Source organism: Rutidosis leptorrhynchoides, chromosome 11, assembly GCF_046630445.1.
Source record: "Rutidosis leptorrhynchoides isolate AG116_Rl617_1_P2 chromosome 11, CSIRO_AGI_Rlap_v1, whole genome shotgun sequence".
Taxonomy (NCBI): Eukaryota; Viridiplantae; Streptophyta; class Magnoliopsida; order Asterales; family Asteraceae; genus Rutidosis; species Rutidosis leptorrhynchoides.
In genome coordinates this window covers 220,497,306-220,569,394 of record NC_092343.1, presented here as the reverse complement: position 1 = coordinate 220,569,394, position 72,089 = coordinate 220,497,306, and positions in this window count along the sequence as shown.

Here is a 72,089-nt window from a genome sequence, read left to right as displayed (position 1 = left end):
TAAGAAAATTTAAACATGTAAATTGTTATCCCTAATAATATTATTATATATTGTTATTAAGAATCATTATTATAATTACATATTATTATTATTATTATTATTATTATTATTATTATTATTATTATTATTATTATTATTATTATTATTATAAAAATAATACAATTTATTAATATTATCATTATCATAACTATTAGTATAATTACTCTAAATATTATTAATATTATGATAATTATTATTAACATGTATTATTATGTTATTATTATTTATAATACTTCTGTATTATTATAATTAATTATTAATAGAATTATTATTATTAATATCAAAATTTTTATATAAGAAAAATCAATGAAAAAAAATCTAAATTAGTTTCATGTAACTATCATGCTATAGTTAAATTGATCCTCTGTTTATACACTCGTACAAATCAGGAATCAATCACAGAGTGAATCCAAAATTCTATTAGCCTTCATAATCAATCTGTACGTGTTTATTTATTTATTTTTATCTCCTGTCCATTTCTTGTCTACAATCTGTTAGATGTCAAGCTCAATCACTACACAACAATTTTAATGAATTATAAGTATTACAAATCATTTAGTTACCTAGACAAACTCAATTTTCATTGCAATTCTTGAATTAATCAGAAAAATCAAATAAAACACAGTTTGTTTCCCCTGTACGCATAACATTTTCGCATTAACTCAATCTCGAATCGTTTTTCAAAATCTAATATTGCAGAAGTGTTAGGAATCCTCTAGTGAATGTATCTGAAAAGTTTAATCCATCAATTTCTAATATTGAGTAAGAATTTTGAGGTCAAACTTATTTTAGTAAAAAGTTAACAATCGTTCTTCAAGCAAATTCGAAATTTCTGTTGGGTTTTAAGTACAATTGATGGATTAGGAAGTTTATAGTAAGTATTTAACAAGTACTTCATGTTTAAACAAATGTCCAAAATGTTTTAGAAATTGAAATCATATTTTTTTTTAACAAGGCAGCGACAGCAGCAGGAGCTGTCTAATCTATTTATTTATTTATTTTTCGTTTTCGTTTTCATTAATTCCCAACAATTAACTTAATCGATTCTATATCACACCCACATCAGTTCTAAAACTCATTTTTATGTTCTTTTGACTACTCCTGGTCGATGTGAAGTTTGGAAGAAGAAGGAGGAAAAGAAAGCAGAGGAGTTACGGTTTATAAAATTTTCAGTTTAGAATCATATCAGAAAAACTGAAATGGATGGAGGGTTATGAGTGTTTGCGTTATTCGTGAGGTCGCGGGTTCGAGTCTCGTATGGGGCAACTCTTTTTAGAAACCATTCTTAAAGGTAGATTTCAATTTAAAAAAAAAAATTATTAATATTATTATAATTATGATTGTTATTGTTATTATTACGATTGTTATTATTAATGTTACAATTATTATTATTATTATCATAGTTATAAATATTTAATATTAGTATAATAATTCTTAGTAATGTGATTAATAAGATTATTATCATTATTATTAGCGTTATCATTTGGTACTAGAATTATTATTTAAAAACTATTAGTATTATTACTAACATTTTCATTATTAGTATTTTTATTATAATTATGATTATGATTAAAAGTATTATTATTATTATATATTCATCATTATTGTTAGGACTATTATTGTTATCTATGTCAAAATCAATAAAAGTTTTTTTTATTAAAATTTTAGAATTATTAGTATTATTAATATAAGAATTACTATTATCACTATGATTAAGATTAAAATATTTATTATGAGAATAATCAAAATTATTTTTCATTGCTATTAATACTTGTATCATTTTATAATTATTAGTATTATTATTATCACTAACATATATATTATTATCAGTATTATCATTATTATTATTAATATTACAAGTATAATTAATCGACTTATCAGTTAAACATTAATATTAGTAATACTGTATGGTTACAGAAATATCTATTAAAACTATTAAAAATTACCATTATTATTAAAAGTATTATTTTTACTAAAACTATCATTATTATCGTTATCAGAATTATCTATATCATTATTATTAAGATAATTATGATTATGAAAATAAAAGTATTAAGGACATTATTAAGTTATAAGCATAAAAATAAAGATTATATATAAAAATATATATTTATTACACATAACTTAACTATATTAATATATCTATATATAAAATGAAAATATATATAATAAAACTTACTAATCTATTATATAAATGAATTACATCACTAATAATAATATATTTATTCGATCACAATTATGTGTATTAATATATAAACAAATGATATAGGTTCGTGAATCCAAGGCCAACCCTGCAATTGTTCAATGCCGTCATATGTATTTTTACTACAAAATACAGTATTGTGAGTTTCATTTGCCTTTGTACCCTTTATATTTTTGGGCTGAGAATACATGCACAATTTTTATAAATATTTTACGAAATAGACACAAGTAATCTAAACTACATTATATGGTTGAATGATCGAAGCCGAATATGCCCCTTTTTGCTTGGTAGCTAAGAATTAGGGAGCATCACTAATTTTGAGAATTAGTGCACGCCTAATTAACGCGAATCCTAAAGATAGATCTATTGGGCCTAACGAACCCTATCCAAAGTACCGGATGCTTTAGTACTTCGATGTTGTTTTTATCATGTCTGAAGGATTTCCCGGAATGATAGGGGATATTCTTATATGCATCTTGTTAATGTCGGTTACCAGGTGTTCACCATATGAATGATTTTTGTCTCTATGCATGGGACGTATATTTATGAGAACTGGAAATGAAATTCTTGTGCTCTATTAAAATGATGGAAATGATTATTTATGTTAAACTAATGAACTCACCAACCTTTTGGTTGACACTTTAAAGCATGTTTATTCTCAGGTATGAAAGAAATCTTCCGCTGTGCATTTGCTCATTTTAGAGACATTTCTTGGAATCATTCATGACACATTTCAAAAGATGTTGCATTCGAGTCGTCGAGTTCACCAAGGTTATTATAAAGTCATTTATAGTTTAGATATATTATAAAATGGTATGCATGCCGTCAACTTTCAATGTATTAAAAGTTTGTCTTTTTAAAAACGAATGCAATGTTTGTAAAATGTATCATATAGAGGTCAAGTACCTCGCAATGAAATCAACTATTATGAATCGTTTATAATCGATATGGACTTTGTCCAGATGGATTAGGATGGGTCCTTTCAGTTGGTATCAGAGCGGTGGTCTTAGCGAACCAGGTCTTGCATTAGTGTGTCTAACTGATAGTTGTTTAGATGCATTAGTGGGTCTGGATTTCGACCGTGTCTGCATGTCAAAAGTTTTGCTTATCATTTCGTGTCGAAAATCATCTACTTATCATCCTTAGGAAATTACCTGCTTATCCTTATTAGTCTAGACACGTCTTTCTACATTAGTTGCATGAGTAGTGTATGGACAAAATTCATATCTTAGCATATCTGCTAAATCATATCTTATCGTATCTGTTACTTTAAACTTTGCCTGATATCTTCCATAAATTTCTCCGTAATTTAAGGGAACCTGGTACTATATATATATATATATATATATATATATATATATATATATATATATATATATATATTATATATATATATATATATATATATATATATATATATATATATATATATATATATATATATATATATATATATCTATGCATATTATGCATTGAGAATACCATCCAACTATCAATTGCTGTCACTAAACTCTTCATACCAAAAGTCTTTTCTGAGATCGCATAAGATGGACTCTACGAACCGACCAAGTTCATCTGACTCCGAAGACAGCGTGACAGGAGCACACCAACCAATCAACTACCGTGATTACTGGAGAAAATGGGGGTGGGTTCGTGACATACTCACCCTATGGAGAAGGGAAGAAGGTACTCCATATCATGAACCGAATCTACCACCTAACCTTGGAGTACTTGACCCGCTCACCTACGAACCCGTTCGCAACACCGTTTATACCATTTTTGCAAGAATTTTTCGTCTCGAGGCTACCATTAACGGAAATAGATTAGATATCCGATCTCTACCTCACACTGATAACTAACCAGGGTTAGTAGAAGAAGTTAGAGAACTCCGATCTCGAGTATTAACTTTAGAGAGCACGGTACATAATTTGCAAGCACCGACAGTATCACCAACACCAGTAACGTCACCAGCCTCAGCACTAACGACACCAGTACCACCAACAACAGCACCAGTATCATCAACAATCCATGCCTCAACATCTCATTCTCTACCTCAAGCATAATCATCGTTCTACATGATGTTCTACATCATTTATCCCCATTCGACATGGTGATTAAGTAATCTCTAAAGTTTTGGGAGATTATTCATTCTAGTTCTAATGGTAAATCAAATGAGATTAATAACTCATTAAATTCATGATTACATCTGAAGAAAATATATATGTAAGTATATTTTCATAAAGATTGTAATTAAAAATTCTTTTGTACAAACTGTTAATGGTGAAAATATTTTAACGGGTAGGTAATACCCGAGGAATATTCAGATTTCACATTAATAAGTTACACTGTACATTCTTCGAAGCTGATTCAACAGTCGTTTACTATCCTACTTACATCCACCGATATACAAATCCGTTCACCACAGAATAACCATTTTCATCCAATTTCATATTTGGATTTTGATTTATCAGAATCCAACAAGTGGCATAATGAAGAAAACATTTGACAAAATAAAATTCGTTAGAAAAAAACGAATTAACTATGAGAAATTTTGTTAAGAATCCACGCTAACTGTTCCTAGCTAACTGATTACATTTTATTTATCGCAGTTTATTTATCGCAATTTTATTTATCGTCATTTAATTTCTGTTATTTACTTTACGCATTTTAATTATCGTCATTTAATTTCTGTATTTATTTTACGCACTTTAAATATCAAGACACGTATACAAGGTTTTGACATATCATATCGACGCATATATATATATATATATATATATATATATATATATATATATATATATATATATATATATATATATATATATATATATATATATATATATATATATATATTATTTAGAATAACCATAGACACTCTATATGCAGTAATGATCGAGTTCTCTATACAGGGTTGAGGTTGATTCTACAATAATATATATACTTTGAGTTGTGATCGAGTCTGAGACATGTACACGGGTCATGATACGTATTAATTAATTCGAATATTATATATTAAACTATATATGAATTATTGGACTGTCAACTGTGGACTAATAACATTGAACAATTAAAATGAATTAAATTATTGATTATAATATATGAAACTAAACAATTCTTCAAGTTTGCCACTTGATTTCATCTTAAACACCATTTGTATCTTGACAATTCCAATCTGCGTTCAAACCTTTTATGATTCTTGAAAAACACCTCAAATGAAGATGAACCAACCGCACTTCATCTACAGAAAGAAAGATTTATGCATATAGTTATGCACTTGAAGACTCTCGGAACCTGAGTAAACGTTTAACATGTATCTGTGCTAATTCCTTTAGTATTATTATTACCCAAAATAACTTGGTAATTCCTTTCAAAGTAGCAAATTTTGTCACATCTCCAGCAAGTCAACTTCGACTTTTCGTTCGAAACAACCTTATTATCACCTTGATTTATATGTATGTTCTTTTATTGTTACCGGGGAACCTTCTATATTCCACCATATTACCAGCAGACGTACCAGCAATCTCGTTGCTTCTTGGCTTAAATCTCTCTGATAAATCATTATATTTATTCATTGAAACCCTATCATATACTCATCCGCATCTTGTAACGAGAACTGCCATACCAATTACCGGGAATCATAATCAGTACTTTGAAAACTCAAGGCATATCTACATCAACAATTATATGTATAACATTTATCTCTTAGAATTACGATCTTTCATTCTGAAATTCTAAAAAGCACTCAGTCTACAAATCAATACTCTAAATGTTGAAAAAGCTGAATGAAGTAGCAGAAACCGTAGACAACCGTAAATGACCTTAATCATCGGAAGTTTGGTGATAAAGAATAGTATGTTGAAAAAGCTAAGAAAAGTTGGAACTGGAAAACGGATTGAGCTAACCATGAAGGAAACCAAGGACAAATACAAGGACCAAACCCTATATTCAAAGAATCCAGGTAATTCTGGATCCGATGAAATCTTTAGAGAATATCTTGCTCCGAAGTCATGTTAAAAATCTTGCGGAAAATCTTTCTTCATCAACCATCGAACTTAGAAATTCCAAAAATATCATCATAAATATCTTCCATATTTCTGAAGATATTTTCATAAATATTCTCGTCCGAAATTATTTATCTCTTCGTGCTATCTATATTACATCATAAAGGAAACTACTTTAATTTATAAATTTCTTTAAAATTCGAGTTTAAAATATGAATGTTATTGAAGTAATGTTGGGAAATGATGCATGAGTTAGTATAATATAATTGCACTTGATCAACGTGATTATATTACAGTAAGTCATGCTGAGTTTCAAATGGGACATGATGATTCACAGATCATAACGTCATCATGTGCCATGTTACATGACTCTTTCATTCTGCTTAACTTCTGAATATATCAAGAAAGTATATTCTTGATAGTTCTATTCTCAATGATTCTAATAATTTGACAAATTAATTCGTACGATTTCGTTCTTTCTTGGTAAGAACATTAAGTTCATTCGAAACTCCGTACTTACGAATTCTGGACCATTGTTCGCTTTACTAGAGGTCGAGAGGATAATAAAAAGGCAAAGAGATCCAAAAGATAAGAGAAAATATAAAGCCCAATAACAACACGGAGGTTACAAACCATGGATATTAATACGAATAGGAATATAAAGACACGGTATAATTAAGAATAGTATCACCCCAAGGTAATAGTAGAAGTAAACAGATTCTTCTGATCGAAGATTGAAAAGAAGGATGACAGAAATGATAATTAGAAACATATCAAGGATTAGAACTGGACTAAGCATTTTCACAATCTTTTGGATGTATGAACTAAGAAAGAGAGTATAGGAATGGTGAGAATAATGGAACGGAAGAGCTTAATTTATAATGGAAATATCAGACAGAGTAATCAAGGCAGATCACCGTATTTAATTATAGAGATCTTAATTTCCTTACTCGCCAAAGAATCAAATCTTTTAGATTTCGAAGATTTTCTTTAAATCCCTTGAATTCCGGAATTCAACCCCGACTCTGTCAAAAGTTAAGATGAATCTTTACTTTCCTATTTCACTCTTTGGTGATAGCTTCATTCGTACTTTTCGAATAATTGAATTATTTTTATCCATATTACTCAATGATGATAAAACTCAAGTTATCAACTCATATTCGTCATGAAAATATTTTTATTGTTAGCCATGACCACCTCATTCAAATTTCGGGACGAAATTTCTTTAACAGGTAGGTACTGTGACAACTCGAAAATTTTCGACCAAATTTAAACTTAATCTTTATATGTTTTTGACACGATAAGCAAAGTCCGTAATATTGAATTTCAAAATTCTTGGAATTGTTTACATGGAGTCAGTGACCTTTGACCAATCCCGACGATTCACGAACAACTATGTATAAATAAATATGTAAATACATATCTAGATATAAATATAAATATAAGTGTATATATAAAATTTTGAACTAATAAAAGTACACTTAATCAATAAAAAAATTTAAATAAATAATTATAATTAAAAACCGTAGAACAATAAATAGAACAAATAAGTTACTATATATATATATATATATCTATATTAAAAAGAACATATGTAATATTAATATATATTAAATTTAATTATAAGACTTAAATATAGTGTTATATCAATGTTATTAGTATCACTCTCATTTATATTATTAATAGTAATATTATAATATTACTAATTGTATTATTAATATTATTATAGTATATATTATATTGATAAAAAAATTTAAACATGTAAATTGTTACCCCTAATAATATTATTATGTATTGTTATTAAGAATCATTATTATAATTACATATTATTATTATTATTATTATTATTATTATTATTATTATTATTATTATTATTATTATTATTATTATTATTATTATTATTATTATAAAAATAATACAATTTATTAATATTATCATTATCATAACTATTAGTATAATTACTCTAAATATTATTAATATTATGATAATTATTATTAACAAGTATTATTATGTTATTATTATTTATAATACTTCTGTATTATTATAACTAATTATTAATAGAATTATTATTATTAATATTAAAATTTTTATATAAGAAAAATCAATGAAAAAGAATCTAAATTAGTTTCATTTAACTATCATGCTATAGTTAAATTGATCCTCTATCTATACACTCGTACAAATCAGGAATCAATCACAGAGTGAATCCAAAATTCTATTAGCCTTCATAATCAATCTGTATGTTATTATTTATTTATTTTTATCTCCTGTCCATTTCTTGTCTACAATCTGTTAGATGTCAAGCTCAATCACTACACAACAATTTTAATGAATTATAAGTATTACAAATCGTTTAGTTATCTAGACAAACCCAATTTTCACTGCAATTCTTGAATTAATCAGAAGAATCAAATAAAACACAGTTTGTTTCCCCTGTACGCATAACATTTTCGCATTAACTCAATCTCGAATCGTTTTTCAAAATCTAATATTGCAGAAGTGTTAGGAATCCTCTAGTGAATGTATCTTAAAAGTTTAATCCATCAATTTCTAATATTGAGTAAGAATTTTGAGGTCAAACTTATTTTAGTAAAAAGTCAACAATCGTTCTTCAAGCAAATTCGAAATTTCTGTTGGGTTTTAAGTACAATTGATAGATTAGGAAGTTTATAGTAAGTATTTAACAAGTATTTCATGTTTAAACAAATGTCCAAAATGTAACGACCCTGGTTTTTCCAACGTTATTTATTAATAATTATTATTATTAATACGCTTGATTAAACGAATGTATGTTATTACATTTACATGTTGCTTTAATTGCCCGTACTTGAACTTTAAATGCCCGAAACGTCTTTGTGACACCCGGAACTTGCACGAATAATATTTTAAGATATTATTTACATTCATGATTAATTTTATTAATCATTTTAATTAACTAAGGTGATTAGTTAAGTACTTGGGCTTTAATTGGATTTAATTGTTAAACTACTTGCACTTGGGCTTTATTAGTATAATGGACTTTTGACTTGGGCTTCTAAGCCCACCCTACTTATATTATGGATTAATTAGCCCACTCTTGCTACTTGTAAGTATTAGTTTGGAGGTTAACTAGTTAGTTTGTTCAATTGGAATATAGTTGGCTCATTATCCCCATGAACACCACCCTTTTACCCAACTTTTGTAAGCTTTTCCACCAAGTAACCATCAAACAACTCTCTACTCCCCTTGGGAGCTGCTGGCCGTGGGCTAGGAGTACACAAAAGAGATTCAAATCTTTTTTTTTACTCACTTGTTCACTTGCAATCTTCATTTCAAACACACACACTTGAAAACCTCTCAACTTTCCTCTCTTTTTCTCCAATACTTGTAAGCTACTAGGAACTTTTCTTCTTCTTCTTTTGGTTACTAAAACCGTGGCCTTTTACCCCTTAAACATCATCATCAATTGTTGTTTGTTTACTTGTTCTTACTTAATGTTTGAATACATGTAGTTACTAGTTATATGTTACTTACTTTCTAACTTTCAAGAACAAACTTACTAGTTTGATTTCTTCATCTTTATCTTGTTATAACAAGAACATTCAAGAACATAATCTATCTAGTTATGTTCTACATATTTTGTTTCAAAATATTAAAGTTCATAGTTGTATAAACTCTTTACTTGTAGTTCTTGAAGTAACTTTGAAGTTACTTCACTTAAAGATCAACTTGGGTTGAATCTTTAAAAGTAAGAGCAACTATGAATCATCTTCTTGTTTAGTTAGCTTTCTACTTTATTTATTTCAAAGATTATGAGTTCTTGTTGTTAAAATCATACTTGCAAGTCATGGAAGTAAACTTAAGGTTTACTTTACTTAAAGATCAACTTTGGTTGAATCTTTAAAGTATGAGCAACACTTGAACTAGCTACTTGTTTAATTAACTTGTTTCTTTACTTTATGCATTTAAATTACTTGTTTGTTGGTTTGTTGGTCAAGAACTACAAGTTGGCCTTGATCTCATACTCTTGAACTCAGAGGCGAAGCCAGGATTCGAGAATAAGGGAGGCGACCGCTATTTATTAGATTTCAATTATAAAAAATTCATACGCACATCGTAACAGTTTGTTATTACTAAATAATGAAAAAGAAATTATTATAAATAATATTAATTACGAGTTATAGTAATACTTCATAAATTAGTTTTTCCAAAGCTAATCTTCAAGAAAATAGATTAATTCATGTGACTTCGGTATCATTGAATAACCTATCTATCAGTAATATTTCATTAAAACTATTGCAAACATTGTTATTTTTGGACCCATGTTTAACCTAAGATCATTAAAACACGTAGTAAACAATTATGTAACTTAACAAAAATTAATGATTAATGACTAAGATATAAATAATAAATCATTAAATCAACACAATATAGTAATATTAACAGTAATAACCCTATATATTGATAGGTAAAATAATATTCATAAACAAAATATATATTGTCTGTATGAGCTCGATCTATATGAAAGATATAAATTAGTGAAAATATCATATATAAAAAATAATAAATATATAATGAAATTTTTGAAAAAAAGAATGAACTTACGCACAAGTAATTACGAAGTAATAATTGTCCCGCACCTAATTTTATATGGCTTTGGGTTATTTTTTTTAGTATAAATTTGAGGTATGAACCTTTTTTATTATTGGGCCACAGAATGTAATAAACGAAAAAAATGTAAATGGACTACAAACTTTAAAAGGACGAATCACATTAAAAGGGGCTGACAAATAATAAGGCAAAGTTGGATAATACAAATTCATTGTTTGTGGCTCAATTGGGGTAGGCATGGCATCCACAAGCCCCTCTATTGCCTCCGCCCCTGCTTGAACTTAAAAGTTAACTTATAAGTTTCAAGAACATAGAAGTGTAACTTACAAGTTACAACTTCAAATACCTTTGAAAGATCTAAGTTATCTAGCTTATGGTCTTCTTAAATTGTCATAAACAAAAGCTATAAAGCTTACATACACTTTACTAGTTGTTGATTTAAGTTTATAACTTGTTTTTACTTCTAAAGTTCATGTAAGTGTTGAAACTAAGCCTTGATGTAACCTTGGTTCATCAAACACTTACAACACTTGCACTTGAGTTATGATGGACAAACCTTGGTCAAAATGATGTTAACACATCAACGAGTTGTACACTTGAAGCTATACGCATCAAGAATGAGAACCGTGATGAACATCAAGCACCGAGACAACCGGAACTCTCCAAAACCCACTGTTCTGTCCAAAACCTACTGACCTGATGCTTCTGGAACAGACCAGTAGACCTGGGCTGTTCTAACCTTGGTTTTTAGATAGAACTTTTCGAGTAGATAACTTTTCATATAGGACTCGTCTTAATCCGAGTTACGGTTTAGGATTTATGGCCCTCCGATCGTTACCATGTCCTTTAACGTTGTGCAGAAATTTCTGACCTACTCGCACTTAGACCGTCGCCATGGTCAAACCAAGACGAGTTTGCTTCTGTAAATTTTACCACACTTAAGGGACTCGTAGACGGAGCCATGACCACTGGTCTCACCTTAATTCAGTAAGGGTAGAGGCTGTGGTGACTGACCGAAGTCAGCCTTTGTTTTAAACGACTTTCATAAACGAGTCTTACTTGTTACCTTTTGTTTAATGATGATTGATGATGACCCTTATGACCTTAATTACGTACTTGTAAACCTTTTGAGACGACTTATTGACTTAGTGCTATTTGACTTAGGTTGAGGACGTTTGGACCGTTACTTGCACACCACTTTCCGACTACTACCTTACCATTACTACTAATCATTGTGAGTTATAGCATTCCCTTTTTACTTTAACTTATTTTGGGAACTGAGAATGCATGCGGATTTTATGTTTTACATACTAGGCACGAGTACTTAAACTTTATATATGTGTGGGTTATATAACGGCAGAAACATTCCCTTTAGCTCGGTAACGTTTAATCATTGGTTTTTGAACCGTGAACGCGAATCTTAGATATGGATCCATAGGGTTTGACATCCCCACTCGGGCTAGTAGCGCTAGCATTTAACGAGTGTTTAATACTTCGAGGTTATACGCACTTGCCAAGTGCACTTTAAGGGGGTACATTAAACGTTAAGTTAGTTACCGGGTGCCCACGGTTAAGCATATACTTTTACATACTTTTGAAACGCTCGTTGTAGCACTGAAATGTCGTGGCCTACTTACATTACTGTTATACTTAAACTATAGCTCACCAACCTTTGTGTTGACCTTTTTAAGCATGTATTTTCTCAGGTGCTTGAAGTCGCTTCCGCTATCTTACTAGTCGTGCTGTAGAACCCGCTGCCTAGAGTTGTTATCGCATGACTACTTATGTTGCATTCAAACTTTTTACTTATGAACTTATGTTATGTAACGAGCATTATGGTCACGTACCCTTATTTAATGTTTCTACTTAGTGAAGCATACTTTTGATTTGTAAAACAATTGACGTATGTTATGACGTCACTTTTATTAATGAATGCAAACTCTGTTTTTAAAGCGCATATAGTACTTAACCTTGTAATGATCCTGTTGATGATGGTCCGTACATGATGATTTAGTACGGGGCGTCACATTTGGTATCAGAGCCAGGTTGTAGGGAATTAGGATGCATTAGTGAGTTTAAGACCGACCCGAGTAGGATTCACTAATAGGGCTAATCTACAACTTGTTGGTTTACTTGTTTCCGCTGAACTTACTGCATGCTGCTGCTTACTGTTACTGCTATATGCCGTATGCTACTACGTGATTTCACTACTGCATGCTATTACTTGCTTTCGATTGCATGCTAGTTTCGTACGATTACTGATATTGCCATGCTACTTATTGTTATACATGATTTAAACTGTTGGCCTATTATTTGCTTGCTTTATGACATACTGACATGGAAAATTTATTTTTCCTTGTTCAGATGTCGGACGTTCCACCTGCTGACATCCCGAGCGGCTCAGGCCCCGTTGTTCCACCCACTGCTGCACCTATTGCTGCTGCTGCTGCTGCCGACATTCCGGCCCCGACACCCACTGGCGACCCCGGCGCCTCTAGTTCTGGAGCTAGCTCTAGTGTGCCTATCCCGGCGTCTTCTTCCAGACCCCCGAGGCAACTGGCTCGCATTGGTGGCATGGAGATCCCCGCGGAGTTCGGGGAAGGTCCCTTCCGTAATCACTGGCGCACACCTTGCCGACGCACTGCCGACGGCCGCTTAGCCGTGATTACGCCAGGACGACACCGACAGATGTTGGCCGCTTTCGGATATGTTGAGCCACCCGCGCCACCACCGCATGATTCAGACGACGATTCTTCCACCGATGCTTCTTCAGACGACACCTCATCTGACGACTCCAGTGATGAGGAGGATCCCGCTGACCGACCGATTCAGGCACCTTCTACCCCGCCGAAGAAGCGGTATCGCTTCGCTGGCATAATTCCTGGTCGTACTGTCACTGACGCTTATGGTCGGCGTCGTAGGATCACTGCTCGTAAACGGCTGGTGCCGTATGTAGTGACCCGAACTTTTCCATGTTTATATATATTAATTGAGATTGATATTTACATGATTAAATGTTTCCAACATGTTAAGCAATCAAACTTGTTAAGACTTGATTAATTGAAATATGTTTCATATAGACAATTGACCACCCAAGTTGATCGGTGATTCACGAACGTTAAAACTTGTAAAAACTATATGATGACATATATATGGATATATATATATATATAGTTAACATGATACTATGATAAGAAAACATATCATAAAGTATATTAACAATGAACTACATATGTAAAAACAAGACTACTAACTTAATAATTTTTAAACGAGACATATATGTAACGATTATCGTTGTAAAGACATTTAATGTATATATATCATATTAAGAGATATTCATACATGATAATATCATGATAATATAATAATTTAAAATCTCATTTGATATTATAAACATTGGGTTAACAACATTTAACAAGATCGTTAACCTAAAGGTTTCAAAACAACACTTACATGTAACGACTAACGATGACTTAACGACTCAGTTAAAATGTATATACATGTAGTGTTTTAATATGTATTTATACACTTTTGAAAGACTTCAATACACTTATCAAAATACTTCTACTTAACAAAAATGCTTACAATTACATCCTCGTTCAGTTTCATCAACAATTCTACTCGTATGCACCCGTATTCGTACTCGTACAATACACAGCTTTTAGATGTATGTAATATTGGTATATACACTCCAATGATCAGCTCTTAGCAGCCCATGTGAGTCACCTAACACATGTGGGAACCATCATTTGGCAACTAGCATGAAATATCTCATAAAATTACAAAAATATGAGTAATCATTCATGACTTATTTACATGAAAACAAAATTACATATCCTTTATATCTAATCCATACACCAACGACCAAAAACACCTACAAACACTTTCATTCTTCAATTTTCTTTATCTAATTGATCTCTCTCAAGTTCTATCTTCAAGTTCTAAGTGTTCTTCATAAATTCCAAAAGTTCTAGTTTCATAAAATCAAGAATACTTTCAAGTTTGCTAGCTCACTTCCAATCTTGTAAGGTGATCATCCAACCTCAAGAAATCTTTGTTTCTTACAGTAGGTTATCATTCTAATACAAGGTAATAATCATATTCAACTTTGGTTCAATTTCTATAACTATAACAATCTTATTTCAAGTGATGATCTTACTTGAACTTGTTTTCGTGTCATGATTCTGCTTCAAGAACTTCGAGCCATCCAAGGATCCATTGAAGCTAGATCCATTTTTCTCTTTTCCAGTAGGTTTATCCAAGGAAATTAAGGTAGTAATGATGTTCATAACATCATTAGATTCATACATATAAAGCTATCTTATTCGAAGGTTTAAACTTGTAATCACTAGAACATAGTTTAGTTAATTCTAAACTTGTTCGCAAACAAAAGTTAATCCTTCTAACTTGACTTTTAAAATCAACTAAACACATGTTCTATATCTATATGATATGCTAACTTAATGATTTAAAACCTGGAAACACGAAAAACACCGTAAAACCGGATTTACGCCGTCGTAGTAACACCGCGGGCTGTTTTGGGTTAGTTAATTAAAAAATATGATAAACTTTGATTTAAAAGTTGTTATTCTGAGAAAATGATTTTTATTATGAACATGAAACTATATCCAAAAATTAAGGTTAAACTCAAAGTGGAAGTATGTTTTCTAAAATGGTCATCTAGACGTCGTTCTTTCGACTGAAATGACTATCTTTACAAAAACGACTTGTAACTTATTTTTCCGACTATAAACCTGTACTTTTTCTGTTTAGATTCATAAAATAGAGTTCAATATGAAACCATAGCAATTTGATTCACTCAAAACGGATTTAAAATGAAGAAGTTATGGGTAAAACAAGATTGGATAATTTTTCTCATTTTAGCTACGTGAAAATTGGTAACAAATCTATTCCAACCATAACTTAATCAACTTGTATTGTATATTAAGTAATCTTGAGATACCATAGACACGTATACAATGTTTCGACCTATCATGTCGACACATCTATATATATTTCGGAACAACCATAGACACTCTATATGTGAATGTTGGAGTTAGCTATACAGGGTTGAGGTTGATTCCAAAATATATATAGTTTGAGTTGTGATCAATACTGAGATACGTATACACTGGGTCGTGGATTGATTCAAGATAATATTTATCGATTTATTTCTGTACATCTAACTGTGGACAACTAGTTATAGGTTACTAACGAGGACAGCTGACTTAATAAACTTAAAACATCAAAATATATTAAAAGTGTTGTAAATATATTTTGAACATACTTTAATATATATGTATATATTGTTATAGGTTCGTGAATCAACAGTGGCCAAGTCTTACTTCCCGACGAAGTAAAAATCTGTGAAAGTGAGTTATAGTCCCACTTTTAAAATCTAATATTTTTGGGATGAGAATACATGCAGGTTTTATAAATGATTTACAAAATAGACACAAGTACGTGAAACTACATTCTATGGTTGAATTATCGAAATCGAATATGCCCCTTTTTATTAAGTCTGGTAATCTAAGAATTAGGGAACAGACACCCTAATTGACGCGAATCCTAAAGATAGATCTATTGGGCTTAACAAACCCCATCCAAAGTACCGGATGCTTTAGTACTTCGAAATTTATATCATATCCGAAGGGTGTCCCGGAATGATGGGGATATTCTTATATATGCATCTTGTTAATGTCGGTTACCAGGTGTTCACCATATGAATGATTTTTATCTCTATGTATGGGATGTGTATTGAAATATGAAATCTTGTGGTCTATTATTATGATTTGATATATATAGGTTAAACCTATAACTCACCAACATTTTTGTTGACGTTTTAAGCATGTTTATTCTCAGGTGACTATTAAGAGCTTCCGCTGTCGCATACTTAAATAAGGACGAGATTTGGAGTCCATGCTTGTATGATATTATGTAAAAACTGCATTCAAGAAACTTATTTTGTTGTAACATATTTGTATTGTAAACCATTATGTAATGGTCGTGTGTAAACAGGATATTTTAGATTATCATTATTTGATAATCTACGTAAAGCTTTTTAAAACCTTTATCTATGAAATAAAGGTTATGGTTTGTTTTAAAAATGAATGCAGTCTTTGAAAAATGTCTCATATAGAGGTCAAAACCTCGCAACGAAATCAATTAATATGGAACGTTTTTAATCAATAAGAACGGGACATTTCAGTTGGTATCCGAGCGTTGGTCTTAGAGAACCAGAAAATTTTCATTAGTGTGTCTTATCGAGTTTGTTAGGATGCATTAGTGAGTCTGGACTTCGACCGTGTTTTCTTTAAAAATGATTGCTTAACATTTTTGTTGGAAACTATATATTTTTAACATATGAATATTATGTGATATATTAATCTCTTAACGTGTTTGATATTATGTGATAGATGTCTACCTCTAGAACAAGTCCCATTGACTCACCTAATAATAATGAAGAGTCAAATGTAAATTGGAATGATTTGTGGACTGATTCACAAGTTCCCGAAGAGTCGGAACCGGAAGAAGAGTCGGAACCGGAAGAAGAATCGGAACCGGAAGACGAATCGGAACCGGATGAAGAAATAGAACCGGTGGGGGAAATAATAAAACGGTTAGGTAAAAGAAAATCCTCAACCAACCGACCAAAGTTAATTATGGTCAATGGTGTTTCCGCCAAGGAAGCAAAATATTGGGAGGATTACCAATTCTCCGATGAATCGGATTCCGACGAGAATTCCGATGATGTTATAGAAATTACCCCAACTGAATTTAAAAAGGCAAAAGAAAATAATAAGGGAAAGGGCATAAAAATAGAGAAATCTAATTCCAACCCCGATGAACTTTATATGTATCGTCAACCCCCGAAGTCCTTAAGTTGTAACAATGACCCGGGAACCTCTAAACCACCAGGTTTTTCTAAACCAATGTGGACAACGACGGCTCGTATTAGGGGAACATCATATATCCCTAGAAACTTGGCAAAACGAACCAAAACCGAAGAAGAAGAAACGAGCGAGTCGAAATAAGATAGTTGTATTCGTGTGGTGTAATATATGTAATATAGTGTTCTTATGCTTTATGAAATATGTAAAAATTGCTTGTATTGATAAGTATTTTTTTATGAAACTAACTCTTGTCTATTTTACAGTTTAAAAACACAAAATGGATAGACAACCCAATATTTTAAGAGACCTACCCGGAGACATGATTGATGAAATCTTGTCTAGAGTCGGCCAGAATTCTTCGGCACAACTATTTAAGGCGAGATCAGTTTGTAAGACATTCGAAGAACGTTCCAAGAATGTCTTGGTTTATAAGAGACTTTCGTTTGAAAGATGGGGGATATCACATTGGGAAACCCATAAGTTACGATGTGTTTACTTTGACGCATATATTGCGGGGAACCCAAATGCTATTTTACGCAACGGGTTAAGAAATTATTTTGACTCAATATATCCGAATATTGGACTTCGTGATTTAGAAAAAGCGGCTAACATGCAACATAAAGAAGCATGTTATGCTTACGGATTAGTAATGTTCGCTTCTCACCAAAGTGAGAACAAGAACATCGGGCTACAACTATTAAACAAAACGTTTCCACAAGTGACGGAGTCGGTAATTGGGGTACGAAATGAGGTTTTTAGATTATTACGGGACTGTTGGACATTACGTAACCCTCGTCCCTTTGATGACGTTACAACACGCTGTCTTATCAACGGCCATAACGGTTATGTTGCACAAGACCAAGGATGGGAAGTAGTCCTAGTAAAACCAGAATGCATGACTTGTTTCTGGACGTATGAATTATGTGTCTTTATTGCCTTTGCCGAACGACTTGTGTACTAGCTAGAATTGTCTTCACAACTATCTTGTATCAAAGTTATTGTGTGCTATATTTCATGCTTTATGTAAAATAAGCGGTATTGTAAGTTTGTAAAATATTGTATAAAAGTTTGAACGCGAAATATTATTACAATCAGTTTTTCATATAGAATTGTAGTAGTTGAATTGTATATTAGCTACTAAGTATGAACTTAACGGGCAGGTACTACCCGAATTTAAACTTATAAAACGCTAATATGAAGAAAAAGCTTTTATAAATGAGTTCATATTATGCTACGAAATACTATTAACTACTCTTAATATTCTGTATGATTAACTTGTTCCATTTAACTATTTTGAAGGAAATGGCACCGACTACTCGACACACCGTGAATATGAATGAAGAGGAATTCCGTACTTTTCTAGCTTCAAACATAGCCGCAGTACAGGCTGCACTACATACCAACAATAACCTTGGATCTAGCAGTACAGGAAATCGTGTAGGATGCACCTACAAAGAATTCACTGCCTGCAAACCTTTGGAATTTGATGGAACCGAAGGACCGATCGGATTGAAACGGTGGACTGAGAAGGTTGAATCGGTGTTTGCCATAAGTAAGTGTACTGAAGAGGACAAAGTGAAGTACGCTACGCATACCTTCACAGGTTCTGCGTTAACATGGTGGAATACCTATCTAGAGCAAGTGGGACAAGATGATGCGTACGCACTACCGTGGTCAGCATTCAAGCACTTGATGAACGAGAAGTACCGTCCCAGAACCGAGGTCAATAAGCTCAAGACAGAACTTAGAGGGTTACGAACCCAAGGATTTGATATTACCACGTACGAAAGACGATTCACAGAATTGTGCCTATTGTGTCCGGGAGCATTCGAAGATGAGGAAGAGAAGATCGACGCGTTTGTGAAAGGATTACCGGAAAGAATCCAAGAAGATATAAATTCACACGAGCCCGCCTCCATACAACAGGCATGTAGAATGGCTCACAAACTAGTGAACCAGATTGAAGAAAGAATTAAAGAACAGACTGCTGAAGAGGCCAATGTGAAGCAAGTCAAAAGAAAGTGGGAGGAAAACGGTGATAAGAATCACCAATACAACAACAACAGCAATTACAACAATAATCGCAACAATTATCCCAACAATCGCAACATCAATCGCAACTACAACAAACGGCCCAACAACAACAACAACAACAACAACAACAGCAACTACAACAATCATCCCAACAACAATAATAACCGCAACAACAACAACAATCAGAAGCAGCTATGCCAAAGGTGTGAAAAGAATCACTCGGGGTTCTGCACCAAATTTTGCAACAAGTGTAAAAGAAATGGTCATAGCGCGGCGAAGTGTGAGGTCTACGGACCAGGGGTTAATAGAACGAAAGGAACAAATGGTGTCGGAACGAGTAATGGCGGAGCAAGTAGTGTCGGAGCAAGTTATGCCAATGTAGTTTGTTATAAATGTGGAAAAACCAGGCCACATTATTAGAAATTGCCCGAACCAGGAGAACACGAATGGACAAGGCCGTGGAAGAGTTTTCAATATTAATGCGGTAGAGGCACAGGAAGACCCGGAGCTTGTTACGGGTACGTTTCTTATTGACAATAAATCTGCTTACGTTTTATTTGATTCGGGTGCGGATAGAAGCTATATGAGTAGAGATTTTTGTGCTAAATTAAGTTGTCCATTGACGCCTTTGGATAGTAAATTTTTACTCGAATTAGCAAATGGTAAATTAATTTCAGCAGATAATATATGTCGGAATCGAGAAATTAAACTGGTTAGCGAAACATTTAAGATTGATTTGATACCAGTAGAGTTAGGGAGTTTTGATGTGATAATCGGTATGGACTGGTTGAAAGAAGTGAAAGCGGAGATCGTTTGTTACAAAAATGCAATTCGCATTATACGAGAAAAAGGAAAACCCTTAATGGTGTACGGAGAAAAGGGCAACACGAAGCTACATCTTATTAGTAATTTGAAGGCACAAAAACTAATAAGAAAAGGTTGCTATGCTGTTCTAGCACACGTCGAGAAAGTACAAACTGAAGAAAAGAGCATCAATGATGTTCCCATTGCAAAAGAATTTCCCGATGTATTTCCGAAAGAATTACCGGGATTACCCCCACATCGATCCGTTGAATTTCAAATAGATCTTGTACCAGGAGCTGCACCAATAGCTCGTGCTCCTTACAGACTCGCACCCAGCGAGATGAAAGAACTGCAAAGCCAATTACAAGAACTTTTAGAGCGTGGTTTCATTCGACCAAGCACATCACCGTGGGGAGCTCCTGTTTTGTTTGTCAAGAAGAAAGATGGTACATTCAGGTTGTGTATCGACTACCGAGAGTTGAACAAACTTACCATCAAGAACCGCTACCCACTACCGAGAATCGACGACTTATTTGATCAACTACAAGGCTCGTCTGTTTATTCAAAGATTGACTTACGTTCCGGGTATCATCAAATGCGGGTGAAAGAAGATGATATTCCAAAGACTGCTTTCAGAACACGTTACGGTCATTACGAGTTTATGGTCATGCCGTTTGGTTTAACTAATGCACCAGCTGTGTTCATGGACCTTATGAACCGAGTGTGTGGGCCATACCTTGACAAGTTTGTCATTGTTTTCATTGATGACATACTTATTTACTCAAAGAATGACCAAGAACACGGTGAACATTTGAGAAAGGTGTTAGAAGTATTGAGGAAGGAAGAATTGTACGCTAAGTTTTCAAAGTGTGCATTTTGGTTGGAAGAAGTTCAATTCCTCGGTCACATAGTGAACAAAGAAGGTATTAAGGTGGATCCGGCAAAGATAGAAACTGTTGAAAAGTGGGAAACCCTGAAAACTCCGAAACACATACGCCAGTTTTTAGGACTAGCTGGTTACTACAGAAGGTTCATCCAAGACTTTTCCAGAATAGCAAAACCCTTGACTGCATTAACGCATAAAGGGAAGAAATTTGAATGGAATGATGAACAAGAGAAAGCGTTTCAGTTATTGAAGAAAAAGCTAACTACGGCACCTATATTGTCATTGCCTGAAGGGAATGATGATTTTGTGATTTATTGTGATGCATCAAAGCAAGGTCTCGGTTGTGTATTAATGCAACGAACGAAGGTGATTGCTTATGCGTCTAGACAATTGAAGATTCACGAACAAAATTATACGACGCATGATTTGGAATTAGGCGCGGTTGTTTTTGCATTAAAGACTTGGAGGCACTACTTATATGGGGTCAAAAGTATTATATATACCGACCACAAAAGTCTTCAACACATATTTAATCAGAAACAACTGAATATGAGGCAGCGTAGGTGGATTGAATTATTGAATGATTACGACTTTGAGATTCGTTACCACCCGGGGAAGGCAAATGTGGTAGCCGATGCCTTGAGCAGGAAGGACAGAGAACCCATTCGAGTAAAATCTATGAATATAATGATTCATAATAACATTACTACTCAAATAAAGGAGGCGCAACAAGGAGTTTTAAAAGAGGGAAATTTAAAGGATGAAATACCCAAAGGATCGGAGAAGCATCTTAATATTCGGGAAGACGGAACCCGGTATAGGGCTGAAAGGATTTGGGTACCAAAATTTGGAGATATGAGAGAAATGGTACTTAGAGAAGCTCATAAAACCAGATACTCAATACATCCTGGAACGGGGAAGATGTACAAGGATCTCAAGAAACATTTTTGGTGGCCGGGTATGAAAGCCGATGTTGCTAAATACGTAGGAGAATGTTTGACGTGTTCTAAGGTCAAAGCTGAGCATCAGAAACCATCAGGTCTACTTCAACAACCCGAAATCCCGGAATGGAAATGGGAAAACATTACCATGGATTTCATCACTAAATTGCCAAGGACTGCAATTGGTTTTGATACTATTTGGGTAATAGTTGATCGTCTCACCAAATCAGCACACTTCCTACCAATAAGAGAAGATGACAAGATGGAGAAGTTAGCACGACTGTATTTGAAGGAAGTCGTCTCCAGACATGGAATACCAATCTCTATTATCTCTGATAGGGATGGCAGATTTATTTCAAGATTCTGGCAGACATTACAGCAAGCATTAGGAACTCGTCTAGACATGAGTACTGCCTATCATCCACAAACTGATGGGCAGAGCGAAAGGACGATACAAACGCTTGAAGACATGCTACGAGCATGTGTTATTGATTTCGGAAACAGTTGGGATCGACATCTACCGTTAGCAGAATTTTCCTACAACAACAGCTACCATTTAATCATTGAGATGGCGCCGTTTGAAGCACTTTATGGTAGAAAGTGCAGGTCTCCGATTTGTTGGAGTGAAGTGGGGGATAGACAGATTACGGGTCCGGAGATTATACAAGAAACTACCGAGAAGATCATCCAAATTCAACAACGGTTGAAAACCGCCCAAAGTCGACAAAAGAGCTACGCTGACATTAAAAGAAAAGATATAGAATTTGAAATTGGAGAGATGGTCATGCTTAAAGTTGCACCTTGGAAAGGCGTTGTTCGATTTGGTAAACGAGGGAAATTAAATCCAAGGTATATTGGACCATTCAAGATTATTGATCGTGTCGGACCAGTAGCTTACCGACTAGAGTTACCTCAACAACTCGCGGCTGTACATAGCACTTTCCACATCTCGAATTTAAAGAAATGTTTTGCTAAAGAAGATCTCACTATTCCGTTAGATGAAATCCAAATCAACGAAAAACTTCAATTCATCGAAGAACCCGTCGAAATAATGGATCGTGAGGTTAAAAGACTTAAGCAAAACAAGATACCAATTGTTAAGGTTCGATGGAATGCTCGTAGAGGACCCGAGTTCACCTGGGAGCGTGAAGATCAGATGAAGAAGAAATACCCGCATCTATTTCCAGAAGATTCGTCAACACCTTCAACAGCTTAAAATTTCGGGACGAAATTTATTTAACGGGTAGGTACTGTAGTGACCCGAACTTTTCCATGTTTATATATATTAATTGAGATTGATATTTACATGATTAAATGTTTCCAACATGTTAAGCAATCAAACTTGTTAAGACTTGATTAATTGAAATATGTTTCATATAGACAATTGACCACCCAAGTTGATCGGTGATTCACGAACGTTAAAACTTGTAAAAACTATATGATGACATATATATGGATATATATATATATATATATATATATAGTTAACATGATACTATGATAAGAAAACATATCATAAAGTATATTAACAATGAACTACATATGTAAAAACAAGACTACTAACTTAATAATTTTTAAACGAGACATATATGTAACGATTATCGTTGTAAAGACATTTAATGTATATATATCATATTAAGAGATATTCATACATGATAATATCATGATAATATAATAATTTAAAATCTCATTTGATATTATAAACATTGGGTTAACAACATTTAACAAGATCGTTAACCTAAAGGTTTCAAAACAACACTTACATGTAACGACTAACGATGACTTAACGACTCAGTTAAAATGTATATACATGTAGTGTTTTAATATGTATTTATACACTTTTGAAAGACTTCAATACACTTATCAAAATACTTCTACTTAACAAAAATGCTTACAATTACATCCTCGTTCAGTTTCATCAACAATTCTACTCGTATGCACCCGTATTCGTACTCGTACAATACACAGCTTTTAGATGTATGTACTATTGGTATATACACTCCAATGATCAGCTCTTAGCAGCCCATGTGAGTCACCTAACACATGTGGGAACCATCATTTGGCAACTAGCATGAAATATCTCATAAAATTACAAAAATATGAGTAATCATTCATGACTTATTTACATGAAAACAAAATTACATATCCTTTATATCTAATCCATACACCAACGACCAAAAACACCTACAAACACTTTCATTCTTCAATTTTCTTCATCTAATTGATCTCTCTCAAGTTCTATCTTCAAGTTCTAAGTGTTCTTCATAAATTCCAAAAGTTCTAGTTTCATAAAATCAAGAATACTTTCAAGTTTGCTAGCTCACTTCCAATCTTGTAAGGTGATCATCCAACCTCAAGAAATCTTTGTTTCTTACAGTAGGTTATCATTCTAATACAAGGTAATAATCATATTCAACTTTGGTTCAATTTCTATAACTATAACAATCTTATTTCAAGTGATGGTCTTACTTGAACTTGTTTTCGTGTTATGATTCTGCTTCAAGAACTTCGAGCCATCCAAGGATCCATTGAAGCTAGATCCATTTTTCTCTTTTCCAGTAGGTTTATCCAAGGAAATTAAGGTAGTAATGATGTTCATAACATCATTAGATTCATACATATAAAGCTATCTTATTCGAAGGTTTAAACTTGTAATCACTAGAACATAGTTTAGTTAATTCTAAACTTGTTCGCAAACAAAAGTTAATCCTTCTAACTTGACTTTTAAAATCAACTAAACACATGTTCTATATCTATATGATATGCTAACTTAATGATTTAAAACCTGGAAACACGAAAAACACCGTAAAACCGGATTTACGCCGTCGTAGTAACACCGCGGGCTGTTTTGGGTTAGTTAATTAAAAAATATGATAAACTTTGATTTAAAAGTTGTTATTCTGAGAAAATGATTTTTATTATGAACATGAAACTATATCCAAAAATTAAGGTTAAACTCAAAGTGGAAGTATGTTTTCTAAAATGGTCATCTAGACGTCGTTCTTTCGACTGAAATGACTATCTTTACAAAAACGACTTGTAACTTATTTTTCCGACTATAAACCTATACTTTTTCTGTTTAGATTCATAAAATAGAGTTCAATATGAAACCATAGCAATTTGATTCACTCAAAACGGATTTAAAATGAAGAAGTTATGGGTAAAACAAGATTGGATAATTTTTCTCATTTTAGCTACGTGAAAATTGGTAACAAATCTATTCCAACCATAACTTAATCAACTTGTATTGTATATTAAGTAATCTTGAGATACCATAGACACGTATACAATGTTTCGACCTATCATGTCGACACATCTATATATATTTCGGAACAACCATAGACACTCTATATGTGAATGTTGGAGTTAGCTATACAGGGTTGAGGTTGATTCCAAAATATATATAGTTTGAGTTGTGATCAATACTGAGATACGTATACACTGGGTCGTGGATTGATTCAAGATAATATTTATCGATTTATTTCTGTACATCTAACTGTGGACAACTAGTTATAGGTTACTAACGAGGACAGCTGACTTAATAAACTTAAAACATCAAAATATATTAAAAGTGTTGTAAATATATTTTGAACATACTTTAATATATATGTATATATTGTTATAGGTTCGTGAATCAACAGTGGCCAAGTCTTACTTCCCGACGAAGTAAAAATCTGTGAAAGTGAGTTATAGTCCCACTTTTAAAATCTAATATTTTTGGGATGAGAATACATGCAGGTTTTATAAATGATTTACAAAATAGACACAAGTACGTGAAACTACATTCTATGGTTGAATTATCGAAATCGAATATGCCCCTTTTTATTAAGTCTGGTAATCTAAGAATTAGGGAACAGACACCCTAATTGACGCGAATCCTAAAGATAGATCTATTGGGCTTAACAAACCCCATCCAAAGTACCGGATGCTTTAGTACTTCGAAATTTATATCATATCCGAAGGGTGTCCCGGAATGATGGGGATATTCTTATATATGCATCTTGTTAATGTCGGTTACCAGGTGTTCACCATATGAATGATTTTTATCTCTATGTATGGGATGTGTATTGAAATATGAAATCTTGTGGTCTATTATTATGATTTGATATATATAGGTTAAACCTATAACTCACCAACATTTTTGTTGACGTTTTAAGCATGTTTATTCTCAGGTGACTATTAAGAGCTTCCGCTGTCGCATACTTAAATAAGGACGAGATTTGGAGTCCATGCTTGTATGATATTATGTAAAAACTGCATTCAAGAAACTTATTTTGTTGTAACATATTTGTATTGTAAACCATTATGTAATGGTCGTGTGTAAACAGGATATTTTAGATTATCATTATTTGATAATCTACGTAAAGCTTTTTAAAACCTTTATCTATGAAATAAAGGTTATGGTTTGTTTTAAAAATGAATGCAGTCTTTGAAAAATGTCTCATATAGAGGTCAAAACCTCGCAACGAAATCAATTAATATGGAACGTTTTTAATCAATAAGAACGGGACATTTCACCGTACCCCGCCGACCCACAGATATTACCGTCTCCACCCAGAGCCGGACCATCCACTTCAGCACCACCGGCTCCACCTGCACCGCCAGCACCACCTGCCCCACCATCTTCCTCTAATGAGGAAATGAGGCGGGAGATTGAGATTCTACAGACTCGAGTTACTGAGCTCGAGGAGCAGTTGACTCATGTTTTGGACATCTTGTACCCACCATCGCCGTAAGACTTAGTACTAGATTCTGTATTGTAATTTCTTTTGTAATTTCATATTTCACTTATGTAATGTACGAACTTATTGTAATGTATGAACTTATTATCATTAATGAATGGAATTTGTGTTGCTTACTTCTTGCGCAAGTGTTCTATTTACGTTATCATCTCATGGTTTTGTGGTACTTATATCTACTTGCGTTATTTAATCAACATGTGTTGTGCTGTTTTCATGTTGGTTGTTATATAATGTACTATTATTATTTGCATAATGGATTTTGACTTGAGTCAAAATGATTGTATAGAACATCATGGCCAACGGGAGATCTATCCCCACCGCGGCACAAATTGAGGAAATGATTAACGAGCGAGTCGCTGCTGCACTAGCTGAAAGACAACCCCAAGCTCCACCACCACCGCCTGTCAATCCACCTGTCGTTCGAGATGGGTGTACTTACAAGGAATTTCAAAGCTGCAAGCCACACTACTTCAATGGCACTGAGGGACCCGTCAGTCTCACCAGATGGTTCGAAAAGTTGGAATCGGTATTCAGGGTTAGCAATTGTTCTGAGGCTAACAAAACGAAATTTGCATCTTGCACACTTTCTGATGGCGCGCTTACATGGTGGAATACCATGGCCCAAGCGCAAGGAATTGATGAGGCGTATGCTACGCCTTGGGAAGAATTTAAATGTGCTATGATCGAGGAATACTGTCCGAGAACCGAGATTCAAAAGATGGAAATCGAATTTATGCAATTGAAAACCGTAGGGAACGACCTTAACAGCTACAACCGTAGGTTTTTGGAATTGGCTCTTATGTGTCCAACCATGGTCACCCCCGAAATTAAGCGTTTGGAGAAATACTTCTCGGGACTTCCTAAGTCCATCAAGGTAATGTTACCTCATCCAAGCCACCAAGTGTTCCCGAAGCAATGCGCATGGCGCATACTCTCTTGAATCAAATCATCCTTGACGAGCCGGAGAAGGCTAAGTTTGAAACTGTTAGTGGTGAAAAGAGGAAATGGGACAACAACCACAACAACAACAGGGGTAGGAACTATGATCAAAACCCGGCAAAACGACATGAAGGGTTCAGGCAAAACAACAACATACACAACAACAACACCAACCCCAACAACAACAACCGCACCAATCCGAACTACAAAGGAACCTTACCACAATGCAATAGGTGCTACAAGCACCACACTGGGTATTGCAATGTTATCTGTGAGAAGTGCCAACGATCTGGACATGTTGGTAAGGATTGCAAGGTTACCACTTTGAATGTGAAGCCAAACCACAACAACAATGGGCCTAAGAAGTGTTATGAATGTGGAAAGACGGGCCATTTCAGAAACGAGTGTCCTAACAAGCGTAAGGATGGCGGACCACCACGTGCTAGAGCCTTCAATGTTAATGCAAGAGATGCACGCGACAACCCCGACTTGGTAACAGGTATATTCAAAATCAACAATCTTTTAGCTTCTGTCCTATTCGATACTGGTGCCGATAGGAGCTATGTGTGTAGACATTTTTGTGATAAGTTAGATTGGTCGTTAGTTCCTTTGAAGGAAAGTATGCTTGTCTAGGTCGCCAATGGAAAACTTGAAAAGGTTGACCATATTAGTCGTGGAGCTATTATCAACATAGCTGGTGCAGATTTCGAAATTGATTTGATACCTATCAAACTGGGAAGTTTTGACGTGATCGTCGGTATGGATTGGTTGAGCAAGATAAAGGCCGATGTTATCTGTGGAGATAAAGCACTTCGCATACCACAAGGAGATGGCGAACCACTGGTTATCTATGGAGAGAGATGTACCTCGAAGTTGAACCTCATTAGTTGCGTGAAAGCGCAAAAGATTATGAAGAAGGGACGCTTTGCTGTCCTAGCACATGTGAAAGCGGTAGAAACTGAGGTGAAGAACGTGAACGACGTTCGAATTGTGAACGAATTTTCTGATGTCTTCCCAGAGGAATTGCCTGGATTACCGCCGCAGAGAGCAGTAGAGTTTCAGATTGACTTAGTGCCAGGAGCTGCACCTGTAGCTCGCGCACCTTACAGACTCGCACCTTCCGAGATGCAAGAATTACAGAGTCAACTACAAGAGCTATTAGATCGAGGGTTTATCCAACCAAGCTTCTCGCCTTGGGGCGCACCTGTGTTGTTTGTAAAGAAGAAGGATGGATCCTTCCGTATGTGTATCGACTACCGTGAACTCAACAAATTGACTATCAAGAATCGATATCCTCTTCCACGAATTGATGATCTTTTTGATCAACTACAAGGATCGAGCGTTTATTCAAAGATCGATTTACGATCCGGATATCACCAGCTGACGGTGAAGGAAAGTGACGTGATGAAAACTGCATTCAGGACCCGTTATGGTCATTATGAGTTCCTCGTGATGCCATTCGGTTTGACAAATTCCCCTGCTGTGTTCATGGATCTCATGAATCGTGTCTGCAAGCCTTACTTGGATAAGTTTGTTATCGTCTTCATAGATGATATCCTCATCTACTCTAAGAGCGAAGAAGAACATGAGCAACACCTTCGGCTAGTGCTTGAACTCTTAAGACAAGAGCAACTTTACGCCAAATTCTCCAAGTGCGAATTTTGGTTGAAGGAAGTACAGTTTTTGGGTCATGTTGTGAGCGACCAGGGTATCAAAGTTGATCTCGCCAAGATTGAAGCCATCAGCAAGTGGGAGACCCCCACTACTCCAACGCATATTCGCCAATTTCTAGGTCTCGCCGGTTATTATCGAAGGTTTATCGAAGGATTTTCTCTGATTGCGCGTCCTTTGACCGCACTGACTCACAAGGGCAAGAAGTTCATTTGGGAACCCACACACGAATCAGCATTCCAAACTTTGAAGAAGAAGTTAACCTCCGCACCTATCCTATCACTTCCTGAAGGCAGTGACGACTTTGTTGTTTATTGCGATGCATCGAAGAGTGGTTTTGGTTGTGTATTGATGCAACGATCAAAGGTTATTGCCTATGCCTCCCGCCAATTGAAGATTCACGAGCGGAACTACACTACACATGATCTTGAACTTGGAGCCGTTGTCTTTGCACTCAAATTTTGGAGACATTATTTGTATGGAACTAAGAGCACTATCTTCACCGATCACAAGAGTCTCCAGCACATCTTCGATCAGAAGCAATTGAATATGAGACAGCGTCGATGGATCGAGACGCTCAACGACTACGATTGTGAACTCCGTTATCACCCTGGCAAGGCCAATGTTGTAGCTGACGCTTTAAGCCGAAAGGAGAGGACGGCACCTCTCCGTGTTAGGGCTCTGAACATCACCATCCATTCGAACCTCAACAACCAGATCAGAGTAGCCCAACTTGAGGCTCTCAAGGAGGAGAACATATCTCACGAGCATTTGAACATACTTGTCTCTCGATTCGAGGTTAGAGAGTCTGGACTCCGATGTTATGCCGGAAGAATTTGGGTACCTTACTATGGAGATCTACGAAGCCTGATACTTGATGAAGCACACAAATCGAGATATTCGATTCACCCCGGTGCAGGTAAGATGTACCACGACCTTAAAGAACAGTATTGGTGGCCGAATCTTAAGAAGGACGTTGCGACTTATGTTGGTAAGTGTTTGACTTGCTCGAAGGTTAAAGCCGAGCATCAGAGACCTTCTGGGTTACTTCAACAGCCGAAAATCCCACAATGGAAGTGGGAAGGGATCACAATGGATTTCATTACTAAGCTGCCGAAGACGGTGGGCGGATGCGATACTATTTGGGTTATTGTTGACCGCCTCACCAAATCTGCACACTTCCTAGCGATGAAGGAAACTGATACAATGGAAAGACTTGCTCAGCTGTACATCAAAGAGGTTGTATCTCGTCATGGTGTACCTTTATCAATCATCTCCGATCGCGATCCCCGTTTTGCTTCCAGATTTTGGCGTTCTTTGCAGGAAGCCATGGGAACTCGTCTTGACATGAGTACTGCTTATCATCCTCAGACTGACGGGCAAAGTGAACGAACGATTCAGACCTTGGAGGACATGCTGCGTGCATGTGTCATTGATTTTGGAAAGGCCTGGGAAAGGCATTTGCCACTCGCCGAATTCTCGTACAACAACAGTTATCACTCAAGCATTAATGCTGCACCTTTTGAAGCATTGTATGGTCGTAAGTGCCGATCTCCTATTTGTTGGGCTGAAGTAGGCGAAAAGCAAATCACCGGACCCGAGGTAGTTCACGAAACCATGGAGAAGATTGCTCAGATCCAAGCTAGACTTAAGACTGCCCGTGATCGCCAAAAGAGCTATGCCGATCTTAAACGGAAAGACTTTGAATTTAATGTTGGTGATCGTGTAATGTTGAAGGTTGCACCTTGGAAGGGTGTGATCCGTTTTGGAAAACGTGGAAAGTTGAACCCACGATACATTGGTCCTTTCGAGATCTTGGAACGTGTTGGACCAGTTGCATACCGTTTGGATCTACCAGCACAATTGAGCTCAGTTCATCCTACCTTCCATGTGTCAAACTTGAAGAAGTGTCTTGCTGCACCCGAACTCATCATACCATTGGAAGAACTTACTATTGATGACAAACTCCACTTTGTGGAGGAACCTGATGAGATTATGGATCGTGAGATCAAAACTTTGAAACGCAACAAGATTCCGATTGTACGAGTACGATGGAATGCCAAACGAGGACCTGAGTTTACTTGGGAACGAGAGGATCAAATGATGCGGAAGTATCCTCATCTTTTCCCGACTCCTCCATCTACTTCAGCTTAAATTTCGGGACGAAATTTTCTTTAACAGGTGGGTAATGTAACGACCCTGGTTTTTCCAACGTTATTTATTAATAATTATTATTATTAATACGCTTGATTAAACGAATGTATGTTATTACATTTACATGTTGCTTTAATTGCCCGTACTTGAACTTTAAATGCCCGAAACGTCTTTGTGACACCCGGAACTTGCACGAATAATATTTTAAGATATTATTTACATTCATGATTAATTTTATTAATCATTTTAATTAACTAAGGTGATTAGTTAAGTACTTGGGCTTTAATTGGATTTAATTGTTAAACTACTTGCACTTGGGCTTTATTAGTATAATGGACTTTTGACTTGGGCTTCTAAGCCCACCCTACTTATATTATGGATTAATTAGCCCACTCTTGCTACTTGTAAGTATTAGTTTGGAGGTTAACTAGTTAGTTTGTTCAATTGGAATATAGTTGGCTCATTATCCCCATGAACACCACCCTTTTACCCAACTTTTGTAAGCTTTTCCACCAAGTAACCATCAAACAACTCTCTACTCCCCTTGGGAGCTGCTGGCCGTGGGCTAGGAGTACACAAAAGAGATTCAAATCTTTTTTTTTACTCACTTGTTCACTTGCAATCTTCATTTCAAACACACACACTTGAAAACCTCTCAACTTTCCTCTCTTTTTCTCCAATACTTGTAAGCTACTAGGAACTTTTCTTCTTCTTCTTTTGGTTACTAAAACCGTGGCCTTTTACCCCTTAAACATCATCATCAATTGTTGTTTGTTTACTTGTTCTTACTTAATGTTTGAATACATGTAGTTACTAGTTATATGTTACTTACTTTCTAACTTTCAAGAACAAACTTACTAGTTTGATTTCTTCATCTTTATCTTGTTATAACAAGAACATTCAAGAACATAATCTATCTAGTTATGTTCTACATATTTTGTTTCAAAATATTAAAGTTCATAGTTGTATAAACTCTTTACTTGTAGTTCTTGAAGTAACTTTGAAGTTACTTCACTTAAAGATCAACTTGGGTTGAATCTTTAAAAGTAAGAGCAACTATGAATCATCTTCTTGTTTAGTTAGCTTTCTACTTTATTTATTTCAAAGATTATGAGTTCTTGTTGTTAAAATCATACTTGCAAGTCATGGAAGTAAACTTAAGGTTTACTTTACTTAAAGATCAACTTTGGTTGAATCTTTAAAGTATGAGCAACACTTGAACTAGCTACTTGTTTAATTAACTTGTTTCTTTACTTTATGCATTTAAATTACTTGTTTGTTGGTTTGTTGGTCAAGAACTACAAGTTGGCCTTGATCTCATACTCTTGAACTTAAAAGTTAACTTATAAGTTTCAAGAACATAGAAGTGTAACTTACAAGTTACAACTTCAAATACCTTTGAAAGATCTAAGTTATCTAGCTTATGGTCTTCTTAAATTGTCATAAACAAAAGCTATAAAGCTTACATACACTTTACTAGTTGTTGATTTAAGTTTATAACTTGTTTTTACTTCTAAAGTTCATGTAAGTGTTGAAACTAAGCCTTGATGTAACCTTGGTTCATCAAACACTTACAACACTTGCACTTGAGTTATGATGGACAAACCTTGGTCAAAATGATGTTAACACATCAACGAGTTGTACACTTGAAGCTATACGCATCAAGAATGAGAACCGTGATGAACATCAAGCACCGAGACAACCGGAACTCTCCAAAACCCACTGTTCTGTCCAAAACCTACTGACCTGATGCTTCTGGAACAGACCAGTAGACCTGGGCTGTTCTAACCTTGATTTTTAGATAGAACTTTTCGAGTAGATAACTTTTCATATAGGACTCGTCTTAATCCGAGTTACGGTTTAGGATTTATGGCCCTCCGATCGTTACCATGTCCTTTAACGTTGTGCAGAAATTTCTGACCTACTCGCACTTAGACCGACGCCACGGTCAAACCAAGACGAGTTTGCTTATGTAAATTTTACCACACTTAAGGGACTCGTAGACGGAGCCATGACCACTGGTCTCACCTTAATTCAGTAAGGGTAGAGGCTGTGGTGACTGACCGAAGTCAGCCTTTGTTTTAAACGACTTTCATAAACGAGTCTTACTTATTACCTTTTGTTTAATGATGATTGATGATGACCCTTATGACCTTAATTACGTACTTGTAAACCTTTTGAGACGACTTATTGACTTAGTGCTATTTGACTTAGGTTGAGGACGTTTGGACCGTTACTTGCACACCACTTTCCGACTACTACCTTACCATTACTACTAATCATTGTGAGTTATAGCATTCCCTTTTTACTTTAACTTATTTTGGGAACTGAGAATGCATGCGGATTTTATGATTTACATACTAGGCACGAGTACTTAAACTTTATATATGTGTGGGTTATATAACGGCAGAAACATTCCCTTTAGCTCGGTAACGTTTAATCATTGGTTTTTGAACCGTGAACGCGAATCTTAGATATGGATCCATAGGGTTTGACATCCCCACTCGGGCTAGTAGCGCTAGCATTTAACGAGTGTTTAATACTTCGAGGTTATACGCACTTGCCAAGTGCACTTTAAGGGGGTACATTAAACGTTAAGTTAGTTACCGGGTGCCCACGGTTAAGCATATACTTTTACATACTTTTGAAACGCTCGTTGTAGCACTGAAATCTCGTGGCCTACTTACATTACTGTTATACTTAAACTATAGCTCACCAACCTTTGTGTTGACCTTTTTAAGCATGTATTTTCTCAGGTGCTTGAAGTCGCTTCCGCTATCTTACTAGTCGTGCTGTAGAACCCGCTGCCTAGAGTTGTTATCGCATGACTACTTATGTTGCATTCAAACTTTTTACTTATGAACTTATGTTATGTAACGAGCATTATGGTCACGTACCCTTATTTAATGCTTCTACTTAGTGAAGCATACTTTTGATTTGTAAAACAATTGACGTATGTTATGACGTCACTTTTATTAATGAATGCAAACTCTGTTTTTAAAGCGCATATAGTACTTAACCTTGTAATGATCCTGTTGATGATGGTCCGTACATGATGATTTAGTACGGGGCGTCACACAAAATGTTTTAGAAATTGAAATCATATTTTTTTTAACAAGGCAGCGACAGCAGCATGAGCTGTGTAATCTATTTATTTTTTTTTTCGTTTTCGTTTTCCATTAATTCCCAACAATTAACTTAATCAATTCTGTATCACACCCACATCAGTTCTAAAACTCATTTTTATGTTCTTTTGACTACTCCTAGTCAATGTGAGGTTTGGAAGAAGAAGGAGGAAAAGAAAGCAGAGGAGTTACGGTTTATAAAATTTTCAGTTTAGAATCATATCAGAAAAACTGAAATGGATGGAGGGTTATGAGTGTTTGCGTTATTCGTGAGGTCGCGGGTTCGAGTCTCGTATGGGGCAACTCTTTTTAGAAACCATTCTTAAAGGTAGATTTCAATTTTTTTTTTAAATTATTAATATTATTATAATTATGATTGATATTGTTATTATTATGATTGTTATTATTAATGTTACATTTATTATTATTATTATCATAGTTATAAGTATTTAATATTAGTATAATAATTCGTAGTAATGTGATTAATAAGATTATTATCATTATTATTAGCATTATCATTTGGTACTAGAATTATTATTTAAAAACTATTAGTATTATTACTAACATTTTCATTATTAGTATTATTATTATGATTATGATTAAAATTATTATTATTATATATTCATCATTATTGTTAGGACTATTATTGTTATCTATGTCAAAATCAATAAAAGTTTTTTTTATTAAAATTTTAGAATTATTAGTATTATTAATATAAGAATTACTATTATCACTATGATTAAGATTAAAATATTTATTATGAGAATAATCAAAATTATTTTTCATTGCTATTAATACTTGTATCATTTTATAATTATTAGTATTATTATTATTATCACTAACATATATATTATTATTAGTATTATCATTATTATTATTAATATTACAAAGTATCATTAATCGACTTATCAGTTAAACATTAATATTAGTAATACTGTATGGTTACTGAAATTTCTATTAAAACTATTAAAAATTACCATTATTATTAAAAGTATTATTTTTACTAAAACTATCATTATTATCGTTATCAGAATTATCTATATCATTATTATTAAGATAATTACGATTATGAAAATAAAAGTATTAAGGACATTATTAAGTTATAAGCATAAAAATAAAGATTATATATAAAAATATATATTTATTACACATAACTTAACTTTATTAATATATCTATATATAAAATGAAAATATATATAATAAAACTTACTAATCTATTATATAAATGAATTGCATCACTAATAATAATATATTTATTCGATCACAATTATGTGTATTAATATATAAATAAATGATATAGGTTCGTGAATCCAAGGCCAACCCTGCAATTGTTCAAAGCCGTCATATGTATTTTTACTACAAAATACAGTATTGTGAGTTTCATTTTCCTTTTTACCCTTTATATTTTTGGGCTGAGAATACATGCGCAATTTTTATAAATGTTTTACGAAATAGACACAAGTAACCGAAACTACATTATATGGTTGAATGATCGAAGCCGAATATGCCCCTTTTTGCTTGGTAGCCTAAGAATTAGGGAACATCACTAATTTTGAGAATTAGTGCACGCATAATTGACGCGAATCCTAAAGATAGATCTATTGGGCCTAACGAACCCCATCCAAAGTACCAAATGCTTTAGTACTTCGATGTTGTTTTTATCATGTCCGAAGAATTTCCCGGAATGATAGGGGATATTCTTATATGCATCTTGTTAATGTCGGTTACCAGGTGTTCACCATATGAATGATTTTTGTCTCTATGCGTGGGACGTATATTTATGAGAGCTGGAAATGAAATTCTTGTGGTCTATTAAAATGATGGAAATGATTATTTATGTTGAACTAATGAACTCACCAACCTTTTGGTTGACACTTTAAAGCATGTTTATTCTCAGGTATGAAAGAAATCTTCCGCTGTGCATTTGCTCATTTTAGAGACATTTCTTGGAATCATTCATGACACATTTCAAAAGACGTTGCATTCGAGTCGTCGAGTTTATCAAGATTATTATCAAGTCATTTATAGTTTAGATATATTATGAAATGGTATGCATGCCGTCAACTTTCAATGTAATAAAAGTTTGTCTTTTTAAAAATGAATGAAATGTTTGTAAAATGTATCATATAGAGGTCAAGTACCTCGCAATGAAATCAACTATTGTGAATCGTTTATAATCGATATGGACTTCGTCCAGATGGATTCGGACATGTCCTTTCAACGTTGTTGGCATCGAATACTCTCATTTTCCACGTACGCGCTTTCGAGCGGAAACCTGAACCACATTACAGGGACACGAACCTTAAATCATCCCGAGGGGCAGGCGGGTCGGACCTGAGTCCTAAATACGAGTAGGTAAATTAAAGGCTCGTTTAGAGTGACGAACTTGTTCAAGCTTGATGTAAGAAGCTCGAACTCGAGCTCATTTACTAATCAAGCTTCAAATTATATTCAAGTTCAGGTTCAAAGCTTGTTTAAATTTTACTTAAAATCCAATTTTTAACGAGTCGAACTTACATAATTCACGAGTAGCTCGACTTATTTACGTCTATAACAAACTTATTCTGTAACAAACTTATTGAAGACTTACATAATTCACGAGTAGCTCGACTTATTTATGTCTATAACAAACTTATTCTGTAACAAACTTATTGAAGACAAAAGGTTTGTTATGGTGCTTGTTGAAATTGATATGTTTGCTACGTGTCAATTTAATTAAAGCAAATTGACGATTTGAACCTTTTCGACAATTACCATATCGAGACCTACATCTATCGAGTCAACTATCAAATGTCGTCCTTACTCATAATTTTTTATTTTTTATTTTTGGAGGACGTCTATACTTATTAAGTAGATGACATTTCACATGATACTATGTTTTCCAACCAATTAATGAAGGGCTAACATTACAAATTTGTGTAGCTTACATAATTCTAAATGCTATGAATGGTCGATTTCGTTTATATTTGATATAAAAATAATGAACAAGAGTTGACTAGTTCACCTGATCACCTCATTGTCATGATATTATATTATATTTATACCTATAATCTAAAAAAGAGAATGATGATATTATTCAAATTGTTCTTAGTTGTCATTTGAATCTAAGCACAAAATTAAACCTTAGAATGGTGTAATACCTACTTGGTTGCAGATGGCATCCGTTGCTTTCGTTGCGACGGTCGTTACAGCATTTTAATGACTAGTCCGTCTCAACCCCGTCTCGGTGTTTAATAAGTCGGTCGATCATCAAAAGGCTGGTTAAAGGAGGAAAATGTGGGTCAACGTCGGTCAAAAGTTGAAAATTCGGGTAATACAGTTCAAAAGTTGGTCAAATCGATTTAAATGACATAGTTTAGTATTAATTTTTTGTATTATATTAGCGGTAATAACAATTATAGGTACAAATTGGTCACCATAAGTTTTTTTAACTTAAAAATATGTGTGTATATATATTTATATACTTAAAAGTCAACGTCCGTCTCGACCCTAGTTTCGACCGTCACGATCTTTAAAGATCTCGACTGTCTCGATCCCGTCTCACGTCTTTTTCAACCATGAATACTTCACTAAAAGGAAAAAAAATCTTATCAAGCGTTGAGTATTTTAAATATTAGAATCTTTTCATTATTGTCATGATATTATCCATTTTACTAAAACAAGCCTATGGTTAGTCGCGCTTTGCAGCGGCCAACCATTTAAACGTTTCATGCTTTGCGGCGGCCGATCATTTAAACGTTTCATGCAACTACAGTTTACTAAGCCATTCAACGTGATTAAGTATTATACATTAGTAGTCCGCGGACATTTTCCTGTTGCAAAAATGAGGGTTTGATTTAGCCAGTTTACGGTTGATGGTTATATAGGTGTACAAAAAAAAGGAAAAAAAAAAACTTTTGCATTAATAGTAATACTCTACCGAAGATTAACACTTATATATCATCAAACAATTGAATAAAAAAAAAAAAAGCAAAAAAATGAAGCGTTAATCAAGAAATGCATATTAAACTTTCCTTGATCGATGATTCTTTGTACCGTATAATTAACAATACATCATAATTCAGATTTACATATTAAACTTTCCTAATCCATGCACTCAATTAGGTTTTAATCATTACAAAACTAACCATTAACTATATTAAAAGTAATTGAATGAATGGGACACTTCAAAACTATACCTACCCCTAAGACCATTCCCATCAGTCCGCCCTCACCTATGTCATACATCCATTTCCTCGAGGGCTCCAATGGCATTGTCCATGCCCTCCATCGCCCTCCATCGCCCTCACTGCCCTCGCCATACTTTTTTTCTTCCACAAGCACATTCCAGGACGGATAACCTTCTCTTTCTTCTTTATTTTGCTTAACAAACTTGTACATATTGTTATTGAAGTTGTACATTTATTTATTTAATTAATTTTGTGGGGTATGTAATGAGAATGGAGTATGTCATGGTTAGTAGTGGTGTGTTATGGGAGTGTTATGGGAGGAAGTGTTGAGTAAGGTGGGGAGAGAAAGCTGATGTGGCGCTGAGAAAATGCCCATGACGGTGTCATGAATGGGAATGGTCTAACAAATTTAAAGCATCTTAAACCTTATATATATAAATGCATATTTTTCCTTACTATACCTTACCGCAAAATAATAGCAATTCTCATATCAAAAATGTAGGCAAACATCGCTGCAATTCACAGGCTCCTTTTGAAACATAAGAGCTTCTTTGTACAGCTGTTAATCGTACAAAAAATGACCAGTAGCGATATGCCTATCAGATGCTTCTATCGATCTCGCACCATTGGCTCTACTTGCCAATCTGCCAAACTCCTACATAAAAATAGTCTCGAAACAATGCGTACAGATAGAGGCAAAACCCAGAGTCACAAAAGTAAGAAGGACATAGCATACAACGGTAACTTAAATTGATTGAAACATAAAAGAAATGAGTTCCTGGGCGCTGAATTTCAAGGCTTGGGGACCCCATTGCAGATGCAGGACACATGAAATGAGTACGGTAACTTATATTGATTGAAACAATAGAAATCAGTACCAGTTGCTGCCACATCAAAAATTAAAATCGATGACAACAAAGAAGACAACGAAATAGAAACAACCAAAGCTAAAAACAACCTAAATAAAAAAAATAAAAAAAAGCTGACTTGATAATAAAAAGAAACAAAAATCTATTAACGATAGTAAGCTCAACAACACACACTGGAAGCACAAAAGCAAACCTAACATCTCGTATGAAAAATAGAGAACGCAATTGATGATACACATAGTGACCCGTATCAAAACGACACACTATTAACAACGTTTCGTATGGAACATAACCGACGTGATCGGTCCCGGGCAAAAACTTTCCCGGCTCCACTTCAGTAACCCGACTAGGATGATACGCATACTGATCCGTCTTAAAACAAGCAAGCGTCCCGACTAGGATCTTACCCGGCATGGTCTGTCCCGGAACACGAACCCTTCCTAACATCCATCCGACGTCATCTCAGCAACTTTACCATGCCAGACAAATGGCTAGATTGAGAGCCCGGATGGCCACACGTAACCGGCATCATATAGCCAGCCAAGGCAACTAAAACCGTGAAGATAACTTACCCGGCACGGTCCATCCCGGATTAGACAAAGAGCTCCGTGATACCTTAGACGGAACCGACATGCTGCTGGTACCGTCACCACTTCTCGGTTCGGCATTTCAACTAGGCATAACGATACGCTCCCGGGACAAGCACGCCGTCCCGGAGAAAGTGCACTATACTGGAACAGATGCCTCATCCCGGGACAAGCATGCAAGCAAGTTGCATGCCACGTCAGCCCACGAATCTTGGAAAGTTTGTTAAGATCTGCTTGATTATTCCCATGAAAAGGACGGGTGCCACGTCATCCCTCGGGATTGGCAAAGTTCGTTACAACCATGAAAAGGACATGTGCCACGTCATCATTCCCTCCTAACATCTATAAATACATAAACAAGATCGTTATTAAATAACACTGGATGGATTAATGTTACTCTGCCCAAATCAACTACGGTAGCATTACTCCAGTCGTTATTCCGATCAATGCTCCGATCATCGTCGAAGCTAATATTCACTCTAAGATATTAACTTATTTGATTCCGATCGAATAAAGTTAATTCGATCGATTGTTTTACGCCCTTGGAATCCAGATTCCAAATCGGGGTTTGCACAGTTATTGGAGTTAAAACATTCGACTCACTCTTTTTCTCAAATCAAGCACTCAAACCCGAAATCTAACTACACCAGAAGATTTTGGTTTGATCAAATGGCGCCACCTAAAGGTACTAACAACACAGTAAAACCAAATAGCGAAACGACAAGCAAGACAGGCACGAGCGATGACGTTCAACCACCTTTGAACAAAGGAAGCTCACCAATGGTGGAGCCACCTCAACCTCCAAAGTAATCAATCGATCACATCCACTCCGGTGACGCGTCGGGAGACGAGATGAATGTCTCCGACAATGATGAGGACACACACGAGGGATCACCACCCGGTGGAGATAGGTTGAAGTTCGGCACCCTTGGTCTCAAAACTGGTGGTTCAAGCGGCATCGGATCGTCTCACAACGACACCGACCTGTTCACCAAAATGATCTCAGCTGACGTCGAGAAACAAGTAATCGAAAAGCTAAAAGCCATGCTGAACGATAACAGTCAAACAGAGAAGCAGCAATCGCAAACTCTAGACATTTTGAAGACTAGCCCATTGTTGAACACCGGTGCGGGAAGCGAAGGTGTCACTAAGGCCGCCGCAAATGCATGGCTAACCGAGCTCCTTGTGCAGGCTGCACCGCTGGCGTACAAACACTCTTTGTCGCAACCCGCCGTCCAGGGAACTGCATTTGAAAATCTGTTTGCTTTAATCACCGGTAACAAAGTAAAGCGATCGGTTGAGATGTCGACTACTAGCCAAAAGCTATGCAAACGAATCACCGACTGTATACTCCCTGCTAACATCGTCATACCGGTCACTTTGGGGGTATACAATGGCACTACTGACCAGGACGATTTCCTGCAAATCTTTGAGGGCGCCATGAAAACCCAATACTGGAGTGACGAGGTAGCATGTCATCTCTTTCCGACTGTACTACAGTCGGCTGCCAGGGAATGGTTCGCAAAATTACGACCTAACGGAATCACATGCTTCACAGACTTGTGGGAAAAGTTTCTCATGCAATATCAGAACCTCCGTCGACACACGTATACACACCTGTATGCTCACGAAATCCCAATGTACTGGGGAGAGAAAATTGAAAGCTTCATCACAAGGTATATGCTGGAGTGTCAAAAAATCCCAGGGCTCCCGGAAACGCAGGAGATTTCTGGATTCATAACATGCCTGGACAAAGATGCACACCCATCACTTGTCTCTGAACTCTGATGGAACATCCTGGGCACATTTGTAGATGTCGTGATGGTAGCAAGGCAATTCCAGCACTCGGGAAGGGAGAGACAGGCTGGGTATCACTGGGAAGAGAAGAAAAGGGAAGAGGAGAGGAGAAGCGATAGCAGGTGTGATGCCCTGTACAAAACCATCGTGTACGAATCATAAACAACAGGATCATTACAAGGTTAAATACTATATGCGGTTTCAAAAGAAATTTGCATTCAATATAAAAGGTGATGTCTTAACCAACATCAATGTTTTACAACAAAAGTATGCTTCAATGAACAGAAGCAATTAGTAATAGTATGTGACCCAACGGTCGTTACAAATCATTGTTCAAAAGTAATAAAGTTTGAATGGAAGATAAAATGTTTCATGCGGTGACATCTCTAGTAAAGCACAGCGGAAGTCTACGAGGCATGACTAGTACCACAGCGGAAGCAAGCAAACCTTAAGCACCTGAGAAAAACATGCTTAAAAACGTCAACACAAAGGTTGGTTAGCTATAGTTTAAGTATAACAGTAATGTAAGGTAGGCCACGAGATTTTAGTGCTTCAACAAGCATTTCAAAATAGTATGTAAAGTATATGTTTAACCGTGGGCACTTGGTAACTAACTTAACGTTTATAACCCCCTGAAAGTACACTTGGCGAGTGCGTATGTATACGAAGTATTAAACACCCATTAAATGCTAGCGCTACTAGCCCGAGTGGGGATGTCAAACCCTATGGATCCATATCTAAGATTCGCGTTCACCGGTTCAAAAACCAATGACTAAACATTACCGAGCTAAAGAGAATGTTTATGCCGTTGTATAACCCACACATATGTAAAGTTTAAGTACTCGTGCCTAGTATGTAAAACGTAAAATGCGCATGTATTCTCAGTTCCTAAAATAGTTAAAGTAAAAAGGGATGCTATAACTTACAGTGTAAAGTAGTACTAAAGTTGGTTCGGGAAAGTAAGTAAGTATGTAGGTCCGGAAAGTCCTCAACCCAATTCAAAAGTTACTAAATCAGTAAATCGTCCCAATAGGTTTATAAGTATGTAAATTAGGTCTTAAGGGTCATCACAATTCATCATCAAACAAAAAGTATAAAGTAAGTTTCGTTCTAGAAAAGAGTTTAAAACAAAGGCTGACTTCGATCAGTCACCACGGCCTCTATACCTACTGAAATAAGGTGAGACTAGTGACCATGGCTCCGTATATAAGTCCTTTAGTTTCTGTAAAAATTCCAGAACCAAAATCGTCTTCATTTGATCGTGGCGACGGTTTAAGTGCGAGTAGGTCAGAATTTTCAGCACAACGTTAAAAGGACATAGTGACGTTCGGAGGGCCATAGATCCTAAACCGTAACTCGGATTAAGACAAGTCTTAAACAAAAAATTATCTACTCAAACAGAGCGAAAATCAACTTTACAGTAGCCCAGGTATTCTGATCAGTTACAGAAAACAGAATATAAAGTGCTCCGGTGGGTTCTTGGTGCTTGATGCTCATCACGATTCTCATCCTTGATGCTTGTAGCTTCAAGTGTACAACTCATTGATGTGTTTGCATCATCTTTACCACATTTTGACCATAATAACACTAATGCAAGTCTGAGATATATAGCACAACTCAATTAAGTGTTTTTAGTAGTTTGATGAACCAAAGTTACATCAAGATCTTAGATTTATCACATACATGAGTTATAAAAGTAATATTGAACTACAAACTTGAAAGTAAACTAACTAATCAAGATCTTAAGTTGTAGAAAATAGTTCTTAGTTAGATCTTGAAGATCCAAGACCCAAAAGTCTAGATCTAAAGTTATTAAGTTAAATCCAAAGTTATAAGACATAAATCTTTACTTTCATGAAACCATAAGTCATGAAACTTAGATTTTCATCTTGTAAAGTGTATGTAAGCTTATGAGCTCTTGATTATGAAAAAATAAGTAGACCATAAGCTATAGAAACTTAGATCTTTCATAAGTATGTGAAGTTGTAACTAGAAAGTTAAACTTCCATGTTTTTGAACTTATAAAGTTAGCTTTTAGTTTCAAGAAGTATGAGATCAAGATTAACTTGTAATACTTGACCATTATACCAAAATCACGAATTTAAATGTGCATAATATGAAGAAATAAACTAAATAAACAAGTAACAAGTTCATGGTTGTTTATACTTTTAAAGATTCAAGCCAAGGCTTTGATCTTTAAGAAAGTAAACTTTAAGTTTACAACATGAACTTCAAGTATGATTTTACAACATGAACTTTCTTTCATTAAAAACCTTAAGTGTTAGAACCATGAACTAGTAAGTTTAGGTTCTTGTGTGTTCTTGTAAATACAAGATAATATGAAGAATTAAACTAGAAAGTTTGATTCTTGCACTAGTAAGTAAACAACAACAAGAACAAGTAACAAACAAGCAAAAGAATGATGATGATGAGTGCTTTAGGTGACGGTTTTAGATGAAGAAAAAGGAGAAGAAAAGTCTCATGTTACTTACAACATTTGAGAGCAAATGAGAGAAAAGGAGAAGTATGTTTGTGTGTGTGAAAAGTGAAATGAGAACAAATGAAGAATACAAGTGATAAGTAATAAAAAAAAAATTTGAACACTCCCTTTGCTATGTGGTGGCCGACGGTTTCATCAAGAAAGGGGGGAAGGGAAATGTCCATAAGTCTCTTGCATGTATTTGGCTCAAAGTAGTAATAAAGTGAGTTGTTATGGGAAAGTGTTGTAATGGAACAAGTAACTAGTCTTCACATGACACTAACTAACTAGTTAAGTCTTAATGGACTACTTACAACAAAAGGGCTCCTAAATTAATCCATTAAGATAAGTAGGGTGGGCTTCTAAGTCCATATCAAATAATAAAAGCCCAAGTTCAAGTAATTAACAAATTAATCCAACAAAGCCCAAGTAATTAACTAGTAACCTTAGTTAATTAAAAATAATTAATAAAACTTAATCATGAATGCAAATAATATCCGGAATATTATTCGTGAAAAGTTCGTGTGTCACAAAGACGTGTCGGGCAATTAAAAGTCAATTATGGTGACAAGTAAATGTAATAAAATACATTCGTTAAAACACAATTATTAATAATAAATATTATTAATTAAACGTTGGAAAAACCAGGGTCGTTACATTACCCACCTGTTAAAGAAAATTTCGTCCTGAAATTTTAAGCTGGGGTAGATGGAGGAGTCGGGAAAAGGTGAGGATACTTCTGCATCATTTGATCCTCTCGCTCCCAGGTAAACTCAGGTCCTCGTTTGGCATTCCATCACACTCGGACGATCCGAATCTTATTGTGTTTCAAAGTTTTGACCTCACGGTCCATAATTTCAACAGGCTCTTCCACGAAGTGGAGTTTGTCGTCAATGGTAAGTTCTTCCAGTGGTATGACAAGTTCTGGTGCAGCAAGACACTTCTTCAATTTTGACACGTGGAAGGTAGGATGAACTGAGCTCAATTGAGTTAGAAGATTCAAACGGTAAGTAACGGGTCCAACACGTTCCAAAATTTCAAAATGACCAATGTATCGTGGGTTCAACTTTTCACGTTTTCCAAAACGGATCACACATTTCCAAGGTGTAACCTTCAACATTACACGGTCGCCTATGTTGAATTCAAAGTCTTTACGTTTAAGATCAGCATAACTCTTTTGACGATCACGGGCAGTCTTAAGTCTCGCTTGAATTTGAGCAATCTTTTCCGTTGTTTCATGGACTATTTCGGGTTCGGTGATTTGCGTTTCGCCTACTTCGGCCCAACAAATAGGAGATCGGCACTTGCGGCCATACAACGCTTCAAAAGGTGCGGCATTAATACTCGAGTGATAACTGTTGTTGTAAGAAAATTCGGCGAGTGGCAAATGTCTTTCCCAGGCTTTTCCGAAATCAATAACACATGCACGCAACATGTCTTCCAAGGTCTGAATCGTTCTTTCAATTTGCCCGTCGGTCTGTGGGTGATAAGCAGTACTCATGTCGAGACGAGTTCCCATGGCTTCTTGCAAAGAACGCTAACATCTAGAAGCAATACGGGGATCGCGATCTGAGATAATCGATAAAGGTACACCATGACGAAATACAACCTCTTTGATGTATAGTTGAGCGAGTCTCTCCATAGTATCCATTTCCTTCATCGCTAGAAAGTGTGCAGATTTGGTAAGACGGTCAACGATAACCCAGATGGTATCGTATCCGCCCACCGTCTTTGGTAGCTTGGTGATAAAATCCATTGTTATCCTTTCCCATTTCCATTGTGGGATTTCCGGTTGTTGAAGTAATCCAGAGGGCCTCTGATGCTCGGCCTTAACTTTCGAGCAAGTCAAACACTTACCAACATAAGTAGCAACGTCCTTCTTAAGATTCGGCCACCAATACTGTTCTTTAAGATCATGGTACATTTTACCCCCTCCAGGATCTAGTATAAGGTTCCGTAGATCTCCATAACAAGGTACCCAAATTCTTCCGGCATAACATCGGAGTCCAGTCTCCCTAACCTCGAATCGAGAGACAAGTATGTTCAAGTGTTCATGACATATATTCTCCTCCTTGAGAGCCTCATCTTGGGCTACTCGGATCTGGCTGTTGAGATTTGAATAGATGGTGATGTTCAAGTCTCGAACACAAAGAGGTACCGTTCTCTCCTTTCGGCTTAAAGCGTCAGCTACAACATTTGCCTTACCAGGATGATAACGAAGTTCACAATCATAGTCGTTCAGCGTCTTGATCCATCGACGCTGTCTCATATTCAGTTGCTTCTGATCAAAGATGTGATGGAGACTTTTGTGGTCGGTGAAGATAGTACTCTTAGTTCCATACAAATAGTGTCTCCAAAATTTGATCACAAAGACAACGGCTCCAAGTTCAAGATCGTGTGTTGTGTAATTTCGTTTATGAATCTTCAGTTAACGGGAGGCGTAAGCGATAACCTTTATGCGTTGCATCAGTACACAACCAAAACCACTTTTCGAAGCATCGCAATAAACGACGAAATCGTCACTGCCTTCAGGAAGTGGTAAGATAGGTGCGGTAGTTAACTTCTTCTTCAATGTTTTAAATGCAGATTCCTGTTCGGGTTCCCAAATGAACTTCTTCCCTTTGTGAGTTAGCGCGGTCAAAGGACGCGCAATCAGAGAGAAACCTTCAATAAACCTTCGGTAGTAACCGAAGAGACCTAAAAATTGGAGAATATGAGTTGGAGAAGTGGGGGTTTCCCACTTGCTGATAGCTTCAATCTTGGCGGGATCAACTTTTATGCCATGGTCGCTCACAACATGACCCAGAAATTGAACTTCCTTCAACCAAAATTCACACTTGGAGAATTTTGCATAAAGTTGCTCTTGTCTCAAGAGTTTGAGTACCAGACGAAGATGTTGCTCATGCTCTTCTTCACTCTTAGAGTAGATGAGGATATCATCTATGAAGACGATAACAAACTTATCCAGGTATGGCTTGCAGACACAATTCATGAGGTCCATGAACACGGCAGGTGCGTTGGTTAGACCGAATGGCATCACGAGAAACTCATAATTATCATAATGAGTTCTGAACGCAGCCTTCATCACATCACTTTCCTTCACCCTCAACTGATGATAACCGGATCGCAAATCGATCTTAGAGTAAACGCTCAATCCTTGTAGTTGATCAAAAAGATCGTCAATTTGTGGGAGTGGATACCGATTCTTAATCGTCAATTTGTTGAGTTCACGGTAGTCGAAACACATGCGGAATGATTCGTCCTTCTTCTTCACAAATAGAACAGGTGCTCCCCAAAGCGAGAAACTTGGTTGGATAAATCCACGGTCTAGCAGTTCTTGTAATTGGCTCTGCAACTCCTGCATTTCAGAAGGTGCGAGTCGATAAGGTGCACGAGCTACAGGTGCAGCTCCTGGCATAGTGAAAGCCATCACAAAAACCACAACAGTCACGACAAAAGCCATGACAGCTACATGCATGACAGGAGCAGCCGGAAACCATATGATAAAGGGTCCCTGATCGATAGCTTTTCCAAAACCCCAGGGGAGATACTGTTAACGGAACCCGTGAAGGCAAAGTTTACCCCTCCGGCACCACTAGAAAAATGGGACGGTCAAAAGTCAGACAAGTATTGCGATTTTCATGAAGACAATGGTCATGACACCGATGAATGCAAAGCATTAATACGAGAAATCATCGCAAAAATCAAGGCAGACGAACTTAATCACTTGTTGTCAGGACGGAAGTTCAAAAAGGCTAATCCCAACAAAACATTCAGTTGGCAAAAGGAAGACGGTAAGAAACGTGAGAAGGCGAAAGATAAAGTTGTCATTAACATGATCAATGTCGAGAAGGACGAGTTTGTCCCGCAGAGCTCCTGGAAAGATGCTACCATCACATTCCCGGGACTACTGTGATGACCCAGAAATTTTCGACCAAATTTAAACTTAACCTTTATATGTTTCCAACACCATAAGCAAAGACTGTAATGTTGAATCTCGAAAATTTTGGAACTACGTTCATATATTCAAACACCCATTGACTATTTCCGACGATTCACGAATCTTTAATCGTAAATAGAAATGTTTATATACATGTAAGTAATTATATTATAATTAAAAATAGATTAATAAACTATTATGTGATTAGATATTATGAAAGAAAACTTAAAACACAATTAAATATGTAGGGGTTGAAATATATATATATATATATATATATATATATATACATATATATGATTAATATACATAATTAGTGATTGTATGCATATTAAAACATATAACATATATCAATATTAAACATTTAATATGTGTATTTGTTTAAATTCTATAAGTATTAAATATACATAATTAATAATATTTAATATCTATATACTTACAAATTGAAATGTAGTTGTAATATTATTAAAATAAATATTAATATTAGTATTAATATCTATTAGAAATAATATTATATTATAAGAATCAATACATGTATTTTTCTATATTAATGTTATTATTATTATTATTAGAAAATAATATAAAATATTATCATTACCATTGATAATAATATTATTATCATTTTTATGATTCTAAATATTATTATTATTTGTTATTATAAATATAAATATTATTATTATTAATATATTAATTGCTAATAGTAACTCAATTATATAAAAGGCATGAACTAGTACAAATCACTTTATTAGGTTACAATCAATCTATTATAATCTTGTTTCTATCTCTGACGGCAGTACAAATCACGAATTTTATATCACTAACCCATCCAAATTCTGTTTGCAGTCTTTTTCCACTTTTTAATTTTCTTCTTTTTTATACACTAGAATATATATATATATATATATATATATATATATATATATATATATATATATATATATATATATATATATATATATATATATATATATATATATATATATATATATATATATATATATATTACATTCGAACGCTTGCACATAGAATAGATACACATATCATTCTCATTCTCCATATGCCCATCTTGAAAGACCACCACAACCGAGACTTCCATCACCATTAATGCCAACTTATCACTACCTTTACATTCTGTCTTAACCATTAACAACCGTCCACCCTCCACTCTTGAACATCTGGCAACCAAAGCATGAACACTCACTTTAGAACACCTGTTACCACCCTACAATTAAAACCAAACCAAACCAGGAGGGAACCTGCAAACACTTCCATCAAACTATTAACAAAATCGGCTGTAACTTTATCAACTACCACTACTAGATTATATTTCTGTTTCAATCCAAAAACTCAGCTATGATCATTTACCTGCTATTGTTCTAGGCCTGTTACAAGAACCACCCAAGAAAAATAACCACCACCATCACAACCCATATCACCATATCTTGTTGTTGCAGCTGCTTTTTGACCTGTTTCAGTTTCAACAATTGTAAACCACCACTCAGGCCACCACTTATATACCTGCAACTGCAGTTTCTTTTTTCATGTTTGTAAATATATATTTTGTCAAAATACGATGATAATAATTAGTAATTACCAAGATAATGATATTGTTGTTGTTATTACTTCTGGTCCTGCTGCTGCTGCCATCACAAACAAACATCATTATTACCTTCCAAAAACTATCAAAATCCATTACCTTTGAACTTTTAATATTCGATAACTGCTACTATATTTATATTTCTGTTTTCTTGCTTAACCCACCATTAAAACCACTACGAAAACAAGGCTGCTACAGCTACAGTTACAGCTGCAACAATGGACAGTCATTTCTGTTTAAATTCAACAAAATATAACACCATTAGACTGCTACTACTGCTATTCCCTGTTCTGTTCAAGCAACCACAAACCCTTCAACTGTTATCCGAATAGATTACTTTTGATTACTACAATTATCAATCAAAAACACAAGCAATTCATCAACTATAATCAACCATCACTAAACCCTTCAAGAAAACCCTTTATTACACCTCATTTCCAATTCAGTTAAAATACTCAGATTTTATATAATTGGATGATTAATTTAAGAAAATATTAATGAATCAACTACCTGATCAATCGATGAAGGATGATAAAATGAAGATCCTGATACAATAAAGATTAATATTGGTGAACTGTTATTCTTGTGGAATAATACTCGAACGATGATCGTGGATACGGTGATGATTAGGAAACGATGACAGTGATGATAAACGATGAAGATGGATGATTATCTACTACACGATTACCTGCTATTTGTGATGTTTGGTGTTCATGATGAACCGATGACCTACCAATTATCAATAATTATTGATTGATCAATTGATCAATTGTTGAACAAAAGATTACATGAACGATACCATCGTGATAAGTGTTTCCTTCCTGCGTTTTTTGCTTCTGCCTCTCGATCTGTTTATAGCCGCCAACAAGACCCACAGATCCCCTTTATTAGGTATTATAATTATAATAATAATAATAATAATAATAATAATAATAATAATAATAATAATAATAATAATAATAATAATAATAATAATAATTAGTATTATTATTATTATTATTAATCTTATTTTTATTACAAATATCATTATCTAATTATTATTATTATTATTATTATTATTATTATTATTATTATTATTATTATTATTATTATTATTATTATTATTATTATTATTATTAATACTATTATTATTATTATTATTATTATTATTATTATTATTATTATTATTATTATTATTATTAGTATTAGTATTATTATTATTATTATTATAATTGTTATTATCAATTATTATTGATATTATTATTAATAACATTAGTATTATAATTAACATTAGTATTATCATTAATAATAGTATTATTATCATTATTAACATAAGTATAACTATCATTAATAATATTGTTATCAGTATATTTATTTTTACAAAAATTATCATTATACTATCATTAAAAAATATCATTACCATTATTATTTTTAACATTAATATTATTATTTTTCACATTGTTATTATCATTTTTACTACTAGTATTATTACTATCATTACTATAAATATATTATTATTATTATCTATACTACTATTAATATTATTATTATTATTACTTTTATTAACATTAATATAATTATTAACAAGTATTATTATTAGGTATTATTAGTATTAATAAATTTTATAAAAATTAGTATTTTTATTGTAAAAATAATACAACCTTTTTATTTTTATTATTATTACTATCATTATTAGAAATTTTATATATTTCATTATTATCACTTTTATTATCAATATAAACATTATTATTAGTATTATCATTTTTATTATTAGTATCATTATTATTAATATTATACCTTATATCTAAAAGGCAAAGCCCAAGTGAATAGTAGCTCAAAAGTTTCACAAACTACCCCCACACTTTTACTTACTTACATTTTAACCTCAAAAAAATATTAGCAACCCAAACGTTTCACAAACCACCTTATATCTAAAAGGCAAAGCCCAAGTGAATAGTAACCCAAAAGTTTCACAAACCACCTCCACACTTTTACTTACTTACATTTTAACCTCAAAAAAATATTAGCAACCCAAACGTTTCACAAACCACCCCCACTCTTTTACTTAATTACATTTTAACCTAAAAAAATATATAAAAGCTAACTTTATGGTTTTTACAAACTTATCACAAACTTTTAACATTTTAGACTTTAACCATTAAACTTCTCATTCGTTATAAATCGACTACATACTTTATATACTACCTAATAGACAAAAAAAATTAATAGTCGCCAGTGATGCTTTCGTTCTTTCACTTTTTTCCCCCTTTTCCACCTTTTTTATTTTAAAAAAAAGCCCTCATAGTTTGTTCAAATATTAAAATCGACCCCCAAACAGGGAGTAAAGTGTCAAATACTCATTTTCATAAAAAAATTTAAAAAAACTACACCCAAATATTCAACGGGCCATATCTTCTCGCTCGCACCGAGTTAAATTTTTCTGAAACCATCGTTAAACTCGAAACAATTTTAGGAGCACACTGTCACTAACTATACGCAAATCAGACGCTTTTTAAAAAAGCTAAATATTTGAGGTACTTTTCATACACGTCGATTTTGCGTTAAATTTTTAAAAGTCGACAATTCTATAGTGAAACGCGGAGATGTACATATATTGTTAATTTAAAATAACATTTAAATCTTTCACGGATTATACCTTTTAGTTCGACTCGAGTTGCGCTTCAACGATATCATCGTTAGCCACAAAATAATTTTACAAACTAAACGCAATATAATACATTGAAAACCGAACCCCAGCGCGAAGCGAGGGTTCGAACACTAGTTATTCCTATTATTAATATTATCACAAATAAACATTAATTATATAAAACTATAATTAATACATATAACATAACTATATTAGTATTTTTATCTATCTAAAGTAAATATATTTAACTAAATTATTAAGGAAGCATATAAATTATTAAATATAAGTATATCACTAAGAAAAATATATAAAGTTGTTCGATTACAATTATATGTGTTAGTATATATATAAATGATATAGGTTCGTGAATCCAAGGCCAACCCTATACTTGTTCAATGACGTTATATGTATTTTTACTACAAAATACAATATGGTGAGTTTCATTTGCCTTTTTACCCTTTATATTTTTGGGCTGAGAATACATGCGCAATTTTTATAAATGTTTTACGAAATAGACACAAGTAATCGAAACTACATTATATGGTTGAATGCTCAAAGCCGAATATACCCCTTTTTGCTTGGTAACCTAAGAATTAGGGAACATCACTAATTTTGAGATTTAGTGCACGCCTAATTGACACGAATCCTAAAGATAGATCTATTAGGCCTAACGAACCCCATCCGTTGGAGCGGATGCTTTAGTACTTCGATGTTGTTTTATCATGTCCGAAGGATTTCCCGGAATGATAGGGGATATTCTTATACGCATCTTGTTAATGTCGGTTACCAGGTGTTTAATCCATATGAATGATTTTTGTCTCTATGCATGGGACGTATATTTATGAGAACTGGAAATGAAATTCTTGTGGTCTATTAAAATGATGCAAATGAATGATTTTGATAAACTAATGAACTCACCAACCTTTTGGTTGACACTTTAAAGCATGTTTATTCTCAGGTACGAAAGAAATCTTTCGCTGTGCATTTGCTCACTTTAGAGATATTACTTGGAGTCATTCATCACATATTTCAAAAGACGTTGCATTCGAGTCGTTGAGTTCATCAAGATTATTATTAAGTCAAATATAGTTGGATATATAATGAAATGGTATTCATGCCGTCAACTTTTGATGTAATGAAAGTTTGTCTTTTAAAAACAAATGCAATGTTTGTAAAATGTATCATATAGAGGTCAAGAACCTCGCGATGTAACCAAATGTTATTGTATTCGTTCTTATGGATTAGGACGGGTCTTTACATGTGGTATCAGAGCGGTGGTCTTCGCGAACCAGGTCTTGCATTAGTGTGTCTAACTGATAGTTGTTAAGATACATTAGTGAGCCTGGACTTCGACCTTAGTTGCATGTCAAAAGTTTTTGCTTATCATTTCTTGTCAGAAATCACTTGCTTATCATTCTTAGTCTAGACACATCTTACTGCATTGATTGCATGAATAGTGTATAGACAAAATTCATATCTTAGCGTATCTGCTAATTCATATCTTAGCGTATCTGTTACTGTAGACTTGCCTGACATATGCCGTAAATTCCTCTGTAGTCTACGAAATCTTTAGTACTATATATATAGATATTCTATGTAGTTAGAATATCATCCAATATTCGAAAATCATTTCATATTAAAAAAATCCTTTACTCTATCGTACGAGATGGAACTCGGAACTAGTTCAAATCCCTCAGATTCCGACAGCTATTCCGATATGAATTTCCACTCAAACTCCGAAAGCAGTGAGACTGGAATGGATCAACCATTTAGCCATCATCAATTCTGGATGAATTGAGGATGAGTTTGTAGTCAACTTAATCAATGGAGACAAGAAGAAGGTGATCCTTTCCATCAACCGAAATCACCTCTTGGCGAAGAACCTGAAGTACTTACCGGCGAACCTATTCGTAATACCATTTTCTCTCTCATTTTCGGAGTATCTCGCCACGACTATATCACAAGCCAGATTCTAAACCTTATTCATTCGCTCATTCCTACTGACAATCATCCTGGAGTAATAAAGCCAACGAGCTTCGATCCCGAGTTGTAGCCCTGGAAAATATGGTGCAAAATGTACCAGCTTCAGCAACATCAACGGCATCAACAGTACCACCAGCAACAACACAAACCACAACAACACACGCCTCAACATCACAATCTATACCACGAGCATAATCATCATTCTACATGACGTTCTACATCATTTATCTTCGTATGACATGACGATTATGTAATCTCTAATGTTCTAAAGATTATATATTCTTGTTCTAATGGTAAATCAAATGAGTTTAATATCATATTGACTCATTAAATCCATGATTACATCTGAAGAAAATATATATGTATATATATTTTTTTCATAAAGACTGTAATTAAAAATTCTTTTGTACAAATTGTTAATGGTGAAAATATTTTAACGGGTAGGTAATACCTGAGGAATATTTAGATTTCACTTTAATAAGTTATACTGTACATTCTTCGAATCTGATTCAACAGTCATTTACTATCCTATTTACAACCACCGATATACGTATCCGTTCACCAAAGAATAACTATTTTCATTCAAATTCAATTTCATATTTGGATTTTGACCTATCAGAATCCAACAAGTGGCATAATAAAGAAATAATGGACACAATAAAATTTGATTAGAAACAGACTAATTAACAATATGAAATTTTGTTAAGAAACCACGCTAACAAAATCCCAGCTAACTGTTCCTAGCTAACTGTTAATTCCGTATTACATTTTATTTTATCGCAATTTATTTATCGCAATTTAATTATCACAATTTATTTATTGCAATTTAATTATCACATTATATTCTCACAATTTTATTTATCATCATTTAATTTCTGTTATTTATTTTACGTACTTTAAATATCGAGACATGTATACAAGGTTTTGATATATCATATTGACGCATCTATATATATTATTTGGAATCACCATAGACACTCTATATGCTGTAATGCTAGAGTTCACTATACGGGGTTGAGGTTGATTCTCAAATAATATATATACTTTGAGTTGTGATCGAGTCTGAGACATGTACACGGGTCACGATATTTATTAATTAATTCGAATATTATATATTAAACTATATATGAAATATTGGACTGTCAACTGTGGACTATCAACTGTGAACTGCCGACATTGAACAATTAAAATGAATTAAAATATTGATTATAACATATGAAACTAAACAATTCTTCAAGTTTGCCACTTGATTTCATCTTAAACCTCATATGTATCTTGACGATTACAATCCGCGTTCAAACTTTTCATGATTTTTGGAAATACCTCAATTGAGAGGATGAACCAACCGCACTTCATCGATGGAAGAAAAGATTGATGCATATAGTTATGCACCTGAAAATACTCAAAACTTGAGTAAACGTTTAACACGTATCTGTACTAGCTCCTTTAGTGTTATTATTACCCAAAATAACTTGGTAATCCCTTTCAAAGTAGCAAATTTTGTCACAGCTCCAGCAAGTCAACTTCGACTTTTCGTTCGAAACAACCTTATTATAACCTTGATATATGTGCGTGCTCTTTTGTTATTACCGGGAAACCTTTTATATTCCATCATATTACCAGCAGATGTACCAGCAACCTCGTCGCTCCTTGGTTTAAATCTCTCTGACAAATCACTATATTTATCTATTGAAGTCTCATCATGTACTCATCCACATCTTGTAACAAGAATTGCCATACCAATTACCGGAAATCAGCAAATCTGTATTGTGAGCCTCGCAACGTTTCCACATCAACAGTTATATGTATCCATATAACATTTATCTCTTAGAACTATGATCTTCCATTCCGAAATTCTGAAAAGCACCCAGTCTGCGAATTAATACTCTGAATTTTGAAAAGTTGAATAAAGCAACAAAAACTGTAAACGACCTCAACAGTCAAAAGTTTGATGATAAAAAAGGATACGTTGGAAAAGCTCAGAAAAATTGGAACTGGAAAATGGATTAAGCTAACCACGAAGGAGACCAAGGACAAATACAAGGACCATACCCTATATTCAAAGAATCTAGGTAATTCTGGACCCATTGAAATCTTTAGAGAATATCTTGATCCGAAGTCATGTTAAAATCCTGCGGAAAAATTTTTCTTCATCAACCTTTGAACTTGGAAATTATAAAAATATCATCATAAATATAAATATCTTCGATATTTCTGAAGATATTTTGTTAAATATTCTCGTCTGAAATTATATACCTCATCGTGCTTCCTGTGTTTCATTATATTGGAAACTTCTGTAAAATCCAAGTTTAATTTATGAATGAATTCTAGAGAAATGAAAAGGAATTGAAACATGAGTTAGTATAATATAATGACACTTGATCAACGTGATTATATTACAGTAAGTCATGCTGAGTTTCTAATGAAATGTGATGATTCACAGATTATAACATCATTGTAACGACCCGACTTTTTCGACTTGCTTTTATGCCTTGTATTTTAGCGAAACTGCGTATTTGTGCGTACTGTGTTACTTTATTACTCCGGAACCTTGGCACACGTGTTTTATATTCATATTTACTTTAAAACATGCCTTGGTGTGTGTAGAATGTTTAACTTGTCCATTGGATGCTTTATAACCGTTAGTGTTATTTACCGTTACGATTAAAACGCGGACTGCGCGCACGTTTGACTTTTGTCGGAATCGGAACTTTTGGACTGCGAAATATTAATTATTATTTTCTAATAATAATTACCTGGGCCTTTGGATGCTTAATTTTATTTATTTAATTGCTAAAGCCCAATAGTTAGCCTTTTTGGACTTTTTACCTTGTTGGGCTCAAGCCCACCCTACTCTAGCTAGTGACCCAATTAATTAGCCCAAGTATTATTACTAGTGACCCATAATAATAAATAAATAATAAATTAATTAATTAATGAGTCATACTAACATAATGGATAAGGATTATCAACTTTGTTACATAAGATTCTAGCAAAAGGACATACTTTAGACACCATTAGCCAAAAAGCAAGATTTTGTCCCCCCCCCCTCCCCCTCTAAATTTCGTCCACCACCTCCACCATAGGCCTTGCCACCTCATCAATCCATGTGAATCTCTAATGCTTATAAATACTAGCCTTTAGCCTCTCATTTCCACACTTGATCATTTTGGCATTTCACACACTTATTCTTTCTTTCTTTCCTAGCTTGTAAGTTCTCTCTTTTCTCCCTCTTTTCTTCTTAATTTCGTGGCTATCATCATCATCAAATGGAAGATCAAGTTCCTTTTAGCTTTGATCTTACTTATATCTTGTTGATTCAAGCATGAATCTTTCAAGAACATGGAAGATTCAAGCTTTTTAGCTTGAATCTTCATAACTTTTGTAGATCTACTTCTTTTATACTTTAATCTTTCTATTTTATGATAAAGATTCAAACTTTTGTTTGTAATCTTCATGCATCTTCAAGATCCAAGCTTTATGCTTCAAGATCTTCAAGAACAACCAAGATGCAAGCTTTCTAGCTTGAATCTTCATATCTTTTTGTTAGATCTAAGTTCTATTTGCTTTGATCATGTTGTTTTGTGAAAAAGATTCAAACTTGTATTTGTTATCTTCATATATCTTAAAGATCCAAGCTTTATGCTTCAAGATCTTCAAGGACACTTAAAGGTTCAAGCTTTCTAGCTTTGTAACCTTATAACTTGTGTGAAATGGATCCAAGCTCTCTAGCTTAGGGTTCCATCACCTCTTTTGACTTAGATTGTGTTCATACTTGTTAAATTAATGTAAAGTTTGTAACTTTAGTTGTTATTGTGACTTGTATTAGTGTTAAGACTAAGGATATGATGTAACCTTGGTTCATCATCCATCTAAGACTCATGAATAAGTTGTATTCTTACTTGGTCTTAAAATATTGTGTATTGATGGTGAATCTTGGTCAAAAGTGATGCTAAACCATCAACGAGTTGTACACTTGAAGCTACAAGCATCAAGGATGAGAACCGTGATGAGCATCAAGCACCAAGAACCCCACCGGAGCACTTGTCCACTGATTTTCGTATATGATCAGACCACCTGGGCTACTGGAAAGTTTATTTTCAGTTAGTTCGGTTCGAGTAGATGATTTTCCATTTAGGCCTTGTCTTAATCCGAGTTACGGTTTAGGATTTATGGCCCTCCGAGAGTCACTACACCCTATTAACGTTGTGCTGAAATTTCTGACCTACTCGCACTTAAACCGTCGCCACGGTCAAACAAAGACGAGTTAGGTTCTGAAAATTGGTAAGCTGTTAGGGGACTCATATACGAAGCCATAGCCACTGACCATGCATCTTTTCGATTTACGTGGAGGTCGTAGCTGCTGACCGAATTCAGCCTATTGTTTCGATCTCTATTCTTGTCAAACTCACTTAGCTTTTATGATGATGAATGATGATGATGATGACACTTAAACTTATTTTATGCACTATTAGAACTTATTAAGACAACCTACTGACCTTGTAACCTTTGATTTAGGTTGACGACCTTTCGGACCGACTTACTACTTGCGTACTTTCATTACCGACTTTACCGCTTTTATCACTGTGAGTTATAGCATCCCTTTTTACTACTTTTACTATTTTTGGGACTGAGAATACATGCGCTTTTTACGTTTTACATACTAAGCACGAGTACTTAAACTTTGTATGTATGTGGGTTATTTAACGGCATAAACATTCCCTTTAGCACGGTAATGTTTAGTCATTGGTTTTTGAACCTGTGAACGCGAATCTTAGATATGGATCCATAGGGTTTGACATCCCCACTCGGGCTAGTCGCGCTAGCATTTAACGGGTGTTTAATACTTCGTGAACATACGCACTCGCCAAGTGTACTTTCAGGGGGTTATAAACGTTAAGTTTAGTTACCGGGTGCCCACGGTTATGCATATACTTTTCATACTGTTTTGATACGCTGTTGCAGCACTGAAATCTCGTGGCCTATCTTACATTACTATTACAACTTAAACTATAGCTCACCAACATTCGTGTTGACTTTTTAAGCGTGTATTTCTCAGGTGCCTAGAGGTTTATCGCTTCCGCTGTTACACTTGCTGTCATGCTGTTATTGAATTGTTGTTATGGACCTACTATACTAGTTATCCACTGCATTGCTAGAGATGTCTCAAATTATGAAACTTATGTTTTGCATTCGTAAACTTACGTTATTTTGGAACAATGGTTTGTAATAAGTCTTACGACATGTTATCTTTGTAAAACGTTATCTTTTTAATGAGTGCAAATCGGTTTTCAAACAGCATATCGTGTTTGACCTTGTGATGATCCTGTTGTTGATGATCCGTACACGATGGTTTTGTACGGGGCGTTACAGTTGGTATCAGAGCATAGGTTGTAGGGAATTAGGTTGCATTAGTGAGTCTAGGACCGACCCGAGTAGGATTCACTAATAGGACTAATCTACAACTTGCTAGTTTACTTGTTTCTGCATGCTACTGCTTACTTTTACTACTATGTGATCTTACTGCATGCTATTGCTTATCTTTACTGCCATGCAAACTTGCTGTATGCCTATTTCTTCCTTTGCATGATTACTATCTGCTTTCACATGTTATCTCTGATTAATACTGATTGCTATGCTAGGTTGCTATAGTGCCTAATACTTGCTTGCTTATGACTTACTGATATGGAAAAGTTATTTTCCTTGTTCAGATGTCAGATATTCCACCTGTCATCATTTTGGACAGTGACTCAGACCTATTAGCCACCTCACCTACCACCGTTACCGATGCTCAGATTCCGTCGACGACACCCGCTAGTGACCTTGGTGCTTCATCTTCCGGAGCCAGCAGTCATGCACCTGCCCCAGTGGCTACTTCTGATGGACATATGGACCCTCCGGAGATTCCAGCTCCACTTGCCCCAAGACCCTCGGAGCCACAGCCCCGCATCGGTGGTGTTGTGATTCGCGCGGAGTTCGGGGAAGGGCCATTTCGTAACCATATGTGCATGCCGTGCTGACGCACTCCAGATGGACGTTTAGTGCCGATTCCGCCATTCAGATACAGACAGATGATGGCCGCTCATGGATGACCAGTTCAGCCACCCGTGTCACCACCACATGATTCTGATGATCCTTCATCCGATGACTCCTCTACAGATGACTCCAGTGACTCCGATGAAGAGAACCTTGATGATGCACCTGTACAGCCACCCTCCACCCCTCCGAAGAAGCGGTACCGTTTCGACGACAGCGTTATTTTGGGGATCAACAGAGGTCGAGCGTTCACTAACGCACATGGTCAGCGTCGTAGGGTTACCGCCCGTAAGCGGGTTGTGCCTTACCCTGCTGATCCGTTCGTGCGTAAGCCTTACCGCCATGCAGCATCTACCTCTGGAGCCGGACCATCTGCACCACCAGCACCACCTGCACCAGCAGCACCGCCTGCTCTGCCAGCCCCTCCCTCTGTCAAGGAACTGGCAAGGGAGTTGGAGATCCTACGTGCTCGGGTAACTGAGCTCGAGGAGCAGATGTCCCATGTGCTGGACATCCTTTACCCACCATCACCATAGAGCTTTGTAGTAGGTTTCATTTTGTAATCTCGTTTGTAGATCCATGTTTTCCTTATGTAATGTACGAACTTATGTATGCAACTCTTTATTAATGGAACTTTGTATTGTTAAATTCTTGCACAGTGTTCTATTTACATTACTGTATGTTGGTTTTGCGGTATTTGTACCTAGTTGCGTCACTATATTGGCATGCGTTATGTTGTTTCCTTGTTTACTATATACTATATTATTATATATTAAATGCTGGATTTTGACTTAAGTCAAAATTTCTGTTTCGAAGGGCAATGGCAAACACACGAACAACACCCACAGCAGCTCAAATCGAAGAGATGATTAATGAACGAGTCACCGCAGCCTTGGCGGAAATGAACCCTCAAGCTGAACCACCGCCGGTGATCCAACCCATTCGAAAAGAGTGCACCTACAAAGAATTCCAGAGCTGTAAGCCACATAACTTCAGCGGAACTGAGGGGCCTGTTGGTCTCACAAGATGGTTTGAAAATCTTGAATCAGTATTCCGAGTCAGCAACTGTTCTGAGTCTAACAAAACCAAATTTGCTTCCTGCACGCTATCTGATGGCGCCCTCACGTGGTGGAACACCATGGCTCAGGCACAAGGTATTGATGAGGCGTATGCTACACCAAGGGAGGAGTTCAAAGCGGCTATGATTGATGAGTATTGTCCGAGAACCGAGATACAAAAGATGGAAATAGAGTTTATGCAATTGAAAGCTGTTGGCAACGATCTCGATGGTTACAATCGGAGGTTTCTTGAGTTAGCTCTTATGTGTCCTACCATGGTCACCCCGGAATTCAAGCGTATGGAGAGATACTTTTGGGGACTCCCTAATCCATTAAGGGTAATGTCACCTCCTCCAAGCCACCGAATGTTCCCGAAGCAATGCGCATGGCGCATACACTCATGAATCAGATTCTCATCGATGAACCGGAGAAGTCCAAGTCTGAAGCGGGTAGTGGTGAGAAGCGTAAGTGGGATAATAACAAGGGAAGAACCTATGATCAAACCCCTGCCAAGAGGCACAACAACAGTGGAAACCCCAACCCAGGCACAAGTTCAAACCCGAACTACAAGGGCACTCAACCGCAGTGCAAGAGGTGTTACAAACATCACACTGGGTACTGTAATGCGGTCTGTGAAAAGTGCAACCGGATCGGACATGTTGGTAAGAACTGCAAGATTCCCGTCCCAGCTGCAAGGACAAACCCGAATGGGCCAAGGAAATGCTATGAGTGTGGACAGCAGGGCCACTTTAGGAATGATTGCCCCAATAAGAAGAAGGACGGCGGACCACCGCGTGGTAGAGCTTTTAATGTTAATGCAAGGGATGCACGCGAGAACCCCGACTTGGTGACAGGTATATTCACTATCAACAATCTTTTAGCTTCTGTCCTATTTGATACTGGTGCCGATAGAAGTTATGTATGTAGACACTTTTGCGATAAGATAAATTGGTCATTAGTTCCTTTAAAAGAAAGTATGCTTGTCGAGGTAGCCAACGGTAAACTTGAAAAGGTTGACCAAATTGGCCGAGGAGCTATTATTAATGTAGCTGGTGTGGATTTCGAAATTGACTTGATACCTATCAAACTGGGAAGTTTTGACATGATCGTCGGTATGGATTGGTTGACCAAGGTAAGGGCTGATATTATTTGTGGAGATAAAGCTCTTCGTATACCACAAGGAGACGGTGAGCCACTGACTATTTACGGAGAGAGATGTAACTCGAAGCTGAACCTCATTAGTTGTATGAAAGCGCAGAAGATCATGAAGAAAGGACGACTTGCCATTTTAGCACACGTGTAGGTTTTAGAATCAGAGGAGAAGAGTGTGAATGATGTGCGAATTGTTAATGAATTCCCCGACGTCTTTCCGGAAGAACTGCCTGGATTACCGCCACCAAGAGCAGTGGAGTTCCAGATCGATCTGGTGCTGGGAGCTGCACCCGTAGATCGTGCGCCTTATCGTCTGGCACCTTCAGAACTGCAAGAATTGCAGAGTCAACTGCAGGAATTGCTCGACCGAGGGTTTATCCAACCGAGCTCGTCGCCTTGGGGCGCACCTGTTTTATTCATGAAGAAGAAGGACGGATCTTTCCTCATGTGTATCGACTACCGCAAACTCAACAAGTTGACGATTAAGAACCGATATCCTCTTCCCCGAATTGATGATCTTTTTGATCAGCTACAAGGATCGAGCGTTTATTCTAAGATCGATTTGCGATCAGGTTATCACCAATTGAGGGTGAAGGAGAGTGATGTGATGAAGACTGCGTTTAGAACCCGCTATGGTCATTACGAGTTTCTCGTAATGCCATTCGGTTTAACCAACGCACCCGCTGTGTTCATGGACCTCATGAATCGTGTCTGCAAGCCTTATCTGGATAAATTCATTATCGTCTTCATAGATGATATCCTCATCTACTCCAAGAGCAAAGAAGAACATGAACAACATCTTCGGTTAGTGCTCGAACTCTTGATACAAGAGCAGCTTTATGCCAAATTCTCCAAGTGTGAATTTTGGTTGAAGGAAGTCCAATTTCTGGGTCATATTGTGAGTGATCAAGGTATCAAAGTTGACCCCGCCAAGATTGAAGCTATCAACAAGTGGGAGACACCCACTACTCTGACTCACATCTGCCAATTTCTAGGTCTTGCCAGTTATTACCGAAGGTTCATTGAAGGTTTCTCTTTGATTTCGCGTCCTTTGACTGCGTTAACTCATAAAGGAAAGAAGTTTGTTTGGGAAAAAGAGCAAGAAGCAGCATTTCAAACCCTGAAACTGAAGTTAACCACCGCACCTATCCTATCTCTTCCTGAAGGCAGTGACGACTTCGTTGTGTACTGCGATGCTTCGAGGAATGGTTTTGGCTGTGTGTTGATGCAAAGAACGAAGGTCATTGCTTATGCATCTCGTCAACTGAAGGTCCATGAGCGAAACTACACTACTCATGATCTCGAACTTGGAGCCGTCGTCTTCGCATTGAAGCTGTGGAGACACTATCTTTATGGAACAAAGAGTACTATCTTTACCGATCACAAGAGTCTCCAACACATCTTCGATCAGAAGCAACTAAACATGAGACAGCGTCGATGGATTGAGACACTAAACGAGTACGATTGTGAACTTCGCTACCATCCGGGCAAGGCCAATGTTGTAGCTGACGCATTAAGTCGAAAGGAGAGGACGGTACCCCTTCGTGTTCGGGCTCTGAACATCACCATCCATTCAAACCTCCACAGTCAGATTCGAGTAGCCCAAGAAGAGGCTCTCAAGGAGGAGAACATATCTCGTGAATACCTGAACATTCTCGTCTCTAAATTCGAGGTTAAGGAGTCTGGACTCCGATGTTATGCCGGAAGAATTTGGGTACCTCGTTATGGAGATCTACGGAACCTTATACTTGATGAAGCCCACAAGTCAAGATATTCGATTCATCCAGGAGCTGGCAAAATGTACCATGATCTTAAGGAACAGTATTGGTGGCCAAATCTTAAGAAGGATGTTGCAACTTATGTTGGAAGGTGTTTGACTTGTTCGAAGGTTAAAGCTGAACATCAGAGGCCATCTGGATTACTTCAACAACCAGAAATCCCACAATGGAAAAGGGAAGCAATTACAATGGATTTCATCACGAAGCTACCAAAGACGGTGGGCGGATACGATACAATCTGGGTTATCATTGACCGTCTTACCAAATCTGCTCATTTTCTAGCAATGAAAGAAACAGATACAATGGAGAGACTTGCTCAACTGTACATCAAAGAGGTGGTATCTCATCATGGTGTGCCCTTATCAATCATCTCAGATCGCGATCCCCGTTTTGCTTCCAGATTCTGGCGTTCTTTGCAAGAAGCCTTGGGAACTCGCCTCGACATGAGCACCGCGTATCACCCCCAGACCGACGGTCAGAGCGAACGAACGATTCAGACTTTAGAGGACATGTTACGTGCCTGTGTTATTGACTTCGGAAAGTCTTGGGAAAGGCATCTGCCGCTGGCCGAATTCTCTTACAACAACAGTTATCATTCAAGTATTAAAGTCGCACCTTTTGAAGCGTTGTATGGCCGCAAGTGCCGTTCTCCTATTTGTTGGGCCGAGTTAGGCGAAGTACAAATCATCGGACCCGAGATAGTCCATGAAACGACGAAGAAGATTTCTCAGATTCAGGCGAGACTTAAGACTGCCCGTGATCGCCAAAAGAGTTATGCTGATCTTAAACGTAAAGACTTCGAATTTAACGTAGGTGACCGTGTGATGTTGAAGGTTGCACCTTGGAAAGGTGTAATTCATTTTGGGAAACGCGAAAAGTCGAACCCGCGATACATCGGACCCTTTGAAATTTTGGAACGTATCGGACCGGTTGCTTACCGTTTGGATCTTCCGACTCAGTTGAGTGCCGTTCATCCTACCTTTCATGTATCAAATTTGAAGAAATGTCTTGCTCCACCGGAACTTATCATACCATTTGAAGAACTTACCATTGATGACCAACTCCACTTCGTGGAAGAACCTATCGAAATTATGGACCGTGAGGTCAAAACCTTGAAATGCAATAAGATTCTAATTGACCGAGTTCGATGGAATGCCAAGCGTGGACCTGAGTTTACCTAGGAACGAGAGGATCAAATGATGCAGAGGTATCCTCACATTTTCCTGACTCCAACACCTGCCTCAGATTAAATTTCGGGACGAAATTTCCAATAACAGGTGGGTAATGTAACGACCCGACTTTTTCGACTTGCTTTTATGCCTTGTATTTTAGCAAAATTGCGTATTTGTGCGTACTGTGTTACTTTATTACTCCGGAACCTTGGCACACGTGTTTTATATTCATATTTACTTTAAAACGTGCCTTGGTGTATGTAGAATGTTTAACTTATCCATTGGATGCTTTATAACCGTTAGTGTTATTTACCGTTACGATTAAAACGCGGACTGCGCGCACGTTTGACTTTTGTCGGAACCGGAACTTTTGGACTGCGAAATATTAATTATTATTTTCTAATAATAATTACCTGGACCTTTGGATGCTTAATTTTATTTATTTAATTGCTAAAGCCCAATAGTTAGCCTTTTTGGACTTTTTATCTTGTTGGGCTCAAGCCCACCCTACTCTAGCTAGTGACCCAATTAATTAGCTCAAGTATTATTACTAGTGGCCCATAATAATAAATAAATAATAAATTAATTAATTAATGAGTCATACTAGCATAATGGATAAGGATTATCAACTTTGTTACATAAGATTCTAGCAAAAGGACATACTTTAGACACCATTAGCCAAAAAGCAAGATTTTGTCCCCCCCTCCCCCTCTAAATTTCGTCCACCACCTCCACCATAGGCCTTGCCACCTCATCAATCCATGTGAATCTCTAATGCTTATAAATACTAGCCTTTAGCCTCTCATTTCCACACTTGATCATTTTGGCATTTCACACACTTATTCTTTCTTTCTTTCCTAGCTTGTAAGTTCTCTCTTTTCTCCCTCTTTTCTCCTTAATTTCGTGGCTATCATCATCATCAAATGGAAGATCAAGTTCCTTTTAGCTTTGATCTTACTTATATCTTGTTGATTCAAGCATGAATCTTTCAAGAACATGGAAGATTCAAGCTTTTTAGCTTGAATCTTCATAACTTTTGTAGATCTACTTCTTTTATACTTTAATCTTTCTATTTTATGATAAAAATTCAAACTTTTGTTTGTAATCTTCATGCATCTTCAAGATCCAAGCTTTATGCTTCAAGATCTTCAAGAACAACCAAGATGCAAGCTTTCTAGCTTGAATCTTCATATCTTTTTGTTAGATCTAAGTTCTATTTGCTTTGATCATGTTGTTTTGTGAAAAAGATTCAAACTTGTGTTTGTTATCTTCATATATCTTAAAGATCCAAGCTTTATGCTTCAAGATCTTCAAGGACACTTAAAGGTTCAAGATTTCTAGCTTTGTAATCTTGTAACTTGTGTGAAATGGATCCAAGCTCTCTAGCTTAGGGTTCCATCACCTCTTTTGACTTAGATTGTGTTCATACTTGTTAAATTGATGTAAAGTTTGTAACTTTAGTTGTTATTGTGACTTGTATTAGTGTTAAGACTAAGGATATGATGTAACCTTGGTTCATCATCCATCTAAGACTCATGAATGAGTTATATTGTTACTTGGTCTTAAAATATTGTGTATTGATGGTGAATCTTGGTCAAAAGTGATGCTAAACCATCAACGAGCTGTACACTTGAAGCTACAAGCATCAAGGATGAGAACCGTGATGAGCATCAAGCATCAAGCACCAAGAACCCCACCGAAGCACTTGTCCACTGATTTTCATATCTGATCAGACCACCTGGTGTAGTGACCCGAACTTTTCCATGTTTATATATATTAATTGAGATTGATATTTACATGATTAAATGTTTCCAACATGTTAAGCAATCAAACTTGTTAAGACTTGATTAATTGAAATATGTTTCATATAGACAATTGACCACCCAAGTTGACCGGTGATTCACGAACGTTAAAACTTGTAAAAACTATATGATGACATATATATGGATATATATATAGTTAACATGATACTATGATAAGTAAACATATCATTAAGTATATTAACAATGAACTACATATGTAAAAACAAGACTACTAACTTAATGATTTTTAAACGAGACATATATGTAACGATTATCGTTGTAAAGACATTTAATGTATATATATCATATTAAGAGATATTCATACATGATAATATCATGATAATATAATAATTTAAAATCTCATTTGATATTATAAACATTGGGTTAACAACATTTAACAAGATCGTTAACCTAAAAGTTTCAAAACAACACTTACATGTAACGACTAACGATGACTTAACGACTCAGTTAAAATGTATATACATGTAGTGTTTTAATATGTATTTATACACTTTTGAAAGACTTCAATACACTTATCAAAATACTTCTACTTAACAAAAATGCTTACAATTACATCCTCGTTCAGTTTCATCAACAATTCTACTCGTATGCACCCGTATTCGTACTCGTACAATACACAGCTTTTAGATGTATGTACTATTGGTATATACACTCCAATGATCAGCTCTTAGCAGCCCATGTGAGTCACCTAACACATGTGGGAACCATCATTTGGCAACTAGCATGAAATATCTCATAAAATTACAAAAATATGAGTAATCATTCATGACTTATTTACATGAAAACAAAATAACATATCCTTTATATCTAATCCATACACCAACGACCAAAAACACCTACAAACACTTTCATTCTTCAATTTTCTTCATCTAATTGATCTCTCTCAATTTCTATCTTCAAGTTCTAAGTGTTCTTCATAAATTCCAAAAGTTCTAGTTTCATAAAATCAAGAATACTTTCAAGTTTGCTAGCTCACTTCCAATCTTGTAATGTGATCATCCAACCTCAAGAAATCTTGATTTCTTACAGTAGGTTATCATTCTAATACAAGGTAATAATCATATTCAAACTTTGGTTCAATTTCTATAACTATAACAATCTTATTTTAAGTGATGATCTTACTTGAACTTGTTTTCGTGTCATGATTCTGCTTCAAGAACTTCGAGCCATCCAAGGATCCATTGAAGCTAGATCCATTTTTCTATTTTCCAGTAGGTTTATCCAAGGAACTTAAGGTAGTAATGATGTTCATAACATCATTCGATTCATACATATAAAGCTATCTTATTCGAAGGTTTAAACTTGTAATCACTAGAACATAGTTTAGTTAATTCTAAACTTGTTCGCAAACAAAAGTTAATCCTTCTAACTTGACTTTTAAAATAAACTAAACACATGTTCTATATCTATATGATATGCTAACTTAATGATTTAAAACCTGGAAACACGAAAAACACCGTAAAACCGGATTTACGCCGTCGTAGTAACACCGCGGACTGTTTTGGGTTAGTTAATTAAAAACTATGATAAACTTTGATTTAAAAGTTGTTATTCTGAGAAAATGATTTTTATTATGAACATGAAACTATATCCAAAAATTATGGTTAAACTCAAAGTGGAAGTATGTTTTCTAAAATGGTCATCTAGACGTCGTTCTTTCGACTGAAATGACTACCTTTACAAAAACGACTTGTAACTTATTTTTCCGACTATAAACCTATACTTTTTCTGTTTAGGTTCATAAAATAGAGTTCAATATGAAACCATAGCAATTTGATTCACTCAAAACGGATTTAAAATGAAGAAGTTATGGGTAAAACAAGATTGGATAATTTTTCTCATTTTAGCTACGTGAAAATTGTTAACAAATCTATTCCAACCATAACTTAATCAACTTGTATTGTATATTATGTAATCTTGAGATACCATAGACACGTATACAATGTTTCGACCTATCATGTCGACACATCTATATATATTTCGGAACAACCATAGACACTCTATATGTGAATGTTGGAGTTAGCTATACAGGGTTGAGGTTGATTCCAAAATATATATAGTTTGAGTTGTGATCAATACTGAGATACGTATACACTGGGTCGTGGATTGATTCAAGATAATATTTATCGATTTATTTCTGTATATCTAACTGTGGACAACTAGTTATAGGTTACTAACGAGGACAGCTGACTTAATAAACTTAAAACATCAAAATATATTAAAAGTGTTGTAAATATATTTTGAACATACTTTGATATATATGTATATATTGTTATAGGTTCGTGAATCAACCAGTGGCCAAGTCTTACTTCCCGACGAAGTAAAAATCTGTGAAAGTGAGTTATAGTCCCACTTTTAAAATCTAATATTTTTGGGATGAGAATACATGCAGGTTTTATAAATGATTTACAAAATAGACACAAGTACGTGAAACTACATTCTATGGTTGAATTATCGAAATCGAATATGCCCCTTTTTATTAAGTCTGGTAATCTAAGAATTAGGGAACAGACACCCTAATTGACGCGAATCCTAAAGATAGATCTATTGGGCCTAACAAACCCCATCCAAAGTACCGGATGCTTTAGTACTTCGAAATTTATATCATATCCGAAGGGTGTCCCGGAATGATGGGGATATTCTTATATATATGCATCTTGTTAATGTCGGTTACCAGGTGTTCATCATATGAATAATTTTTATCTCTATGTATGGGATGTGTATTGAAATATGAAATCTTGTGGTCTATGTTACGATTTGATATATATAGGTTAAACCTATAACTCACCAACATTTTTGTTGACGTTTTAAGCATGTTTATTCTCAGGTGATTATTAAGAGCTTCCGCTGTCGCATACTTAAATAAGGACGAGATTTGGAGTCCATGCTTGTATGATATTGTGTAAAAACTGCATTCAAGAAACTTATTTTGTTGTAACATATTTGTATTGTAAACCATTATGTAATGGTCGTGTGTAAACAGAATATTTTAGATTATCATTATTTGATAATCTACGTAAAACTTTTTAAACCTTTATGGATGAAATAAAGGTTATGGTTTGTTTTAAAATGAATGCAGTCTTTGAAAAACGTCTCATATAGAGGTCAAAACCTCGCAACGAAATCAATTAATATGGAACGTTTTTAATCAATAAGAACGGGACATTTCAGTTGGTATCCGAGCATTGGTCTTAGAGAACCAGAATTTTGCATTAGTGTGTCTTATCGAGTTTGTTAGGATGCATTAGTGAGTCTGGACTTCGATCGTGTTTACTTGAAAAATGATTGCTTAACAAATTTTGTTGGAAACTATATATTTTTAACATGTGAATATTATGTGATATATTAATCTCTTAACATGTTTGATATTATATGATAGATGTCTACCTCTAGAACAAGTCCCATTGACTCACCTAATAATAATGAAGAGTCAAATGTAAATTGGAATGATTCGTGGACTGATTCACAAGTTCCTGAAGAGGAACCGGAAGAAGAATCAGAACCGGAAGAAGAATCGGAACCGGAAGAAGAAATAGAACCGGTGGGGGAAATAATAAAACGGTTAAGTAAAAGAGAATCCTCAACCAACCGACCAAGGTTAATTATGGTCAATGGTGTTTCCACCAAGGAAGCAAAATATTGGGAGGATTACCAATTCTCCGATGAATCGGATTCCGAAGAGAATTCCGATGATGTTATAGAAATTACCCCAACTGAATTTAAAAAGGCAAAAGAAAATAATAAGGGAAAGGACATAAAAATAGAGAAATCTAATTCCAACCCCGATGAACTTTATATGTATCGTCAACCCCCGAAGTCCTTAAGTTGTAACAATGATCCGGGAACCTCTAAACCACCGGGTTTTTCTAAACCAATGTGGATAACGACGGCTCGTATTAGGGGAAAATCATATATCCCTAGAAACTTGGCAAAACGAACCAAAACCGAAGAAGAAGAAACAAGCGAGTCGGAATAAGATAGTTGTATTCATGTGGTGT